Source organism: Rhinatrema bivittatum, chromosome 7 (genome assembly GCF_901001135.1).
Source record: "Rhinatrema bivittatum chromosome 7, aRhiBiv1.1, whole genome shotgun sequence".
NCBI lineage: Eukaryota > Metazoa > Chordata > Amphibia > Gymnophiona > Rhinatrematidae > Rhinatrema > Rhinatrema bivittatum.
Genome location: NC_042621.1, coordinates 109,080,394 through 109,141,341, shown reverse-complemented (window position 1 = coordinate 109,141,341; position 60,948 = coordinate 109,080,394). Strand labels below are relative to the sequence as shown.

At 45.1% G+C, this 60,948-nt stretch overlaps 1 protein-coding gene across 2 annotated transcripts; it reads right to left on the bottom strand.

Moving 5' to 3' along the window:
• Positions 1 to 5,041: 5,041 nt before the first annotated feature.
• Positions 5,042 to 33,351, bottom strand: LOC115095364 (beta-microseminoprotein-like). Of its 2 annotated transcripts, none has more exons than XM_029608913.1 (4): positions 33,244 to 33,351; positions 30,161 to 30,281; positions 20,404 to 20,509; positions 5,042 to 5,425 (listed from the first exon to the last, which is right to left on the bottom strand). In XM_029608913.1, the coding sequence occupies exons 1-4, from the start codon at positions 33,244 to 33,246 to the stop codon at positions 5,296 to 5,298; spliced, it is 360 nt and encodes a 119-aa protein (XP_029464773.1). In that variant the 5' UTR covers positions 33,247 to 33,351; the 3' UTR covers positions 5,042 to 5,295. The 2 variants fall into 2 exon arrangements, with proteins under 2 accessions (XP_029464773.1, XP_029464774.1); XM_029608914.1 differs by having other exon boundaries at positions 30,161 to 30,278; positions 33,244 to 33,329.
• Positions 33,352 to 60,948: the final 27,597 nt, after the last annotated feature.

Sequence of the window (60,948 nt, the reverse complement as noted above, 5' to 3'; positions counted from 1 at the left end):
TTTCTGCTTCGGATATATTTTAAAAAGTTTTTACTGTGAGTTTTTGCCTCTACAGCCAACTTCTTTTCAAATTCTCTCTTAGCCTGTCTTATCAATGTCTTACATTTAACTTAGCCAATGTTATGCTTTATCCTATTTTCTTCTGTTGGATCCTTCTTCCAATTTTTGAATGAAGATCTTTTGGCTAAAATAGCTTCTTTCACCTCCCCTTTTAACCATGCCGGTAATTGGTTTTGCCTTCTTTCCACCTTTCTTAATGTGTGGAATACATCTGGACTGTGCTTCTAGAATGGTATTTTTTAACAATGACCACGCCTCTTGGACATTTTTACTTTTGTAGCTGCTCCTTTCAGTTTTTTCTAACAATTTTTCTCATTTTATCAAAGTTTCCCTTTTGAAAGTTTAGCACGAGAGCCTTGGATTTGCACACTGTTCCTTTTCCAGTCTTTAAATCAAATTTGATCATATTATGATCACTATTGCCAAGCGGCCCCACCACCGTTACTTCTCTCACCAAGTCCTGTGCTCCACTGAGAATTAGATCTAAAATTGCTCCCTCTCTCGTCGGTTCCTGAACCAATTGCTCCATAAAGCTATCATTTATTCCATCCAGGAACGTTATCTCTCTAGTGTGACCCGATGATACATTTACCAGTCTATATTGGGGTAATTGAAGTCTCCCATTATTACTGCACTACCAATTTGGTTAGCTTCCCTAATTTCTCTTAGCATTTCACTGTCCATCTCACCATCTTGACCAGGTGGACGGTAGTATACCCCTATCACTGTAGTCTTCCCTGACACACAAGGGATTTCTACCCATAAAGATTCAATTTTGTATTTAGTCTCATGCAGGATGGTTATCCTGTTGGACTCTATGCCATCCCGGACATAAAGCGCCACACCTCCTCCCGACTGCTCCTCTCTGTCATTTCGATATAATTTGTACCCTGGTATAGCACTGTCCCATTGGTTATCCTCTTTCCACCATGTCTCTGAGATGCCAATTAAGTCTATGTCATCATTTACTGCTATACATTCTAATTCTCCCATCTTACTTCTTAGACTTCTGGCATTAGCATACAAGCATTTCAAAGTTTGTTTTTTGTTTGTATTTTTATTCTGTTTTTTAATTGATAGGGATAAGTTAGAATTTTTTAGCTCAGGTGAGTTTTTAGTTACAGGCACTTGGACTACTTTTCTAATTATTGGAACCTCACTGTCGGGATGCCCTAATTCTAATGCATCATTAGTATCCTTTGAAGATATCTCTCTCCGAACCATGTGCTGTGGAGCGACTGTCGGCTTTCCCCCTTGTTCTAGTTTAAAAGTTGCTCTATCTCCTTTTTAAAGGTTAGCGCCAGCAGTCTGGTTCCACCCTGGTTAAGGTGGAGCCCATCCCTTCGGAAGAGACTCCCCCTTCCCCAAAAGGTTCCCCAGTTCCAAACAAAACTGAATCTCTCTTCCTTGCACCATCGTCTCATCCACGCATTGAGACTCCGGAGCTCTGCCTGCCTCTGGTGACCTGTGCGTGAAACAGGGAGCATTTCAGAGAATGCTACCCTGGAGGTTCTGGATTTAAGCTTTCTACCTAAGAGCCTAAATTTGGCTTCCAGAACCTCCCTCCCACATTTTCCTATGTCGTTGGTGCCCACGTGTACCACGACAGCCGGCTCCTCCCCAGCACTGTCTAAAATCCTATCTAGGTGACGCGTGAGGTCCGCCACCTTCGCACCAGGTAGGCATGTTACCAGGCGATCCTCACGCCCACCAGCCACCCAGCTCTTATGGCTAAAATAGCCTCTTTCACCTCACCTTTTAACCATGCCAGTAATCGTTTTGCCTTCCTTCCACCTTTCTTAATGCATGGAATACATCTGGTCGCTTCTAAGGTGATATTTTTTAAAAATGTCCACGCCTGTTGCACACTTTTTACCTTTGTAGCTGCACCTTTCAGTTTTTTTTCTAACTATTTTTATCATTTTGTCAAAGTTTCCCTTTTGAAAGTTCAGCACGAGAGCTGTGGATTTACATGCTGTCCCCCTTCCAGTCATTAATTCAAATTTGATCATATTATGATTACTATTGCCAAGCGGCCCCACCACCATTACCTCTCTCACCAAGTCCTGCGCTCCACTGAGAATTAGATCTAAAATTGCTCCCTCTCTCATCAGTTTCTGAACCAATTGCTCCATAAACCTGTCATTCATTCCATTCAGGAACTTTATCTCTCTAGCTTGCCCAGATTTTTCACTTACCCAGTCACTGCCTTAGGTATTGCATACAAGCAGATGGTTTCCTGATGGAGAAAACCAGTATACATGAGAAGTGGAATCATAGCCTGGGTAATACATCCTGGCAAGGATTCACCAGATACCAAGGATAGAGTGAGGGTAGTCTTCAAAGGTTCCATGGGGATGCTGTACTGCTTAAGCTCAGACTCATCTATAAAGTGCTCTGCCATGCCCATGCCCAGGAGAGCCTAGAGGTGTTCCTCAGTGTCGCCCATGGCCAAACACACTGGTAATAGGATCTGTGGGGAGAAGCATCATTGTCCCAGGGTGGCCTCCCCTAACATCCCTAGACCCAGGAGTTTCCCAGCTTGATGGACCATCAGGCTGCATAATGGCCAGAGCCTGCACAATATAGGCACAGGTTCAGTGTTCTCTGTTTTTCTCACTCCTCTGGTGTGAGTCTGAGGCTGTCTCCCTGCATAGAATCTTCAGGAGGGTCAGGGTACTGGGAGGAACAACGGGTCGCTAGAAGTGTGGTACCAGATGTACCAGACGGTGAGCCTGTCCTCATTCCTGGCACACTCACAGCAGTGGACATCCAGGTGAAGGGCTAACCTAATGAGGTCTTCTAGTGACTCAGGAAATTCTCACCCAGGCAGTTCGAGAGAACCTGTTGAAAGATGGTCACCAAACTATCATCACTCCACTGCAGTTCAACAGCTAAGCTCTGGAACTGGACTGTATACTCTCCCACCGTCCGAGAACCCTGAAGGATCTGCAGAAGGTCAGAAACGGCTGAAGATGCTCGTCCTGGTTCATCAAAAATGAGATGGAAGTCTCAGAAATTGGTCCTGATTCTCCAGAATCAGGTCTTCCCATTTCCACAGTGGGGAGGCCCAGAATCCCTGTGATCTGGTCCAACATGTTCTGTTGTTGCTGGATCCATTCTGCCATTCCTGGTATGGCATGGAGAGAGGACAAATCCACCGGGTCCATGGGCTCGACAAACTGTTATGATTGTGGACCCCCGTGTGGTGCTGTAGTTGACTCAGCTGCACAGGCAAACATGTGGGGCCTACACCAGCCACGGGCGGAAGTGCCTGGGAGGGACTATCTGGAGCTTCACCTATACCAACCATGATTCCCACAGTTTGAGCCCTTGGTGCAGATGGCTGGCAGGACTTAGGTGGGTCCTAGGAACAAGGAAAGAGGGAATATCCAGATCCAAGCAAAGGTCAAGGCAGGGGCAAGCAAGGAAGTCCAAGGCACAAACCAAGGTCAGGGACAGCAGCTGAAGGCAAAATCCAAGAGGCGAACCAGGGTTAGGGCAGGCAAACAGTAGCCTGGGTCAGGTTCAAGAAACTGTCCAGAACAAACACCATACACTGAGAAACAGGCTATTCAGGAGACCTGTTGCCAAGGCACTGGCTGGTTGCAAGAGACTTCCTTATATACTCCTGGAGGATATGATGTCATCAGCCAGTGCTACAGGAAGTCCCGGCTAGGGGGCCTATAAAGGCAGTCCAAGTCTACAGGAAGTTCTAGCCCGGGTCCTTGTAACAGACTGCTGCTGGAGATTATGCTGGAGTTGCTTTGGATTAGAGATGAAGGGCTTACACAGGGGAGGCAGCTGAAGCCTAACACCAGGCAGAAGAAAGAACACTGGAGAGGGGATCAAGGATGAATGGGAGAGGGTGGGAGGACCAGACATTAAAAGAACAAAGAGAGAGAGGACTAGAAAAGGGAGAGAGCTTGGGATGGGGTTGAGAGAAAGAAGAATCCTGAAGGATATTCAAGAAGAAAGGAAAAGGGAATGAGGAATGGAGGAGAGAGAAGAGGAGGAGAAGGAGAATTGAGGAAAGGACAGCCTCAAGGACAGAGCAGAAAGAATGAAGAGAAAGTATTAAACTATCCACTGAAGGAAAGAATCAGAGAACAAGGAAACACCAGAGAGAGAAGAAAAAAAAAGGAACGTAGAGAAGATCAGTGAATGAGGAAAAAACCAAACCCAATGATCTGGAAATCGAGCCAGAAACACCAAAGGTTGGAAGCTTCTTGCCTGACAGAGAATATTAATAATTCATCAGTGTGAAATATCCTGGGATCCAGTTCAAAGTCTAGAATTTACATGTTTTCTGTAAACCGACATGATGTGAACGAGTTCATGAATGCCGGTATAAAAAAACCTTAAATAAATAAATAAATAAATGTTGAGAGTAGTTGGATTTTGTTGACTATCTTTCTAGTATATAACACTCTTACATGCAGGACATACCCACTGCACAGAGGCAGTGTTGCGCTCAAAAATATTTTGTGGCAACAAAACTTAAAGAATGCTTTTAAGTATGTTTTGAGAGTAGTTTGGTAAAAGTTTTCCTTGGGGGCAGTCCCAGCCAACAAAATGAAGCGTTCATTCACTCCTAGTGCTAAAGGGAACACCAGCAGTGCATCTTACCTGTGTGCGCCTCCTTTGCCAGCTTCAAGCTGATGTTCAAATGTGAGGGGCCCTGCAATCTCACAGGAGCCATGGGTTCTGCAAGTTAAAATGTCCTATTGAAGCTGGCAAAAGGAGGGCACGCACAGGTAAGGTAAAGAGTGCTAACTTTCCTTTTGCTGGGGGAAGGGAGGGTGAGAATCATACAAAATGCGATGTGGTGTGCCATGAGGATTGAATAAAGCTGAAAGTGTGCCAGGAAATAAAACAAAGGTTGATTTAAAGGATAGCTTGGGTTAGGGGTTACAAATCCATCAGGGGAAAGGAGGTAAAACAGGGATTGGGGGGGAATTAAATACACAAGACTCCAGGATTATTTTTGCCATTATTTTACTTTCATCGCATAGAAATCACAAACCAGGAATTAGCAAAGTTTGCAGTGGAAAAAGAGCAGAAGGGCTTTGCGGAGTGATTTTTATTTTATTTCAGGATTTTCTTGAGATGATTCATAGGAGGAAAAAAAACAAAGGAGACAACAGCTGCTGATTTCTGCATTGTCCCCTCGGTTCCTGCTTTCCAGAGCTGCCTGGGGTTTGGCAGGGCAGACACAAATCTTCAGCGGGCCTCTCAGCCGATATAAGCCCTCACCTCACAGGTTTCGGAGGGATTGTTCTTTTTCACCACAGAGTAAGAGCAAGTCTTCTTATCAAAAGTAGAGGTGCAGGCCTCCTCATCATATTCTGCTGGCTTTGGAATGCTATCATAGAGCAGGGAAGAGAAAGCACAACTGTCAGAACATGAGAAATAAAGTATAAGACTTAGATAGCAGAATTAGTGTCCCTAGAAAGGAGGGGGTGTGGCAGGTGGCTGTATATTGGGGTTGCAGCCTCTGTAAAAAAAAAAAAAAAAAAAAAAAAAAAGGTGGGGGATCTTGCAAGTTGTAAAAAGGTTTAGTGGATACTTATGTGGCCCCCAAGGCGCATTTTCCTTAATATTCTCTGACTTGGTGAAAACAACACTTTTTAAACATACACATACAGCAGGTGCACAGCATGTTGCTAGGCACAGAATTATATAACGATACCCTCAAGGGTCAAATGTCAGTGAAATAAGATGAGTAGGTATCATGATCATTATTCACTTTTTTCCTTGAAAATGACAATCTTTAATTGCTTCTATTAATCTTTAAATACAATTTCTTTATATAAATACACTCATTGTATAAAACATGAAAGTTAATGCAAAAGTACAGTTATCACACATTTTATAATCATATCACAGCACTGCTATCTCCTCAAATGATATGTAAGTCATCATGTGTTATATATGCGATTGTATGTCCATGCCCACATATATATATCAGCCAAATGAAACAAGAGGTTAGGCAGAGAAGTATAGAACATAAAAGTAGCATACATACAATGAAAGAAAATGTATCTTCGTTATCTCATTGGACAACAGCATTCCATAAGATTGAAATTGTGAAATTTTTTATTAAACAATTAAGAAACAATCAAGGGGGAGATATCGCATAAATGAAGGCAATACAAACAGTGATTAATTTATAATTGGGGTACTTTAATGCCTGATGGTTTGAATAATGAAGTAGAATGGACAGCATTTGTGTGAATTAGGATCTTATTAGTGAATAAGATCCTTTAAATGCATCATGACGTATTGACGTGATTGTATTCAAGGAGGAAGTAGGAAGATGGAAGGAGTAATAACTAGTTACCTGATCAGTATACTTTTTAGTTGTATATTTTAAGTATGAGAATCGTTAGTTATTTGAATGGAATATGTTTGTAAACATATATTATGTGTTTCTGTTTTTTAGGTGTTATATGTTGACATTGGATTAAGAATGATGTATGTTTAGTGATTGAGTCACTTTACATTAACATTGATAGAGAACGGTGGGAGTCTTTATAAGTGTGTGAAAGTTTGTACTTTTGCGGGTTTTATTATGCATCGGATATATGGGGATATTTTGTATGGTGGTTTAACTGTTAATGTTTTATTATGCCAAGGGTCCACGATCGCAACAGGTTGCCAAGGCCATGGACCCACTATTCACCAACAGACCTAAGTAAAAGCCACCGCACATTGACCACATGTTAAGGAGTTCCCTTGATGTAAGGCCATGGACCCGGCTGAGGCATCCGCCTTACAGGTCATCCCAGGGCTGGCACTCAAGATCCAGCAACATTAGCAGTACCTTGAGGCTTTGGTGGCTTCCATCGAGCGGCTCAACACCTGCCTCGACTCTGGTCATGTTCCTGCTGCTCCAGTGTCGGCTCCCAGCCCCCTGGCGCAGTCATCACCTCCAAGGTCATTCTTTTCGCTCCAAGCTCCGCCTCGTTTCAATGGGGTCCCTAAGCAGTGCAGAGGTTTCATTAACCAATGCTACATGCACTTCACGCTTCAGGCCGTCGCCTACCCAGATGCCATGACAAAGACTACTTTCATCCTCTCACGACTCAAGGGCAGGGCCCTGTCCTGGGCTTCCCTGCTATAGGAGCTCTTCGATGCCCTTCTCCAGGATCTTACAACAAATACTTGGTGATAAATATTTCGATCAGATATTCACTGATAATCAATTCAATTTTTTCATATATATTTTATAATTTAATGAAAAATTTTTGTGGGAGATGGGAATGGTTTCATACAATGTATACGGCAACCCCCTTGGTGCCTTTAACTCTTTAATCATAAACGCATCCTCCAACCTCCATATTTTATTTTAATTTGACAAATTGCATTTAAAAAATTTTTTAGAATTGAATTTCAGTGAAAATCACTTTGTTTTTATATATATATATTATTGGTTATTACTAATTTTTTCGTTTTCTTCTCTCTGTACAACGTAGACTTAGTTTTTGGGTACTTGCCAGGTTTTTATGGCCTGGATTGGCCACTGTTGGAAACAGGATGCTGGGCTTGATGGACCCTTGGTCTGACCCAGTATGGCATTTTCTTATGTTCTTATGTTCTTACTATTGAATACTTGTTACAAGCCGTCAGAAGTAACTATGTTGTACTTTGCTTTAGAGAAATTCTGAATTAATCCCGACTTGCGCAAGTTTCGACATAAAAATGTCTTCATCAGGGTTCATTCATGTCCTTTTTCTTTTTTCAAAGGCTCCAACTCTCTGTCCATTGTATTCTCCAGTGCTCCAACAAGCCTCCATCTAACGCTCTTCCTGACGCTGTACGTTCTTCTCTCTGTACCTTGTTCTATGTACTACGCTCTGTCGTATTGTTTTTGTTTCCTGTAAACCGCCGCGATATCCTTGGATGATCGACGGTATATAAAAATCTATAAATAAATAAATAAATAAATAAATAGAAGGTGCCCATGGGTCAGCCATGGGGGCTGCCCCAACCCTTACCTATTCCAAAGGCTCCATGGGTTCATGTATCCATGGACTTTGTGATGGACCTCCCTAAGTCCGATGGTCATAGCACGATCTGGGTAATTATGGACCGCTTTTCTAAGCTAGCCCATTTCGTCCCTCTTCTCATTCTGCCATCTGCTCCTGAACTGGCCCACCTCTTCTTTACCCACATCTTCCGACTACAGTTTGTAGGCCGGTACTGGTGGGCCCTCTGCCAAACGTTTGGGGTAAAGTTATGCCTCACCACCAAGTACTATCCTCAAGCGAATGGGCAGGCAGAGCAAACCAATCGCTCCCTGAAAACTTTCCTGAGGGCCTACTCCAACGATCGACAGGACAATTGGGCACAACTGTCACCCTGGATGGAATTTTCACCGGTTAGCCTGACTTCAGTGCCAGGAAAAATAGTGGAAAGTGTTCTAAACATCAAAATCACAGAACATATAGAAAGACATGGTTTAATGGAACAAAGTCAGCATGGCTTTACCCAGGGCAAGTCTTGCCTCACAAATCTGCTTCACTTTTTTGAAGGAGTTAATAAACATGTGGATAAAGGTGAACCGGTAGATATAGTATACTTGGATTTTCAGAAGGCGTTTGACAAAGTTCCTCATGAGAGGCTTCTAGGAAAAGTAAAAAGTCATGGGATAGGTGGCGATGTCCTTTCGTGGATTGCAAACTGGCTAAAAGACAGGAAACAGAGAGTAGGATTAAATGGGCAATTTTCTCAGTGGAAGGGAGTGGACAGTGGAGTGCCTCAGGGATCTGTATTGGGACCCTTACTGTTCAATATATTTATAAATGATCTGGAAAGAAATACGACGAGTGAGATAATCAAATTTGCAGATGACACAAAATTGTGCAGAGTAGTTAAATCACAAGCAGATTGTGATAAATTGCAGGAAGACCTTGTGAGACTGGAAAATTGGGCATCCAAATGGCAGATGAAATTTAATGTGGATAAGTGCAAGGTGATGCATATAGGGAAAAATAACCCATGCTATAATTACACGATGTTGGGTTCCATATTAGGTGCTACAACCCAAGAAAGAGATCTAGGTGTCATAGTGGATAACACATTGAAATCGTCGGTTCAGTGTGCTGCGGCAGTCAAAAAAGCAAACAGAATGTTGGGAATTATTAGAAAAGGAATGATGAATAAAACGGAAAATGTCATAATGCCTCTGTATCGCTCCATGGTGAGACCGCACCTTGAATACTGTGTACAATTCTGGTTGCCGCATCTCAAAAAAGATATAATTGCGATGGAGAAGGTACAGAGAAGGGCTACCAAAATGATAAGGGGAATGGAACAACTCCCCTATGAGGAAAGACTAAAGAGGTTAGGACTTTTCAGCTTGGAGAAGAGACGACTGAGGGGGGATATGATAGAGGTGTTTAAAATCATGAGAGGTCTAGAACGGGTAGATGTGAATCGGTTATTTACTCTTTCGGATAGTAGAAGGACTAGGGGACACTCCATGAAGTTAGCATGGGGCACATTTAAAACTAATCGGAGAAAGTTCTTTTTTACTCAACGCACAATTAAACTCTGGAATTTGTTGCCAGAGAATGTGGTTCGTGCAGTTAGTATAGCTGTGTTTAAAAAAGGATTGGATAAGTTCTTGGAGGAGAAGTCCATTACCTGCTATTAAGTTCACTTAGAGAATAGCCACTGCCATTAGCAATGGTTACATGGAATAGACTTAGTTTTTGGGTACTTGCCAGGTTCTTATGGCCTGGATTGGCCACTGTTGGAAACAGGATGCTGGGCTTGATGGACCCTTGGTCTGACCCAGTATGGCATTTTCTTATGTTCTTATGTTCTTATGTTCTGTGAATCCACTGGAGTCTCACCATTCTCTATTGTCTACGGCAGACAACCACAGCCTCTTCTGCTGTAAAACTATCCGTCTCTTCTCCTGCGGCCCAAGCCACCGCCCAAGCCTTACATGCGGTGTGGGTGCATACAACCAAGATGTTATAGGAGGCCACCAACCACGCCATCACAGACCAGCACAGACCAGCACCAGTCTTCCACCCGAGAGATAAAGTGTGGCTGAGCACAAGCCACATACGCCTGAAACTGCCTTCGCAATGGTTGGCACCAAAGTATATTGGTCCATTCTCAGTTGCCAGATGCGTAGGACCAGTCTCCTACCAGCTCTGTCTCCTGCACGCCTTATGAATCCACAACACATGCCACATTTTGTTATTCAACCCCCTGGTCCTATCGTGGCCATCTTGCAAACCTCCCGAACCTCCTCTGCTGTCCTCAGACCCGGACCCTACCTACCAGGTTCAAGAGGTCCTTGACATCCAGAAGAGAGGGCGAAGGTGGGAGTACCTTCTCTCCTGGGAGGGATACGGCCCCGAAGAGAATTCATGGGAGCCAGCTTCTAACATAATGGACAAAGAACTTTTGAGATAGTTCCACGCAACTCATCCCGGTAAGCCCAGACTTCCCGGGGGGGCCATAAGGGGGGGGGGATACTGTTTCAATTCCCGGTCTCAAGAAGCCTGTTCCTACCTCCCAGCACCAGGCCCAGGCCGCAGCCCATCTCTCTTCGGCCACACCTGGCAGCCATTTCCGCGGTGCTGCCACATCCTGGCTCCCTGGCTTGGCCCAGGACTGCTCCTCGCTCTCTCCCCTCCGTGGTGGAGGAGTGCCGCCCCTTCAACCTCTGCACGGGCCACCTCCCAGCTGCAGTGAGGGAACAACGCCATGCCACCCACACCGTCGCCGCTGCCCTGCTTGATCCCTGCTACTAGGTGCATGCGTCCGCCACCAGCCGGGATTTAAAGGGGCCGCGGTGGTAAAAGCTCCCGCAGCCCCTAATGATAACGTTTCTGGCCTTGAGTATATAAGGCAAGCTCTGATAGTCAGTCAGAGCTTTTCTTGGCAAAGGGTCTCCTCGCTCTTGTTTGCTTGAGTTCCAGAGTTGCTATTCCAGTTCCTGCGTTTCTGTCCCTGCACCTGTCTCCAGCTCCTGTTTCTGCTCTGGATCTCCTCATTCCAGTTCCCACTTGTTCCTTGCTTCCTCGGATGGATCTCCATCTGCTTGGCATCTGGACCGAACCTGTCCATGCATTCTACCACCTGTCTCTGACCTCTGGACCAGACCTGTCCACACATTCTGCCGCCTGCCTCTGACCACTGGACTGGATCTGACTGCGCCTCTTCTGGCTGGCCCCATACTCTTTCGCCAACTTCCTGGGATCATCCATGCAGAGGCCCACCTAAGACCAGCCAGCCCCAGTACTCAAGGGCTCAACCTGCAGGGAACATGGGCTGGGAGTGGTGAAGCTCCTGCTGGCCTCTGCTTCCCATCCAGCCTCGCCACCCGATGGTGGGGACCTGTGGGGGTTTCCCCCACAGGTGGTGCCAACATGACCTTGAGCCAAGGGTCCATGATCGCAACAGCCTGACAGGGTGAAATGAGTGTCCCTTGTTGGGGATTAATCAGATATTGAAGAATATTAGATGTAGAGGAAATTCTGATATATCACAAGTTGAAGTGGGATTTCAATTGATCAGAAGATAATTGAGGAGAAGTTTCATTAGTCTAGACCAGCGCTTCTCAACTGGTATGTCGCGACACACCAGTGTGTCGCCAAACACCGGTAGGTGTGTTGCGTCTCCCGGTGTCCCACTGCCCCGTTGTACTTTCCTTCTCCCTTTTTCCAGTCCCCGCGGGCCGATTGGAAGCCTCCTTTCTTCCTACCCCCACTGCCCAATGGGAAGCCTCCTTCATTCTGCCTGCCCTCGCGTAGGCCAGTCGGAAGCCTCCTCCCTTCTACCTGCCAATGGGAGTAGGAAGAAGAGAGGATGCCTTTGATTGGCCGATGAGGCAGGCATCGCATAGCCCGGGGAAGGGGTGAGAGGAATGGCAGTGTTGAACCCCGACGAAGCAAGGCTGCTATGGGAGCCCATCCCTGTAGCGGCGAAGAGGATAAACTGACCCAACGAAGCAAGGCCACTACTGGAGCCAATTCCCATAGTGGCGAAGAGGAAACCCAACCGAGGCCACCACGGGAGCCCTTCCCCGTAGCACCGAAAAAAGAAGCCCTGTCGGAGTACAGCCGCGGCGGAACTGGAGCCCATCCCTGCAGTGAAGGAAGAAGTTGGTTTTGGTGAGAGTTTGTGTCTGAGGGTGTGAATGGGTGCCTAAGTGAGAGCTTGTGTCTGAGGGTGTGAATGGGTGCCTAAGTGAGAGCTTGAGCCTGTGGGTGTGAATGGGTGCCTAAGTGAGAGCTTGTGTCTGAGGGTATGAATGGGCGCCTGGGTGAGAGCTTGTGTCTGAGGGTGTGAATGGGCACCTGGGTGAGAGCTTGTGTCTGAGGGTGAGAATGGATGCATGCTTGAGAGCTTGTGTCTGTGAGTGTGAATGGATGCATGGTTGAGAGCTTGTGTGTGTGGGTGTGAATAGAAGCCTGGATGAGAGCTGGTGTGAATGGGTGCTTGGGTGAGAGCTTGTGTGTGTGGGTGTGAATGGAAGCCTGGGTGAGAGCTGGTGTGAATGGGTACGAGAGCATTTGTGTGTGATTGAGATCTTGTATATAAGAGAGCATGAGTATGATTGAGAGAGAGAGAGACTGGTCGGGAAGATGACTAGTGTGTATATGTGAGAGAGAGACTGGTCAGGAAGATGACTGGTGTGAAAGAGACCAAGACTGGTCGTGGGGTCTAATTGGGGTGTGTGTGTGTGTGTGTGTGAGTGACTGGTTGTGGGCGCTACGGAAGTACACTGAGGACAGAGCTTCAGCAGCCATTGCTGCTTCTGGTGAGTGCTATTGGCCTGGAAGGGAAAGGAGTAGGAGAGTTGCTGGAGAGGGTAAGTAAAGGTGGCTTTTTAAATGTATTTTTCTTGATTGACTGCCATTTTAATTATTGGGTATTATGCGATGTCTGCTGTTTTGAAATATTTTATTGATATTTGGACATGTTTTAATAATTTTTATGAGTTTTTAATTGTTAGATATTATTCTTTTCAGCAGCTGTTTTGTAACATTTTTAGTACAGCTTTACAATTATTTCTGTGTGGGGCTCTATAGCAGCTTGGCTTATTATACATTTCCTATTGGGAAAACAGTAGTGTTTAAGGCCTGGTTTAATAGTTTTATTTCTTAGATAGGGTTGTTACTGTTTGTTATCTTTTCTGTTATCTTTTCTGCTAGGAGTTAACAATCTGTTAGAGTTGCTCCCCCAGAGGGGAGGGGCTAGCAATGTACTCAACTCTTGAGGTGTGAGAGATGGGCATTCTAATGTGAATTGGTGAATCCTTGGGCCGATGGCAGATGACAGCGCCCTCAGGTGGATATCATGAGAGGGACCACCGACTAGGCTGGAGTATGGAGACAGACACAGATAGTTCTTTATTAGACCGGTAGTAGAACCACCAGAGGTGGCAGTAGTGAGTTGATGTGCCTGGCAGGTCTGAAGTCCCTCAGATCCTGGAACTGCTATCTCCTGGTTTGCTGAGCTGTAGAGAGAGACTCGTAGATAGTGAGTAGACAGGAAATGCTGGATACATAACCAGAAATAGATGATACACTCACATAGATTAATAAGAAGGCTCAGTAGCTGGAGAGAGTTAGGCCCTCGAGGAGCGAGTACCGGTTCCTATCTGCAATCTGTAATAATAACTCACGATCTCCGTACCTGTGATAGCGTTTTAGACAGAAGAGAATCTTCAGAGTTCTAGGAACATGAGCCCTCGAGGAGCGAGTACTGGTTCCTATATGCAACTGGAATAGAAACTCACAATGATCACATCTGTGATCGTTCCAGGCAATAGGAAGTCTTCAGAGCATTCAGGGACGTAGGCCCTCGAGGAGCGAGTACCGGATCCCGTGTTAGCAATCTGAAATAAGGAGAGAGAGCGAGGCCCCCGAGGAGCAGGTACCCCTAGTAAGTCCGAGGAGGCAGAGTAGCTTGGACGAATCCTTGCTAACTCCATTTGTAATCGTAAGCAAAGACCTTTTATGTTGGAAGCGGATGACGTCACTACAGGGGGACGCCCCCGAGGTTCGAGCCCTTGCTGGTACAAACTTCGGAGCGCGCGCATGCCCTACGTCATCAGGAACATGGCGGATCCACAGCGTCAGGCCAGCCCGGGGACGCTGGGAAGCAACGGCGAGGAGATGCCATGGCGGCAAGCCGTCCATCAGACCCGGAGAGAGTCACCAAAGAGGTAGAGAGGGTGAAGCGAGGGCAAGAAGCAGGCACGAATGCAACACTTTGTGCGGGTTAGTTTGTGTGCATTATTGCAAATCCTGAGAGTCTGTTAGGTGCTATATTTCTCTTTCCATTTATCCAGGTTCGCACTGCATGCAGAGTGGCTTTTTTAGTTTTCCATTCCAGTTTCTGTCTCCATATTTATAATTTGTGGTTTTTCTGTACTTGGTGAAGGTCAGTTCTGGGTGTGTGACCAAGGTGAGGAATTTTACTAGCATGTAGGCATTTGTATCAATCTTATGTGTTGTGTTTTCTCAATAGGCTACGCATTAGTGGTAAATTACTGTCTTTTCATAAGGAGGGCTATTGTGCCTGGTAGTAAAGGGAGTTTGTTTTGCTTTTACTGAGGTGTCATCAGAACCAGAATATCTTTTTTTGTATGGCGAGTTGTACAGGGTAATGCCCTAGATCTGCTCTGCACTCATTGCTGGGGGTTGAGGGGATTCCTGTGGATGCAGAGTGCATGTTTACATTTAGCCCTGTGATGGTCACATGTTCAGTGTGTCACGCATGCGAGAACCATCTGTCAGGTGTGCCCCGGCCAAAAAAAGGTTGAGAACCACTGCTCTAGACATTGAAGAACCACTGTTGGAAGTGTTTAGTTAAATTTGAAAGGCATTAATGGGATATTTGTATAATATGAGGAGTGATTTTATATGGATAATTGTGGGGCTATATGAGCGAATGGAGAATGGTATGTATGTTGGGTGAAGGAGGTTTATTGTTATATTGTTATACTGTCATTTGAGGAAATACAATGTTGTGAAATGATCATAAAATGTGATAATTGTACTTTTGCATTAACTTTCATGTTTTATACAATAAGAAGATAGTTTTCAAAGGAACTACACATATAAATGTGACATACTGGTATACATTTTAAAATGTATGCCCGATTTTATAACATGCGTGCGCAGCCACGCACATGTTATAAAATCAGGGGTTGGCGCGTGCAAGGGTGGTGCACACTAGTGTACCTTGCATGTGCAGAGCCTTCGGGGAGACCAGCTGGCTTTCCCCATTCCCTCCCCCCCTTCCCCTACCTGTCCCACCCCCCCAGCCTGAAAAAACAACAACCCATACCTTTGTTTTGCAAGTTACGCCTGCCGGCACGTGATCCCCAGCACAGCAGCAAATATGCGCGTAAGGCTTTGAAAATCTGCCCCACTATGTAGCAATTTTAAAAAGTTAATTATGTGTATAAAGTACACTTACACATGAATATCCCACGGACAATTGAATGGCATATATTGTAGCAATTTTCAAAAGCCCACTTACATGGATAAAGTGCATTTAACAAGTAACACCCAGTTTTATGTGTGCAAATTCTTTTTAAAATCAGGCTTTACTTGTATTTATATAAAGAAACTGATTTAAAGATTAATGGAAGCAATTAGATTAAAGTTTGTAATTTTCAAGAAAAAAGCAAGTAATGATCATGATACATACCAATCTTATTTCATAGGCATATAATTAGCCAGACCTTTGGAATTAGGTCTGCGCTAGGAAGGGAGACTTCCTAGTGCAGTATTTTTTCCCTTCCCGTGATGAACAAGCAAATTTGTTGCAGTAAATAGCAGGAAATTCTGTTCAGCTTTTGAGATGACAGATAAAAAAAGTGCTGCTTCCAAGAAAGTAACTATGACTGCAAAGCAAGGAAACTGAAAAACTTGTCCTATGTGGTTATAGAAAGTGAGGAGCTGACCTAAAACTCAGCAAGCTCTGGGAAACAAGACTGCCAGCAGTTTCCCTGTAAGAACGCCATAAGAAAAGGGCACCCATTCCTGATGCTTTGTTCTAAGAATGGCCAGGGCTCTGGCTCCAGAGATCACAGCCAGCACCAAGACCTGGAGCCTGGAGCTGAAGCTAGACTACTGGAGCCACAGATGGCAAACCCGGAGCATTGCCAACCCTCCTTTGTTCCCAGCTAGCTGAAGACCAGAGCGTCTCGCTTCCGAACAGGAGCGGGAAAGAGCAGATCTTCCCAATTCCCTGCATTTGACAAGAGTCTTTCGCATGGGAGCACAACACCCACCCTTCTGTGTGGAAGTGGACAGCTTCTTCCAGAGGATGGAGACTTAGGGCAGCCAACACAGTGCAGACTGACCACTCCATGCTGCCTTCTCCCATCCTACCAATCGTACAGCAGCACGGTGTAACCCTGTCCCCCTCCCCTTGTGCACTTCCTGTTGAAAGCAGAAACACAAGGGCAGAGGGAGGTGTGGAGAGAGGTAGTGCTGAGTGTCCTTAGAGTCCCCAATGTCCATGATGCTGCTATCTGGGGAGAGCTCCATTAAGCAGGAGGAGACATGGAGGAAATTAGAGATAGAGGAGGGGTAGAAGAGGAGAAAGATAAAATAAGGTGCAGGGGAAATACGAGTGAATAAGGAGGGCTATAGGAGAAGATAAAGAAGATGGGATGGAGGATAGAGATGAGATGAGGGTGTTAAGGGGTGAAGGAGGAGAAAATTAAGAGCAGTAGGGATGAGAAATAAGACAGAGAGAAAGATGGGGGAAGGAAGAAAGAGTGCAAGAGGAAAGAGATGAGGGAAGGGTGAAAGCAGGGGTGGAGGTACTGGACTTTGTAGCGAAGGGGGCCCAACGCATGCCACGATAAATAAAACCACTGGGCTGGAGCAGAGTCACCTTTGGTGTCGGGTGACTGGCAGGCAGAAGCAGCAGCACTGGGCTGGAGCAGAGTCACCTTTGGTGTCGGGTGACTGGCAGGCAGAAGCAGGAGCACTGGGCTGGAGCAGAGTCACCTTTGGTGTCGGGTGACTGGCAGGCAGAAGCAGCAGCACTGGGCTGGAGCAGAGTCACCTTTGGTGTCGGGTGACTGGCAGGCAGAAGCAGCAGCACTGGGTTGGAGCAGAGTCACCTTTGATGTCGGGTGACCGGCAGGCAGAAGCAGCAGCACTGGGCTGGAGCAGAGTCACCTTTGGTGTCGGGTGACCGGCAGGCAGAAGCAGCAGCACTGGGCTGGAGCAGAGTCACCTTTGGTGTCGGGTGACCGGCAGGCAGAAGCAGCAGCACTGGGCTGGAGCAGAGTCACCTTTGGTGTCGGGTGACCGGCAGGCAGAAGCAGCAGCACTGGGCTGGAGCAGAGTCACCTTTGGTGTCGGGTGACCGGCAGGCAGAAGCAGCAGCACTGGGCTGGAGCAGAGTCACCTTTGGTGTCGGGTGACTGGCAGGCAGAAGCAGCAGCACTGGGCTGGAGCAGAGTCACCTTTGGTGTCGGGTGACTGGCAGGCAGAAGCAGCAGCACTGGGTTGGAGCAGAGTCACCTTTGGTGTCGTGTGACTGGCAGGCAGAAGCAGCAGCACTGGGCTGGAGCAGAGTCACCTTTGGTGTCGGGTGACTGGCAGGCAGAAGCAGCAGCACTGGGCTGGAGCAGAGTCACCTTTGGTGTCGGGTGACTGGCAGGCAGAAGCAGCAGCACTGGGCTGGAGCAGTCACCTTTGGTGTCGGGTGATCGGCAGGCAGAAGCAGCAGCACTGGGCTGGAGCAGAGTCACCTTTGGTGTCGGGTGACTGGCAGGCAGAAGCAGCAGCACTGGGCTGGAGCAGAGTCACCTTTGGTGTCGGGTGACTGGCAGGCAGAAGCAGCAGCACTGGGCTGGAGCAGAGTCACCTTTGGTGTCGGGTGACTGGCAGGCAGAAGCAGCAGCACTGGGCTGGAGCAGAGTCACCTTTGGTGTCGGGTGACCGGCAGGCAGAAGCAGCAGCACTGGGCTGGAGCAGAGTCACCTTTGGTGTCGGGTGACTGGCAGGCAGAAGCAGCAGCACTGGGCTGGAGCAGAGTCACCTTTGGTGTAGGGTGACTGGCAGGCAGAAGCAGGAGCACTCCGTGCTGGTGGAAGGAACTTGCCAGCAGTCACAGCAGCTTACGCGGAAAGCTGCCAATCCCAGTGGTCCCTTTCTTTTCTCTACTTGTGCACTTCCTGTTTCAAAGCAGAGGCACGCAGGTAGAAGGAGAAGAGGGCCACGAGGGCTTATAACACATGCCCTGAGCCCCAGCGGCCTATGCTACTGGCTACACCAAAAGGAGAGGGGAGGAAAAGGAGAGAGATGAAAAAGCATGTAGTGGAGGAGAGAGATAGAAGAAGGGAGGGAAAGGAGAGAGATGGGAAGGAAGGGGTTAAGCTAGAAGAGGAGAGTGATGGGATCAAGGATGTGAGGGGCAGCACACTTCCCCTCCATGGGCCAGATAGGAGGAGATGAAGGCTGGTGGTCTGATATTTTTATCCCACCACTCCTACTGTCAGCGCCTTCCCTTCCATGCCAGTCACAGAGCAGATCTGAACCACATGGAAGGGGAGAAGCTGGCAGCAGCAGGAGTAGATTAGATATGCTGGATGGTCTATGCATGGGGGAGAAAGGTGAAGGAGAGTGAGAGAGGGGAGCAGCCTTTAAGCTGGGGGAAATGCGTGGGGCATGAAAGGGCAGAGACTCAAGGATGGAGGAACAATGAGAAGTCAAGAAAGCAGGAACTCAGGAATTGGTGGAAGGGAACAGTGGGAAATCAGGACTTGGATTTGAGGTATGAGCAGGGATTGGGATTGGGAGAAGGCAATAGGGATTCAGGAATTGGTGGAAGAGGAAGAGCGCATACATAGGGACTGGGTTAGGGGAATGAGTAGAGACTGGAGGATTAATTGGGGACTTGGGAGAAAGGGATCTCAGGGACGGGATGGCAGAGCTGGGAGTTGGCAATTGAGTGGAGACTCGGGAAAGCAGAGACTCAGGGGTTTGTGAAAGGGGACCAGAAAGGCTGGGGGGTATAAGCGGGGAATGAGAGAGAGTCCTGGGGATGTGAGACTCCCACCGGAGTCTTCACCCTGGGATGAGAAAAGAAGAAGATTGGGAGCTGTGACATGCTACCATGGATTTATGGCATTTTGCGGGAAGGATATTCTGACAGCACTAGAAGACCATAAGCCTACCCTGAGCAGCAGGACATCTCAGAACCAAATACTGAGGCATGCAATCATAGATACAGAGAGAGAGAGAGAGACATTTGGGAAACTGAGTTGAAAAACGGATGTAACAAAGAACCAGTGTGTATGCTACCAAATGATTACTAGTGAAGATCTACAGTAGTATTCATTTGGAACACCCCATTAGAGTGTCCCATCTAGTTATTTGGCATTTACATCCATCTACACTACACTTACTGAGACCAGAGTTTTCTCCCCATGCACCTTGGGCCCTGGAGATCAAGCCTTCACCCTTTTGGAGAATCCACCCTGGGGCTGTGACAGACTGGGTCAGGACACCTCTGACTTCTGCCTTCATGGATAAATGGCAGTAGAGGGGTTACACAAGTAACAATTAGAAGGTCCATAAAAGCATTTAGCTGGATAACTTAGAAGTTATCTGACTGAATGTAGATTTGGGCACTTATCCAGCTAGAATTTAGCCATTTAAGTTAGGGGCATTCCAGGGGCGAAACTGGGAGGAGTTAATTCAGCCAGATAAGTTATCCGGCTAACTCTGGTTGGCTTGTAGGCCTGTCCTAAAGTTATCCGGATAAACATGTCTAGCTAACTTTAAGATAACTGGATATATTCAATGGCTAAATATGGACCTCAGAGTTAATGTACTTAAGTCAGTCATATGTGGATTTGTGGCTTTCCAGCTACCTGAAGGCAGGCGTGTACTTCCCTAACATGGACAAACCTTGCCATGTAAGAAAGGGACATTCTGGGCAGCTGCTAGCACATCTAACTTTACACCCTCTATTGCTTCTCATAAATGCACGCACTTAATATTTATCCGCATAATAACCCAATTTTCAAATTCAGTTTAGGCAGGTGCCTGGAGCTTGAAAATCTACTTGTGTGCAAGCTGAAAAGTGTGCACGTAATTTTGCAGCTAAGTGTCCTATTGATAATGTACTCTTAATTCTTAGTGGAGGCACTGCGCAGTGATTCTGCAGACTCTTCATAAGACCCCACGGTAAGACAAGAGTTGAAGGTCGCTTTAACCCCTTACAAAGAACCTAGCCCCTTCAGCCACAGACAAATGTAATCAGTACCCAAGATGACCGCCTCACAAATTTACCCACCAAAGGGGATTTTGCATTTGTATGAACACTTACTTGAAGCAGCATTGCATTGTACCAGCTGAGTCACAGCTACAGTCCATGCAATCCTTTACCCACTCAGTCTTAAAATTGTGGCGAGTTCCATCATCATCAACACATGCTGAAAAAGACAGAAAAGCGCATAAAGCACCAAATCCAAGCAACTTCCATCCCTTCAGTATTCTAGACCTGCCTTGTACAACAATCATGTACTACAGTTCTGTATCCTAGTGATCAGCTCACAGGATGTCCTATAAGAACTGCATCTGCAGTGTTCTACCTTGTAATAGCTGTTATATACCCCAGCTGCCCTTTCCCATAGCTTTTCTGTATCATAGCTGTTATACACCATATGTAATGCCCCCTGCTTTCTGTGCCGGCTCTGCGGGTAGAAGATCTGACAAGAGTTACAAAATTCTGTGACCCTGTCTTTGGAATTCGGCAGGATATTTACAGACATTTATACATAGTTATGTATTATTTCTTACTAATTGTAAACGATGAGTTTTCATCACTGGGAAAACCCAGAGATATAGAAAGGATGGCCATCAAGAACTAAAGATGGCACTATGCGGGAAGAGAGGGTACAGTTATCAGGGAGAAAGCTCAGCAGCCTTCTGGGTATTGTAGTTCCAGAAGGGTGGAGCAGAGATTCAGCTTCAGAGAAGTGCAATGATTGTATGATTAAGGTGTGTTTGATTAACAGGGGTTTTGCAAAGAAACAAAAGTCCTGGGAAAAAGATGGAAAAGGGTAGCGTAAAGGATGATGTATCTGGTCCACAAGGGGGCGCTGCAGTCTGCTTTCGTTCTGTGTGGGAGTCTTACAGTGAATAGCTAGTGTGGCAGTGAGTTTGGCCAATGGCAGGGGAAAGTCAGTCAGTCATAGGCTGGGCTACCTTCCCCCTCCTGAATTCTGAGTGGGTTTTCTAATAAGGGCTCTTTCGCCCTCTACTAACTCAGTTTCTGGCAATCAAAAGCTTCCCATTTCTGTCAGGCTTGTAAGGCTTGAATCATGAGACTTACAACACTTCATTCATCTAATTCTTCATGCAATGAATAAAACAGGAGAGGCACAGAATTTCTCTCCAGCCTTTAACCAGTCCTTTAACCAGACACTAAACTTTAAAGCAAAAATAGATTTCAGCATTGATCAGACAAATCTCACTTAGATCCAGATTAAGACTGTACATTTCTTGTAATATAAGACAGCAGCAAGAGCCAACATCCAGGACTCCAAGAGCCAGATTCACTTAGCCTAATCACTCTAGCAACAGATTTACTGATTTATACACAACTTGACCTGTTTGTTAATGTGTAATACTACTTGTGTATGTGCAAATATGTAACCCGCCTAGACGGATAGCCCCCTACCCATTGTGCGGTATATAAGAATTTTAAATAAATAAATAAAATAATCTATCCTTTTTGGATTTAGATACAAAGTTCTGCATTCACAAGAAAGACAGCTGTTCTTTACTTTCCATTAGGGTTAAGTTCCTTCATGTAGGGATCCCAGGTCTTTGCTAGCACTAGCACATTCTACAGCTCTTTACAGGTGTTAAACCATGCTTCAGAATTAGTAAGAATTTTCTGCAGGGTTGCCAGTCCTTTCTTCTTAAACAGTTATGATAAGAACAATAGTGTAGGTAATTCAAAGGATAGTACAATCTAATTCATTAGACCCCTTTCAGTTTGGTTTAAAACTGAAACTTTTTCTTGTAATGTAGTGAAGGCAGTCCTTAGAGGGTATATTGGGGTACATTTAAAAAAAAGCGCGAGCGTGTACTTTTGTTCGCGCACCAGGCGCAAACAAAAGTATGCCGGATTTCAATAGATACACGCGTAGCCGCGCGTATGTTTTAAAATCCGGGGTCAGCGTGCGCAAGGGGGTGCACATTTTGTGCACCTTGCGTGCGTCGAGCCTTGCGCGCGCTGCCCGTTCCCTCCGCCTCCCCCACCTTCCCCTCCCTTCCCCTCCCTTTCCCTGTCTAAACCCCCCTACTTTTATCTCAAAAGTTACGCCTGCTCAAGACAGGTGTAACTCGCGCGCACCGGTAGCCCGCTGGCGTGCCATCACCCGACCCGGAGGCTGGTCCGGAGGCCTCGGCCACGCCCCCGGAACGCCCCCCGGAATGCCCCGAACGTCACGCCGCCCCCCCCCCTCGACACGCCCCCCTGACACACACCCCTAGCAAAGCCCCGGGACTTACGCGCGTCCCGGGGATTGCGAGCGCCGCCGAGCCTATGCAAAGTAGGCTCGGCGCGTGCAGGGGGGGTTTTAAGGGTTACGCGCGTAACTTATGCGCGTAACCCTTTTAAAATCCGCCCCATTATCTCTTATCAAGCAAACAAAGCTAAAAGCAAAACCAGAACATTTTAGAACTTACAATTAAAAAGAAAACATTAGCTTGCTAGATCCCAGGACATGGCATGAGATGGAAATAAATCATGCAGAATTAAATGCCCTTTTGTAGCAAAAAGCTTGAAATAATCTTATATTATAAATATAAATTGCTCCAATGGAGCAATAAGGCAGGAAAACTAGGAGCAAACTTGCTAAAAAATAATAAACCTAGAATAATGATTACATGATTGGAATATAAAGTGAACATTGCATCCAACACAAAAGAGATATTAAAAATGTTTGAAGATTATTATAAGAAACTGTATACTGGGGTCACGTCTGAGGCTAATTTTCTCCAGGATTATTTTAAGGAAACTAACTTTCCCCGCCTGACAGATACATAAGGGGAAGATTTGGATGCTCTGATTCAAGATGGTGAAGTAAGACAATCTATCAAACAATTGAGTTTGGGCAAGGCCCCAGGCCCAGATGAGTTTAGACCTAAGTTATATAGGATTCTGGGAGATGAGGTGATACAGCCACAAATAGAAATGTTTATCTTAGCACGGGAGAAGAGCTATTTTGAGCTGGGACATAATTTAATATCAGTAAATTGAATTCCCAAACCAGGCAACGATCCTCTGTTTCCGGAATCATATTGGTCAATATCTCTTCTCAATCAAGATATCAAAATATTGGTGGCAGTTTTAGCCATTAGAGTAAATGCAGTCACGCAGTCAATAGTTTCCACAGACCAGATGGGGTTTATTAAGGTTCATTGCTATTCCTCAAATCTGGCTGAACCAGGGAAAGAAGAGTTGAATCGTAGAAGGGTTCTGGTCAGTACAGACTCTGAAAAAGACTTTGATAGGGTGGAATGGCCTTATTTGTGATGGGTGCCTGAGAAATTTGGTTTTGAAGAAGAGTTCTTGGGATGGGTTAAGCTTTTGTATGAGAAACACATGGTACGTTATCTGATCAATTTCAGTTATATAGAGGGAACAAGACAGGGATGTCCCTTATCCTCCCTATTATATGTATTTTCATTGAAACCCATGGCTAACAAATGACGTGATATGCAAGTTTTAAAGGCATCTCCATTGGGCAGAAAAGTATCAAGTTAAGCCTTTCCGCTGATATGTTATTATTCATAGGTAATCCAAGAGAGCGTTTGGGAGATATAATAACAGCTTCAGAAACTTTGGGGAATTTTTCAGGATTGAAAATAAATTTGGATAAATCTGAAGTTTCCCCACTTGAGTTATCATAAAAGAATAGATGAAATTCTCCCTTCCCTCTGAAATGGAATGTAGAAAATAGGAAATATCTAGGTATTTGGTTGGTGCGTTCTGAAAAGGAGTTATATGCCCATAATACCTTAGATGTGCTTGACAAAATGTCCACTCTCCTTAATAAATGGATGGCATATCCATTATTCTGAATGGGAAGATGTACTGTAGTCAAAATGGGTAGTACTGCCGAAAATATGATATAGTCTGTAAATGTTACTTTTGTGGATCAAGAGATCCAAAAATGTAGGAATTTAATAATAACAGTGGTAGATATTCAAAAGCCATTTAGGGCAATTTGTTCATCCAGAACTTAAGCAATGGTACACTTTTCAGCAGCTGCAGGGTGAGTGGTCTATTCCTCAACGGAATTTTCAAACCAGGCATTATTGTATGTGTAGTGGCAAAGGGAACTTAAATATTACCTTTACAGAGGAAGATGAATTTTCAACAGTACCAAAACTGAATAAATTAATAAATAGCAATGATAAAATGTGCCATAATTCTTCGTGGTGTGTAGGTGGGGGAGGCAGCTGGAGTGTTTAATGATCGGCACCAGGCACTGTGAGGCACTTGCTCAAGTTTTAAAAGGTTTGGGGAGGAGGGAGGAGACCACGGTCTGGCAAGACATTATTATAGGGCTTGGGAGGGGAGGGGAAGGAGGGGATTGGCTGCCCTCTGCTCTGAACCTTTATTTTGTAGGGTCACGACAGCGCTACTTAGCCGGATATCTTTTAAGGATATCCGGTTAAGTAGCGTGTTATCTTGATAACTTCTAAAGTAATCCGGCTAAGCTAGCTGGATATACTTGATATTCGGTTAGGGTAGCCGGATATCTCTGCCCCTCCATGCAATGCCCCCCAAAACGCCCCTTTTTTATCCAGCTAAATTATAATTACTTATCCGGCTATAATTTAGATGGATAAGTGACTGAATATGCCACGTTTGCTGTTTAGACGGATAACCTCAAGGACTTTCTGGTGATAAGAAAAACAACAATTGTGAGTTTAAACATCTTTACTGAATTTCTGCTCTCATGTTATCATAGAAACATAGAAACTTAGAAATGTCAGCAGAAAAGGACCAAATGGTCCATCCAGTCTGCCCAGTAAGCTTATGGTAATATCTGCAGTGCCGTGTGGGTTATCCCCATGCTTATCAGTTTCCCACACTGTAAAAGACAGCGCCCTTGTTGGTTGGTGTTTGAATCCAATTCCCTGTTATCCTTGCCATTGAAGCAGAAAGCAATGTTAGACATGCATCAACAGTTTCAAGGCTTATTCGTTTAGGGTGTAACCGCCGCATCAGCAAGTTACTCCATACTTGTTTCCCAGACCGTATAAGTCGGGGCCTTTGCTGGTTGCTGTATGAATCCAATTCTCTCCCCCCCCCGTTTTAAACTTCTTAGTCTAACTGTGTTTAGTGTAGTATGATAAATGTTTACTCACATCAATACAAATATTAAAAAAAACAAAAAAACCCTGAAGCTTTTTCATTCAGACACTCTCACTAGGGCAAGAAGGAAACCTCACAGTGCTAATAACTCAACTCCCAACTTTAGTGAAGTTTATCTGCCACTAGAGCTCATTTCTCACAGCAGTATTGTTTGTACCAGCTTTCTCACATGCAGTTTTACTCTTTGAGTTAACCAAATTACCAATCCCACTAAGAAGGAATGGGTGAAACTTTACAAATTTCACTGTTGCTCAAACCTAGTTTACTTCAACTGTTTCTCAACTGGTTTGTCTGTCAGAAGGCTTGTGCATAGGTCACTTTTCTGGTTTAAAGTCAATTTCTTAACAGTCAGCTCCTAGAGCAAAGAATTCTCCCCAAAGCATTCCAGTAGTACTGAGCTACCCAGTCAGTCTCTCATCTCCTTCATCCAAGTCTCTCTCCATATCTGGACTAGATGAGCTGGCTGCTCTGCCTCTGCCATACCCCTTCTGGTCAGGCTCCACCCTAATTTATAGCACCTGCTAACCTACAGGACAATTCAAAAAACTCTGCAGGAGAGCCGGCGCTCCAAGGCTAGCACCCGCTCTCCCAACGCGCGCCCAGGAACCTCTCCTGGGCGTGCGATTCTTTATTTAAATTAGGGGCCACGCTAATAAGGAGGCACTAGAGACACTAACACGTCCCTAGCGCCTCCTTTATTAGCAGACGTGGCGGCTGTCAGCGGGTCTGACAACCAACGCGTCCCAATTTTACCAGTGTCGGTTGTTGAACCCATTGACAGCCACGGGTTCAGAAAATGGACGCCGGCAAAATTGAGCATCCATTTTCCGACCCGCGAGCTGGCGGACAGCTTTTTTTCTTTTTTTTTTTTGGAACCTCTGACTTAATATCGCTATGATATTTAGTCGGAGTGCTATCAGGAAGGCACTGCCAGGGAGGTTGTACAGCCAGAGGAACTAGGGCTGGTCAGATGTGACTATGGTGAGGATGGAATCATCATTACCAGAAGGCCAGAGAGCCTGAAGGAAGTCAGTAGGACCTACAGCTCAAAGCTGACCTCAGAATGGCAGACTATATTCTGGAAAGTGTTGGCAGTAAGGTGCTCTCAAAGAGACAGTGTATGAGGGGCAAGGGCTGATCAAGTGTTGCGACCGTCACTGCTCGACGTCTCCACTCCGCCCTCCTCACCTCTTTGGCAACTCCCTCTTGCTCAAGTGGAAGGTTGGCTGCCGCAGCATCTCTCTGCTGTCTTCCTCCGGTGTCCCCGGAGCGGCTCGACGCTGCAATCCACCATGATTCACAAGGGCCTAAGGGCGTGAGCATGGCGCAGCCCCGGCTGATGTACCAGCAGTGGCGCGAACCTCAGGGGCGTCCCCCTGAGATGACATCATCAGTACCGGATATATAAGGTCTTAGAAATCGCTAACGTATCGAGTTAGCAAGGGTTACTCTACCTAAGCTTCTCTGCCTCCTCGGACTTACAAGAGGTACCTGCTCCTCGGGGGCCTCGCTCTCTCTTTGTTTTTCAGGTCACAGTCAGGAACCGGCACTCGCTCCTCGAGGGCCCATGTTCCTGGACTGGTTGCTGAATACTCATTCTGCCTGGAAGTCATCGCTGCCTTCTACACCAGTGAGTTATCTTCTCTCTCTCAGAGCTTTCCTTGGGAACCAGGTACTCGCTCCTCAAGGGCCTAACCTATTCCAACATCTGGACTACTTCTAGAGACTATTGTGTGAGTGTTACCATCAAGGCTCTGTTCCTGAAATCTGCATACCCTGCCTACTCACTATATTCAGTTTCTCTACAGCTCAGTTATCCAGGATCGCTGTTCCAGTATCTGAGGGACTACAGCCCTGCCGGGCACTTCCAGCTCACTACTGCCACCTCTGGTGGTTCAATATACTGTTTAATAAAAAAAACTAGTGTGTGTCTGTCTCCTGACCGGTGGTCCCTCTCGGGATCTTCCCCCGGGGGCGTGGTCATCTGCCACCGGCCCAAGGATCCACCCACAATTACCTCAAACACCAACATCAAGCAGGACTATGGTATGGATGGAGCCAACATTTAGGAGGCAAGGGAGCCTGAGAGAAGTGGATAAACTATCCCAGGATGAGAGAGAACCTAACCTCACATGCTCTAAAGCTATAGGATCAGAAACCACTGTACCCAGGAAGTGAAGGTTAGTGGTGATTGGTGACTCTCTCCTGAGGGGCATAGAGGCATCCTTCTTCTGACTAGACATACTGTCCCGGGAGGTGTGCTCTCTGCTGGGTGCCAAGATCTGAGACATCATGGAGAGGTTGCCGAGTATAACCATCATTCAGGTTGACACAAATGATACTGCTAGGTACCACACAGATCGTATCAAAAGTGAACTCATGACTCTGGAAGAGAGAGTATAGCAGATAGGTGAACAGGTGGTATTCACCTCGGGCCTCCCAATAAAGCATAAAGTCCCAGGCAAGGAAACTCACATTCTGGAAATGAATGAATAGCTGCATAGATAGTGTCAATGAGAGTATTTCAACTTTTTGGTCCATGGGATGATGTTTCAAGGATTGCTGTGTAGAAATGGAGTTCATCTGCTGAAGAAGGGATGCAGCATCTTCAAGGACAGACTAGCAAACTTGCTGAGGAGGACTTTAAACTAGGATCTTTGAGGATGGGTGAACAAATTCCTCAGGTGGTAAAACATTTAACATTTGTATAGAAATGGGAAAAAAGGGCAACATTTGGACAGTTTCATACACCAATTCTCATAGTATGGGTAATAAACTCCCAGATCTAGAGGCGGTCATGGAAGAGGCTGACTTGGATGTAGTCACTGACATAGAGATGTGGTACACAGAAATCCATAACTAGAATATAGTTATACCTGGCTAGAAGCTATTCAGGAGGACCAGGTAGGAAGGAAAGGAAGAGGTGTGGCATTATAGATATAAAACCCCCCCAATACTAAAGCAACAGTATTGCTAGGCTTACAAGAGGAGGAGGCACTGTGCGTTAATCTGGAAAGAGGGAATGAAACATCTGTTTATGATGGTGTAATGTAAAGACCCTCCATTGTAGTTAGAAGAAATAGAGATTTAATGGAGGATATTCACCAAATTTCTATGAAAGGGGAGGTTCTATTGCTCAGGGATTTCAATCTGTCGGTTATTGATTAAAATATCCCGACTGCAGTGTCTTCTAGAAGCAGGAAGATCCACAAGTCTGTGCAGGGAGAACTGTTATATCAATTGATAACAGAACCCACAAGGGAGGGGGCAATATTGGACTTGAGGCTTACCAATGGGGACAGTGTTTGTGATGTCATAGTGGATGATCATCTGAGATCCAGTGATGACTGGATGGTGTTGTTCAGTATTAGAGTGCAGGCAGTGATGGTTTATTCTATGGTGAAGGTCCTAGACTTCAAGAAAATTAACTTTGTTACAATGGGGGAGTATTTCAAGGAGTCATTTGCAGGATGGGAAATCTAGGTGAAGTGGAAGAGCAGTGGGCAAAACTAAAAGTATAGGAGTGAATTTTCAAAGCACTTACATTTATAAAATTAGCATATACTTGTGTATTTTCTGTATTCTAAACATAAAGAAGTCCATATTCAAAAGCCATTTAGTTGGATAAACTAAGTTATCTATCTAAATGGCTTACCTAGCTATATTCAGCCTTTATCCAGCTAAATTCTAGCTGGTTAATAAGTTAGGATGCTAGAATTTAGCTGGTTAAGTTAGGGGCGGTTCAGGGATGTAACAAGGAGTTAACTTAGCTGGCTAACTCAACTGGCTAACTCCAATATTCAGAATTAGCCTGATGATTTAGCCGGCTAAGTCTAGTCGAGTCAAAGAGCTGTCCTAAAGTTATCCGACTAACTAATTAAGATAGCCGGCTATATTCACTAGTGTGGCTGCACTGTTGAATATGCCTCCAAAGTTAGCTGGATAAGTTTATACAGCTAACTTTGCTATCTGGACTGCATCTGGATATAGATCTCCAAAAGTATCTCCCTGACTGATGATTGCAATAAAAAGGAAGTGAAGCAGGAAATTTATATAAATATAGGAGTAGAAAAAGGTGGAAAAATTTGGCATACTGAGAGAAAAGATTAGTAAAAAAATGCTATAGGAGACTGAAACTAATATTGAAAAGTGCTTTAACAGCACGGAATAAGAATCAAGTTATAAATCAGCATGCAATCCCTGCACTCTCATTAAGCTTTGGAATAGTAAATTGGCCCTATAAAGATCTTGAAGAATTGGATGTAAGAACAAGAAAACTCCTCCATGTCCATCAGGTAATCTTTAAAAATCAGTGTATGCTGAGATTGTATATCCTTAGAGCTCAGAGTGGTATAGGTCTCAAAGTAATAGATTATTCATAGAGAGCTACCCTGATAGATCTTCAGCATACTTAATGGCATCAACAGACCCAAATGATTAGAAAGTGCTGAAGTTTGATAATGATAAAATACGGAATGATAATATAGAAAAAGAGAGCATTTAAGCAAGTTTCCCTTTCCTTACAGTAGTCAAAGTCTGAGGAACTCACTCTACTAATGTTTCAATTCACTAGCCACTGTCTCCTCTCGAATCTACAGACACTATGGTCTTTAACAGTCATGCTATATAGCTATGGCACTCTGTAACCATGACAGTCTATAACTGTGATAAAATATTGTCTTACCTGTTGGAACTATAATGTTGCCTTTACTGTCCAATTCAGCAACTGGTTGTTTCAATTGACAGAATGCATCAGTTAGTGAGATGCAGATGCCAAAGGCAAGAATGCTGATCCAAATGTACTGCTGTGAAAAAGGACATTATGAGACTTGGGCAAATTCAGCAGCAAATCAAATATCAAACAATTATTCGACCTTTTGTTTGAGGTAAAGTATTTATTTATGTATTAATGTTTTTATTTTATTTAGATTTATATTCCACTTTTCATACTTACTATTTGTAAGCTTCTAAATTCAAAATCAGATCTGCAGCTATCTCTAGGATGATGGCCATGCAGAATGGATTTTTAAATTCACAGTTCAGATTAAATCCATTTGAATTAGTTTCAAAGAATACAAATTATTCCATGCATAACAAGACAACTAAATCAATACAAGTAAGAAAACTAACAAAACATAGTATGCATTAGGGGGGTGATTTTCAAAAGGATTTACACACTTCAATTTGGTTTTATACATGTAAATGCACTTAACACATGTAAGTGGGCTTTTGATAATTGCAATTGATTTGTCCATTTCATATGCAAGTGCACTTTAAATGCATAAATGGGCTTTGAAAATTGCTGCAATAATATGATATATTTATGCATGTAACCTCTTTGAAAATTACCTCCTTTCTTCTCAAAAAGAAGGGAGATAAAAAATGAATCAGGAAAACAAATGGTAAGAAAATTAATTAGAACACCAGCCAATCAACATATATATCATCCAGATACCCCAACCCTCATTAAAATCCCAAGCCTCAGAAATAGCATGTGACAAAATTTTAAGTAGAAAAATGAATTCACCACCACCATTTTGTCATCTAAAAGGGAGTCAGAACGTTGCTATTATGATTATTATGACTAGAGAAACTGAAGTGCGGGCCCTGTGTGCCACAGAAAAGTACAGAAGTTGTTTAGAAGAGGATGTGTTGTATTTAAGAGATGATTTTCCTTCTAAGAGAAATCTATTAATTAATTTATTTATTTAGATGGACATCTTATATTCCACGATTCCTCATTGTTCAATGTGGATTACAGTATTACAATTAAAATACACAAACACAGATTACAACTTTACCATTAAAATACACAGAACACATCAAAATAAAACAAATTAAAACAGTTAAAACTCTAAAAAACAGTAAAATTATATAAAATTAAACATTTTTAGCACTTTTTCACTGCATCTATTAAAACTAAACTGAACACTACAGCATCACATGGTCATAAGCTTGGCAAAATAAGACTGCTTTCAATTGCTTATGAAACACTAGATAATCTTGTTCTTCCCACAGTCCATAGAACTGTAATTGCAGCAGAGAATGCTCTTGTTCTAGTGGTATGGAGGTGACACAAACTTAAAGATAGTACATGCAATAGCATTTGAGTGCATGATCTCAAAAACTATATAGGCCTATACCATTTCAATTTTCCAGCCAAGGGATGTGATTCAGGATAAATAGCTTTATATGCTATTGAAAATACCTTAAAATAAATCCTTTGGGATATATGGCTAGTGTAAATCTTTCATAAAGAGCATCAAACTCTCCAGCCATTGTAATCCAAAAGTAAGATGCACCACTGCATTTTGCACTTATTGCAGCACATTAATCAGGTAAGCTTGGAGTCCTAAATATATATAGCATTACACTAATCTAAATGACTTAGAACAATAGCTTGTATCATGATCTTAAAATCATTAAGTGGTAACCAACATGTAAGATGCCTGACTCTCTTTAGGTTAAAAAATGCAATTCTAGCCCCTCTAGATACTTGAGCTTTCAAAGATAGTTTCGAATCAATTAACTCCCCTAAATTTTCCCAATCCAAAGAATAGTTCTCTTTCCACTATTTAAAAATAAACCATTTTCAGCTAACCAGCTTCAAATCGCAGCAAAACAAAATTGCAAATGACCTTAAGGTATTTCTCCGGAAGTCTGACTAGTTTAAAAAATTGGCACATCTGCATAGATTTTGTATATATAACTCCTAAATCAGACAATTTACATAAGGGGCTCAGAAATATGTTAAAAAGAGCAGCAGAGATTGCAGACCCCCTGGGGGACCCCAGCAGGACATGATACCCAATCTGAATCTATCCCTTCACAATATGCTCTCTGCACCCTGTCAGACAGGAATGATTTTAAACCATTGTCAAACAGTTCCACTTACTCCAATACATCTAAGTCTGGTCAGCAGGTTCTCATGAGTCACAGTATGGAATGCAGAAGATATATCTAATTGTATCAATGTGCCTGTTTTTCTCTTTTCCATGTATAATACAATACACCAAACAACGATACTAGCAATGTCTCCTTACCAAACTCCTTCCTAAATCCAAACTGGCCATTATCAAACATATTATGCTCAGTAAGGAAAGAATCAAATTGTAATACTACCCTTTCCCCCAAAATCTTCCTTAAAAGCACTCAGATTTGAAATGTGCATGCAAATTTTGAAAAGTGTGCATGCAAATTTTCCTGAAAGCTTTCCCTTGACAAATTAGCAGGTGTAAGTTTCTGCAGGTAGTTTTTGTGGGATAATTTTGAAAGCGAGTTTACACATGCAAGTCCTCTTTGAAAACTGGTGTAACTTAGGGGTAAAACAGCTTGCAAATCACCCCCAAGTTACACCCGCTAATAGCACCTGCGCTCTTTAGGAGGATGCAAACTATTTGGAAATTCGCCTCAATGTACTCGAGCCCCGCTGATCCCAACAGACAAGAGTCTCCTGTACCACAGTGACATGGCTGGGTCAGAGCCGACAGCCTCAGATAAAGTGCTTTTTGTTACCATACTGATTCTTGGAAGATCTAAAGATGTCTGAAGAAGGGATCTGAATGCTTAACCACAGTAATATCAAAATATAAACGCTGTTTTTCAGTAGATATCACAAGTTCTAAAGTAAGGAAAGAAAAGGAATTTGCTTGAAATTTGTTACTTGTTGGTCCAATGAGAGATATCGCAACCACCAAAGTATTCTGTTTTATGACTGAAAAGCAAACACATTTCAATAAAAAAGACCCAACAAGTGCTGAGACTTACCATGTTGAGGCACCTCTGCTTCTGGGGAATGCTGACACTTCAGCTCTAGGCTGGTGGATTTTATATACAACGTGAGACAAGGGTTGTGCAACACATCACCAAGCAAACACATGTCTTCCAAAGAAATTTCACTAAAAGATAATGATTAATAGTCAAATCTGTCACTTAAGGGAGAGTCTTGGCAGCAGCAACAGCCTGTTCATGTCACTCAGAGAAAGGAGAGGTAACTTTGAAAGGCTTCTGAGATAATAACATTTATTAGAAGCATCTGTTCAATGGAAAAATACCAGAAGAGTTCCAGAAGGCACTGCTAGGTCTTGAAACTGTCTGTGAAACGGTCCCACACTTAGATAACAGAAAAGACAAATGTATCTCTTTGTAGTTTTAGATACCACAATGAAGAGCTATAAAAAATGCACGTCTTCAAGGTTAGTTAGGGTTACCAGGACATTTAGGGATGCTAATGCTAGCAAATGTCTTCACCTTGTAATCTTAAATCAAAGAAGTGTTTGTAATAACATCCTGGGCAAAAGCTTATTTAAGTGAAGTCAATTGGATACCGATTAAGTCAGATTCTGCAACTTTAAGAGCGACTTCCTTGTGCGCATAAGAATAACAACTTTTAATTCTGAGAAACATACAGTCTCTGTCGTTGTTATGTCCTTGGTATAACTTTTTACATTACACTTCCATAGAGGGAAAGCCATTTGTAAGATAACCTCTTAGCAAATATATTTAGAGCTGAATTTTCAAAGGGATTTCCATGCATAAATCCCAATTTTATGCATGTGTTTGAAAATTTCCCATGAGGGAGGACTTCCGGTCATGCTCTGAAGAAGGCAGACGCGTGTTGACTGAGCTCCTGCTTACCTCCTGTTAATTCACCCGTTTTCTATTTTTGCTGTTCTGCCACCAGTGTAAGCGATGCTCTCCTGTTAAAGACACAGGGAAGCGCTCGATCCCATCACTCTGGGCAAATGAAGGTCAAAATAAGCCTGCGAAATGCACATACCAGGCCTGCATGGAAGAAGTGATGCAAGATGGCGACTCCTTGTCAGATGACAATTTGGTAGAAGGCCATTCTGTTGAGCTGGGATCTGAAGAAATGCGGGAATTTATGGACAACTTTGCTGAGCGAATCTCCGCTAAATTGGACTCTCGCTTGAATGTCATTGTGGAGAAAATGGCACAACTAATGCAGAGTTTGCATGAAAACTCAGAACGCTTGGAAGAACATGAAGGTAAACTTAGCAAATTGGAAATCGCAGTTGCAGCCACTACTGCTAAGCTGGAAAAGATGGAGAGAAATCATTCGGCAAATTTAGACAAGTTGGACAACTTGGAAAATCAATCTCGTCGATACAACATTCAGATTTTAGGAGTTCCTGAACGTACAGAGGGAATTGAGACAGTTAAATTTTTCTCAGCATGGCTGCCTTTCCTACTTCACATGGAAGCGACTCACGAATACCTAAAACTGGACCGCGCACACAGGGCATTAGCCCCGATGCATTCTCAAGGAGGGAGACCAAGAGCAATTATTGTCAAGCTGCATAATTTTACAGATAAGCACTTGGTTATGTCTGCTGCATGAAATCTCTAAAACCTGAGCTTTAATCATCATCATATTCTGATATTTTCTGACTTTTCTCCCGACTTGCAAAGAAAATGGCAGCAGTTTGCTGGGATTAAGAAAGGTATGCTGAGTTTAAACCTCCGCTATGCATTGATTTATCCAGTGGAATTAAAGGTTTTCGCGAAGGATGCCTCTGTTATGCTGGACACTGTTCCGGCGGCAGAAAAATGGCTGCGTGATTACCGTGCTGCTCATTTGAAGGTCACTGTTTGATGGGTGAAAGAACTTTTCAGTAATTTTTTTTTACATTTTTTATTTATGCTTATTCAAAAAAAACCAAATACAATATTCAGATCTCGTTATTACTCAACATACTCCATTGAACATGGATCAGATTACGTCTGAAATTCAAGGTAATATTCAGGAGGATAAATAGTAGGAAAAAAGCAGACTAAAGGAAAACAAAGAGGTATAGAACTCCTCTTTTATAACAATTGAAAAAGAAATGAGTATCATCTTTAATTTGTACTGAGATCAAGCTCCACCACTACAGATTCTTGGGCGTGGGAATCAAGAAAAGCTCTGAGTTTTAAATTTAAAATTTAATTTAAAATTAATTTAATTTAATTTAAAATTAATTTAATTTAAAATTAAATTTAAAATCGTTTATCAACCAAACAACCAAAGACTGCTTCCACAAACTGCACGTATTAAAAAGAATGAAACCCCTATTTCATTTCCATGATTATAGAACAGTGCTCCAAGCAATAATATTTGCGAAAATTGATTACTGCAACTCTATCCTTCTAGGCCTCCCATCATCCCACACTAAACCTCTCCAAATGATACAGAACACGGCAGCAAGAATTCTAACAAACAAAAGGAGAAGAGATCACATTACACCAGTCCTCAAAGACCTTCACTGGTTACCAATCCACTACAGAATAATTCATAAGTCCCTCACCACAATCTACAAAAATATCCATGGACTGGCTCCACTCCATCTACAAATAGCTCTCAAAAAACATTCCTCCAACAGACCCATCAGAGAAGCATATAGAGAATATCTACAAGTACCTCACAACAATACCACCCAACATATAACATTGAGAGATCGGGCCTTCTCCACAGCAGGTCCCCCACTATGGAACTCAATCCCCTTAGAATTACGACAGGAACCATGTCTTCCAACCTTCAGGAAGAGACTTAAAACATGGCTGTTCATGAAAGCATTTCCGGACCCTTAATGATTCACTTACATCAAATGCAGCAACACTGAGCATCTTCTATTAAACTGAAACAGACAATACCAACCAATCACTACAATGTTTTACTTCTTGTTAAACTTTTTATCTCTCCTCTAACTCTAATCCCAGTTAGAATAACCCCTGTTTTATTGTAACTTTTTCTTCTACGCACTTGTTATACTTTTGTAATGTATACTCTTACGTTTTAGCTATGTACGTTATAATGTATTGCTCACCCCCTTGTTTTATGTAAACCGACATGATACGAACTGCCGTGAATGCCGGTATAGAAAAACACAAATAAATAAAAAATAAAAATATTTAAAAAAACACATATTTTTGATCTTTATAAACAATTTCACATTTACATGGAAATTTTAAAAACATTTTCCCACCCTTGGATTCTACCTCTGCTCTCATATCAAGAAATTTTCTTCTTCTGACTTGTGTCACTCTACAAAAATCAGGATATATCAGTATTTTATGGCCATGAAACAAAGCAGAACGGTTTCACATATAAAGTCTAAGGACTGACGCCCTGTCTAAGGCAAAAGTAAACGTGACATGCATGCAATATAGATCTAGTCAATATTACTGTCTCAGTAGAAGACTCAATTAATTCTGACAAGTTTAACTGACCTTCAGTTGGTTTATTCTTTTCAATTATATTACTTTTTGATAATACATAATAGATCTTTGAAAAAACAGGCAGTGGCTGTTCTGGCATTTTCAATATTTGCACAAGGTATTCTTTAAGCATGTCATATGAGGGAGGATATGATAGAGGTCTTTAAGATCATGAGAGGTCTTGAACGAGTAGATGTGACTCGGTTATTTTCACTTTCGAATAATAGAAGGACTAGGGTGCATTCCATGAAGTTAGCAAGTAGCACATTTAAGACTAATTGGAGAAAATTCTTTTTCACTCAACGCACAATAAAGCTCTGGAATTTGTTGCCAGAGGATGTGGTTAGTGCAGTTAGGGGTAGATCTTTAAAAAATATGCGATTGCGTACTTTTGTTCGATTTTATAAGATATGCGCGTAGCCGCGCGTATCTTATAAAATCCGTGGTCGGCGCGCGCAAGGGGGTGCACATTTGTGCAACCTGCGTGCGCCGAGCCCAGCGCGCGCTGCCTGTTCCCTCCAAGGCCGCTCCGATTTCGAAGCAGCCTCGGAGGGAACTTTCCTTCGCCCTCCCCCCACCTTCCCCTCCCTTCCCCGACCTAACCCACCCCCCCGGCACTATCTAAACCCCCCCTACCTTTGTCGGGGGGGGGGTTTAGATAGGGCCTTTCAGCAGGCGTAACTTTGCGCGCACCGGCCGGCAGCCCCGCTCCGTCCTCCGGTCCCGGGGGCTGGTCAGGAGGCCTCGACCATGCCCCCGAGCCGGCGCCACGCCCCCGGGCCCACCCCCGAAACACCGCGTCGTTTCGGGAACGCCCCCGGACATGCCCCCTCCCACCCCTTTTTGAAAGCCCCGGGACTTACGCGCGTCCCGGGGCTTTACGCGTGCCGGCGGCCTATGCAAAATAGGCGCGCCGGCCTTTTAAAATCCGCCCCTTAGTGTAGCTGGGTTCAAAAAAGGTTTGGATAAGTTCTTGGAGGAGAAGTCCATTAATGGCTATTAATCAATTTTACTTAGGGAATAGCCACTGCTATTAATTGCATCAGTAGCATGGAATCTTCTTGGTGTTAGGGTAATTGCCAGGTTCTTGTGGCCTGGATTGGCCACTGTTGGAAACAGGATGCTGGGCTTGATAGACCCTTGGTCTGACCCAGCATGGCAATTTCTTATGTTCTTATGTTCTTAAATCATGTTTAGGGAAATTAATCATTCTTAAATTTAAGTACTTTAATGTATTCTCTATCCCTTCAAATTTCTTTTCATATAATATCTTTGCTCTAGCAAACTTGTGCTGCCAGCTCTCTAATTTGCCCACTTTTATTCCCATTTGATCAACCCTTTCTTCATTTTTAGCAAGGGATACTTCAATGTTGTTAAAACGTTGATTAGAGTCTACAGTCAGTCTTGTCAAATTAATAATTGCCCCTTCTAAAGATTTTATTGCCGTCCATAATGGTTCCAATGTAATTTCTGGGGGTTTATCCAAAGGCAACACAGTTCCCCTAGCTGCTCCTGTTTCCGATTTTCCCTCTGTAGTTAGGGTTCCTTCTCCCATTCCCTCAGGAGGTATTCCTAATTGGAGAAAGTCTACTGGTAAATAATGGAGTGGGGGAGGAATGCTTGGTGCTCCAGGGCTTAAAGAAGTTTCGGCCAGAGGGTCCGATATCCGCTCCATATCGAATCCCTCAGCGGCCAACTCCCCTGGTATCATTCGAGATGTTGGGGTGAAAAAGGCTGGTATCCACGATTGAGAAGGCTCTAACAGGGGAGAAGAGGAAGCCATCTCCCTTATTTTTGCCTTTCATTTTGTATGAGGCATTATATTTAGATTAAGGCATTAACAATCTTGCGGCCACGAGTTTTCCACTCCTCACTCAGATTACTTCTATTATTCTCCTGAGTGAAGGCCAAGGAATTAGAAGGTCAACAATAATTTCAATATTATTCACAGTTCTGCTGAAGAAATTTCCCGTGGGCTTGGACAGCGTGCCGGTGTCTGCGGTGCGCCGCAAGGGGGCCGGTTTTTGAAGCTCCCACCGGTCCCTCCCTGATGACGACAGCAAATCAGGAAGAGTCTGGTAAATTTCCACCGGGGCCAGAAAGAATTCTCCTTACCGTGATTTCTTCAGGTAATATAGTTTAAATGTAGGAAATAAGCTCTCCCTCGTTCTCCAACCTCCATTTTTCAGTAATTTTATCTTTTTTAATGTTGGCAATGGTGGGCAGCTATTCAGTTTTAGGCAGATGCTGTTCTGATGCTTCAACCTATCCATTGCAGAGGTCTCTCTCCCCTCCTTCAAGTTTGATAACCTTAGTATTTTTTTACATCTGTGGCCCTCAATGAAGCCTTAGCTTCCTGCTATGTTTCAGTAGCTGATGTTTATACTTTCAACATCCCTGCTTGTTTTTTCTTGATTGGGACATTTCAGCTGAAACTTGCTGTTTTGTATTGTCTTCGCTGGATAGTGGATTTTTTTTTTTTTTTTACATTTCACACACAGGAGATGTTGCAAATGATTTATTTTGAAAAGACATATGATTTTCTACTAATAAATGGAGACATGGAACACTACGTAAAAGGCTACAGGTGTCGCTACTTTTTTCTTTTTCTTTTTGCAGTTTACACCTACAAACTGTATATTATATGCTTCTCTTATTTTGTCAGCACAGGCAATTAGTGTGTGTGTCTACTAGTTTTATCTTTTGCTGTTTATGAATATTCTTTATCACTCTTATTTTGTTTCTTGCTGCACCTCAGTTGTTATGGCGCTATGTGCCAGTTATATTCGTTTGTCAATCAGGATATATATAACATGCAGCTGTTTTTGCTTACAAATTTTTCTGCTATACCATGTTGTTGGTTTTTTTTCATTAGTTGACTTATTTTCCCCTGGGATTTTTAAGTTGTATTTTAATTTTCTCACAGGACAAGCAGGATGGTAGTCCTCACATATGGGTGACATCACAGGATGGAGCCCAATCACAGAACACTTTTGTCAAAGTTTCTAGAACTTTGACCGGCACCTACTGGGCATGCCCAGCAATGCATCAACCCTGCATCCAGCAAGGATCCCCCTTCAGTCTCTTTTTTTCCGCACAGCAGTAGCCACGCGGGTTAAGGAGCTCTCTTGAGATTCCTGACAGGAATTTTCCTCACGGAACTTCTTTAAAAATTTTCAAAAAATTCTACCCCATAGGGGTCCCCCTATCGATGTCCGTACTCCGCAGTCGAAAGGTAAGGCTTACCCTCATTTGCGGTTGACTCCCGTCGAGTTTTTCCTTTGACCGCACCGCGGCTAAATTTTGTCGAGGCCATGGCGTCGGGTTTTCGTCGGTGCCCCGATTGTCCTAGGACAATGTCCATCACAGACCCGCATAGAGTTTGTGTATTGTGCTTGGGGTCCGACCACGATATCCTAACTTGCACCAAATGATGCCAAAGGGCCGTAAAGCCTGATTAGAGAAGATGGAGTTCCTTTTTCATTCAAAACTCCCGACTCCATCGACCGCTTCGACTTCATCTGAGCCTGCGCCATCGACCTCTCGCCAGCAGCGAGACACCGGTGCTACCCGGTCAGCATCGACTACTCCAAAGGTGTCGACTTCTTCCTCATCACCTCAGGAGGAGGACCGAGGAGAACATCGTGAAAAGCGTCAACACCAGCATTGGAAGGCTCAGTTCGCTGATCCAGGCAAATCCTCTGCATCGGCGTTGACAGAGCCACCGACAAAGAAATCCTGTCCAGAGAAGGCCCCATCCTCCTCTGCGACCGGGTCACTGAGGCGCTCCCCACCTTCATCGGTGCAGGGAGCCGCGACTCCACTTTCACCGGTGGACCCTCCGGCTACGCCAGTGCTGTCTCCTACTCTGGTGCCGGGGTTCCATGCCCCAGGCTTCCTTGAGGAATTGGACTGGATGATCCAAGAGGCCATCGGTAAAGCACTGCAGGGCTTCCAGCCTCCATCGACGCCGATACTGGTGCTCGCACCGGTCACCAATCCGATTCCCATGGCGGGTAGACCGGATACGTTGCTCTGTGCCCTTCCACCGCTGGAACAGAGGACACCAGTATGTCCCCTTCCTTCGATGCCGATACCTGTATCATCAGAAGACGAAGAAATACCGAAAGCTATACCACCATCTGGAATTCTGCCACCGACTCATCCATCGATGTTGCCGGTTCCATCAGTGCCACTATCGATGCCGTCGGTACCTCCATCGATGCCATCGATGCCTAGGCCTGGTCCTTCGGGATTAACGCCATTTCTCCCCTCTGAAGATCCTCAGGGAGCTGTTGATCAACTTTATGATCCTTGGACTGATGATTCTTCCCAGGATACAGGTGATCTGCCTTCAGAGCCCTCTCCTCCTGAAGAGAGAAGGCGTTCTCCTCCAGAGGATCTGTCCTTTATTAACTTCATCAAAGAAATGTCTGAGACGATTCCATTTCAGCTTCAGACAGAAGAAGATTCAAGGCACAAGATGCTGGAAGTACTCCAGTTTCTTGTTGCTCCTAAGGAAATCATGTCAATTCCTATTCATGAAATCCTAATTGATCTGCTAAAGAGAAATTGGGAGCATCCGGTTTCAGTACCACCTGTCAACCGTAAGACAGATGCCACTTATCTTGTGCAGTCAGCTCCTGGATTTCAAAGATCACAACTGGATCATCACTCTGTAGTTGTGGAATCAGCCCAGAAAAAGGCACAACGTTCCAAACCTCATTCCTCCATACCTCCAGGAAAGGAACAGAAATCCCTAGATGCTTTTGGCAGACGGGTCTTTCATGGCTCAATGCTTATATCTCGCATTGCTTCCTACCAGTTATGGCCCAGTATAACAGAAACCTGTTTAAGAAGATACAGGATTTCTCTGAATCTTTACCTGACCAGTTCCAGAATGAGCGTAATGCTCTAGCTCAAAAAGGCCTGGATGTGGGCAAGCATGAGGTCCGCGTTGCATATGATATATTTGACACTGCCACTATGGTGTCCGCAGCGGAGATTAGTGCAAGAAGGTGGGCCTGGTTGAAATCCTCCGACCTCAGACCAGAGGTACAGGACAGGTTGGCTGACCTGCCCTGTGCTGGTGATAATCTCTTTGGAGACAAGATCCAGGAGACTGTGGCACAGCTAAAGGACCACCATGAAACGCTGCGTCAACTTTCTTCAGTACCTGCTAATTTCTCATCCACCTCAAAGAGGACATTCAGGTGAGACTCTAAGCGGCCGGCCTACAAACCAAGAAAGTATTATCCTCCAGCTTCCCGAGATCACCCTGCCAAGCCTTATCAAAAAGGTCAGTCCAGGCAGTCCCGACCTCAGAAGACCCAACCTGCTTCTCAGCCGGGACCAGCGTCATGGTTTTGACTCCTTCATGGAGAGCATATGCCAACCTCCTCTCCTATCTGTACCGGTCGGCGGTCGATTGTGCACTTCACCAATATTTGGCACACAATCACCACCGATCAGTGGGTACTTGCGGTAGTCACTCATGGTTACCACCTCAACTTCCTGACTGTACTGGTGGACTCTCCACCTCAGCTGACGTGGGGATCATCCGACCACTCTCTCCTTCTGGAACAAGAGGTTTCAACCCTCCTCAAGTCCCAGGCAATAGAACCAGTGCCCCTCTCCCAACAGGGGCAGGGGTTCTATTCCCGATATTTCCTCATCCCAAAAAAGTCAGGTGGCGAATTACAGAACAGCAAAAGATTCTGGAGATTCTGGCTAGCGCCATTAACCAATTGAGCCATTGGCTGGACTCCGCCTCAATGCCTGACAAGCCAAGCCCAGCTTCGCATGCGTCACCATTCCGGCCTACAGTGCCCTTGCCGGCACCCTCACATTTTGCAGGTGACCCCTTGTGTAGGGGCTTCTTGAACCAGTGCAACATACACTTTTCTTTACAACCTGCATATTTCCCTGATGTGGTTTCCAAGACAACATACATCTTATCCCTTCTGGATGGAAAGGCGTTGGCCTGGGCGTCAACCCTTTGGGAATGAACGGATTCAATCTTCCATGACCTGCCAGGCTTCCTCGCCTTATTTCGCTTCGTATTCAATGACCCAGGCCGAAAGGCCATCTCCGGATCTACGCTCTTGCATCTCAACAAGGTTCCAGATCCCTGACCGATTATGTCATTGAGTTTAGGACTCTCTCATCTGAATTGCACTGGGACCTGGGCTGCCTGCGTGCTAAATTCCTCGAAGGTCTAAGCCCGTGTATCAAGAATGAATTAGCAGCACGAAAACTCCCTGAGGCGTTGGATTCTGTTATAGACTTCGCCGGTTGCATTGACCGCCGTCTTCGTGAGGATCCAAGAGGATTGCTTCAGGTGCTCCACGCCCTTGCCCAACGTCGTCCACTCAGACTGCTACTACACCAAGCACTGAGGAAGAAGAACCGATGCAAATGGGCTGTAGTCATCTATCCTCAAAGGAGAAGCATCGTTGTCAAAGATCGGGCCTTTGTATTTATTGTGGTCAACTGGGCCATGTGGTACCCACCTGTCCACTCTGTCTGGGAAACTCCCAGGCCTAGGTTCTGCCAGAGGACTTCTCCTAGGCTTGACCGCTCCCTCTCCTCCATTGACTCTGCCTGTCTCAATGAATTCGGATGCTCAGGAATTTCACACTTTGGCATTGGTGGTCTCCGGGGTCGGAGGAAATTTTATCCTAAGACAACTTGTGGAACACCTTCGGATTCCCACCGTCCATATGCCAACGCCCATTACTGCTCTCCTCCATTTATGCGAACCATAAATGGAGGAGAGCATAAATTACCATCCGACTTTGCACCGGATCTCTGCATACGGAGACCATTTCCTTTCTGGTACTGGACAAGGCTATACACCCGGTGGTGCTTGGTCTGCCGTGGATAAAGCTACACACTCCACAATTTGATTGGAGCACTTTACAATTGTCCCAATGGGGCAACTCCTGCCATAAAAGATGCTTGGAGGTCGTGTCTCCAATACCTTGCCTAGCTACCACGACATCCCTTCCAGTACTGCAGTACTCCTCCTTCTCGGATGTGTTTTAAAAGAAATCTGCGGACACCCTACCTCCTCACCGCTCATTTGATTGTGCTATAAACTTACTGCCTAACACTGAGCCTCCTCGAGGACGAGTCTACCCACTTTCATTGACAGAGACTAAAACCATGTCTGAATATATACAAGAAAATTTGGCAAAAGGCTTCATCCGGCCTTCCAAATCTCCTGCTGGAGCAGGGTTCTTTTTTGTGGGGGAAAAAGGACGACTCCCTCCGGCCATGCATAGATTACTGCAGCCTAAATGAGATTACCCAGAAGGAACACTAGCCTTGCCATTAATCTCTGAACTTTTCGACAGGCTCCAGGGGGCCAAGATATTTACCAAATTGGACCTCAGAGGAGCTTACAATTTGGTCAGGATACGCCAGGGCGATGAATGGAAAACCGCATTTAACACCCACAACGGCCATTTTGAATATCTGGTAATGCTGTTTGGCCTCTGCAATGCTCCAGCGGTGTTTCAGAATATGATGAACGAGATCTTCAGAGACATGCTCTACAGTTGCATCATGGTCTACCTAGACGACATTCTGGTATTTTCTCAAGACCTCCAGAGCCATCACCAGGATGTCACCAACGTCTTGCAACGCTTAAGGGACAACCAGTTACATACCAAACTGGAGAAATGTTCTTTTGCCCAGGAGTCCGTCCCTTTTCTAGGTTACGTGGTCTCAAGCCAAGGTTTCCAGATGGATCCACAGAAAACCAAGAGCATTCACGATTGGCCTCAACCGACGGGCCTTAAGGCGTTCCGAAGATTTCTTGGCTTTACAAACTACTACCGGTCGTTCATCCATCATTATTCTACTCTGTCCTCCCCACTGATAGCCATGACTCGTAAGGGAGCCAATCCCTCCCAGTGGTCACCAGAAGATCTCAAGGAAGCATTCCTACGAGAACCATGCTTGCGTCATCCCAATGACCCTTCATCGTTGAAGTCGACGCTTCGGATGTCAGTGTTGGTGCGGTATTCAGCCAGCATTCTGCCAATCATACCTTGCACCCATGCTCTTTCTTCTCCCGACGCTTCTCCCTGGCAGAGTGTAATTATGGAATTGGGGACAAGGAATTACTGGCGATTAAACTGGCCTTCGAAGAGTGGCATCTCTGGCTCAAGGGGGCACAGCACCAGATCATGGTATATTCTGACCACAAGAACCTCGAGTACCTGCACCATGCTCGATGCCTTAATCATAGGCAGGCCTGCTGGTCACTCTTTTTCACTCGATTCAATTTCCTGCTACGATACCAACCAGCCAATAAGAACGCTCGAGCCGATGCGCTCTCTCATTCTTTTACTACTGAAGATGTTCCGGATGTTCTCCGGCACATCCATGATCCAACGAAGGTTCTAGTCTCTACACTCACAGTGCCATCCGGGAAGATGATAGTTCCCCCACAACTTCGAAGGAAAATCCTTCACTGGGCACATGATTCCCTGCTGGCTGGTCACCCTGGACAAGCTAGAACTCTATCCACTCTCCAGAGGTTCTATTGGTGGCCAACTATGAAAAAAGACACTCAAGCATATGTGGAATCATGTCCTACTAGCGCTTGTCAGAAGCCACCGACGGGCTGTCCTTGGGGTCTCCTACACCATCTTCCGGCACCCAGTGAGCCGTGGACACTTATAGCCATAGATTTCATTGTGGACCTCCCTTCCTTCAGTGGCAATAACACCATTTGAGTTACTGTGGACCGATTTTCAAAAATGGCTCCCTTTGTGGTGCTGCCTGGTCTGCCTTCAGCCCCAGAATTAGCAAAATTGTTCATTCGCCACATCTTTCTCCTCCACGGACTCCCGAGATATATATTTTTGGATCGAGGTATACAATTTATGGCCAGATTTAGGAGGTCATTATGTAAAAAATTCAATATTGCATTGGACCTCACATCGGCCTATAACCCGCAGGCCAATGGACAGACAGAGAGGACTAACCAAACCCTGAAGCAATTTCTTTGGGCGCATGTGAACTCTCGGCAGAATGACTGGTCTGACTTGCTACCCTGGGCCAAGTCCGCCTTTAAACTCCAACCAGTCTGCATCTACTGGGTCATCACCTTTTCAAGTGGTATACGGACGCCAGCCTCTGCCTCCTCTTCCATTACCTCTGTCTGTGTCTTCTCCAGCGGCACAGGCTACCGCACAAGAGTTACATCAATTTTGGGATTACACCAAGCAACTTCTACAGCAAGCCGCCCAGAAGACAAAGAAGTTTTATGATGCCCATCATCGGGCAGCTCCACAGTTGAATCCTGGAGACAAGGTGTGGCTCAGCACTCACTTTATTCGTTTGAACCTACCTTCAGCCCGCTTCGCTCCCAGATACATTGGGCCTTTTCCTTTACTTCGCCGGCTGGGCCCGGTCACTTACAGTCTTCGCCTGCCCACATCTCTCAAGATTCACAACGCCTTCCACATCTCGCTCTTAAAACCTCTTAACTTGTCCGAATTGTCCAAGAAGCTTCAGAGGATGACATTACATATCACGAACGAGACATTCTGGACGTAAGGAAGCATGGGAAGCGATGGGAAAATTTGATCTCATGGGAAGGATTTGGCCCTGAAGAAAACAGCTGGGAGCCTGCAGTCAATATCCTTGACAAAGATCTGATCAAGCAGTTCCATGCCTCTCATCCTAGGAAGCCCAAACCCCCGGGGTGGGGCCCTAAGAAGGGTGGTACTGTTAAGCCCGTCGGTCGCAGACGGCTGCGACCGCTGTTGCTCACCTCATGCCTTGCTGCACTATCCCCATTGGGGAGACTGGCGGCCTCCGCCAGCTATCACCAGCCTGCCTGCTCCTGTTCCCGGGCCTCCCTGGTCGGTGAGGATGCTGCCGACCGCCATCTTGCCTTCAGAGTTCCTTAGGCGCATGCACGCCCTCGGGCCATTCTTAAGCACGTCATGGCGGGAACCTCGGGGGCATCCCTCCTGGATGACATAATTCTGTTGCGATTCTGCCCCTTGGCAGCCTCTCACCTTCTATTTTACAGCCTTTCCTGTGGCCCGGAGGCCGCCGATACTCCTTCAGCGCGGCTGGAGCCACCATCATCACTGCCAGGACTTGTGGCAGGGAACCACCGCTGCTGCTATTTCCATTGCGACAGGGGTTGCCGACATCCGCCCTCTGTCCCGCGGTCGGAAGGCCGCGGTCGCCACTTCCTCATGGTCCGGAGGCCGTCCTGGGGCATTCCTCTTCGCGGCAGGAGCTGCTGACGTCTTCTTCTCCTTCATGGCCTGGAGGCCGCAGATGCCAGTGTTTCCTTGCGGCAGGGGGGTCACCGACAGCATTCCCATGTGGCCTGGAGTTTGCAGACCTTACCTTGTCCCCTCTGTGGGGAGGGGGCCTTCATCCCCGATGTTCTGTCCCCAGCAGTGTGTACATGCTTATATCTGTATATACTGTAGTTTAACTGTGTTAGTGCAGTCCTCCCTTCTAAGGATCCTTGATACGGAAACACTTTTTGTAACCCATGATAAAAGTCTGTGAGCCTTTGCCTTTAAGAGGGCCTTTGCCCTTAAGAGAAGCTCCCTCCCCCCTCCACTTTATCTCACTGTCGGAAGAGCTTGAATGCCCCTCAATCTAACTTGAGTCATCCTAGGTGCCTTATAGGCTCAAGAGACTGCCTTTCATGCTCCCCCTGTGTCACATGGTTCTTAGGCTCACTGACAGTGGACCTTGCCCCCCTGCCCTCAGCTTGTGGAGGCATTTCCTTTAGCAGCTCTCGACGAGAGTTCAGTTCACCCCACGCTTCCTTCTGAGCCAGCAGCGCTCTGTAAAACTCCCTGAAACGATCAGGTTTTTTACATTCTTTCTTACTGCTTTCGTCTGAAGACTAAATCAGCCTCATATCCCTCAAGCTCCATACCTCTACCATAAACTAACTCCTGCAACACAAGAGACCTCCTTCTCCCTCCTGCTACCCTGTCTCCAATTACCAAAGATCTTTGCCTTGGGGCTTACGTTTGAGGTGCAACAATTGTAAGTAGAATTTACCTGTACAATAAATAATTTCAAACTTAAAGAATCTTTGTCTTGAGGACTGATTGGAAAGAAGGTTTAACTGCCTGGATGGCAAACTCGGATGTCTGCCTGACCCAGAACTCCCGGTCTCGCTTGCAGCAGGGAGCCGACCTCAGCTGCACTTCCGTGGCAGGAAGCTGCTTCCAGCGTCAGACCTGCTTCAAGGCCTAGTCCTGCTCCTGCTTTGTCTTCAGCGGCAGGGACGCTGCTCTCCAAGGTCCTGCCCACTTCCATCTCCTTAGGCGCGGGGCCACGCCTCTTCTTCATATTTATAGGGCCAGCGTGGGAGTGGTGCTCCTCTGATATCATCGTGGAAGTCTGCTTTTCAGCCCTATAAAAAGAGCCTGACTTCACTTCATCCTTGCCTTCTCAAGGAGCCAATCCTCCTTAGGACTTCACATCTTCCAGCTTCTCCTAGGCTCTTCTTTCCATGTGGGATCCCTTGTCTTCATCTTCCCCTTGGTCTCTCGTCTTGACAGGCTTCTGGTTCCAGAGGTTCCTGATGTTTTGACCTACTGATGTCTTCACGTCCAGATATCTTCCTTTTCCAGATGTCCTTTCCTCGGCAGCGCAACCTCCTGAAGTTACCAGTTTTTATTCCTCCTTCACTGAGTCCTGCCTTGGTATTCCTGGCTCCGAGTCCTGTCTCCGAGCATCTCTTCCTATTCCTGTACCCTACCGGGTCTTCGGATTCTCTGCGCCTGCTTCCGTCCTCGAATGCTCTAACCTGTTCTGTTGGTGTGGTCCGCGCCTGGCCTTGACTGGCCAGGCGCGGACCATGCCTGTGGAGGGTGTGCCTCGGTGCAGAACTCGCCGGAGTCTTCATCCTGAATCCCCAAGCCTCCTGAGTGGGGAACCATCAGCATGATCCGCGACCTGCCTTAATTGGCTGTGTAGGGCGTGTGGTATGGCAGTACTGATTCATCATTGTGGATATTGTGACTCTTTCGGAGTCTTCTTCTTCAACCCATCTGAGTCTTGTCTCCTCTTTGTTTCACCTTCTCCAATCAACCTGAGCAGGGAACCCCTAGTGTGGCCTGAGACCATCCCTGACTGGTTGTGTAGGATGCGCCTACCAGCGTGGTCCGTGACCAGCCCTGATTGGCTGAGTAGGGTGCGTGATGTGGCAGTACCTACCCAGTACTCTTCAAGCAACTTGTGACTCTTCGGAGATCTTCTCTCCAATCAATCCAAGTCTTCGTCTCACCTTCTAGTCTCATCTCAGCCCTACAAGTCTTCGTCAGATCCTGTGGCTTCGTCCAATGTCTTCGCCCTTCAGCCACTGTCCGTTCTGTTGCATTTGCTGCTTCCATGCAGCAGGTCCGAAAGGGCTATCGAGTGGTGGGAGGGCTACTCCAGAGACCAACATTGCATTGCTGGGTCTCTTCTATGCAACCAGGTTCGGCAGAGGCCAGGGTTCTTCATCTCCAGCCTGTGTTTGGACACTCCTCGCCTGCCTCGGCGCTTCCCGGAGCTCCTCTGCAGTTGCGTCTTGGCCAAGGGTACACAAAATCTCCAGAGATGGGACCGCCTCCAGCGTTCCCACAACACATTCCTCACGGACTCTTAAGCCAGCTGGCCCTGTCTGCCTACGACTTGGCAATGAGATCCCTCATTGCTGAATCCTCTTTGCTCACTATGGACTTCTGTTCCAGTTCCTGCTTCCTCTGCATGAGATGTCCTGGATACCCGTTCCTCGGGGGCCCTATCCCGTCTCTGGCTATTCGCTCCTTGGAGGGCTCTGCGCCTAGGATCACTGCCTACTCCCATTCCATGGAGCCTCCTCTGGAACCATTGCTACCTCCCCTGTGAGTACTCCTCTTGCGGACCATTGCCGTATTATCTCTACTGAGGAATCCTCATCGGTGTACCCCATGCTGCGGATCACTGCCGTATTATCTCTACTGAGGAACCTTCATCAGTGTACCGCGCTCTGCAGACCACTGCCGTACCATCTCTCCTGAGGAACCCTCTTCGGTGTACCCCGCTCTGCGGACCATTGCCATATCATCTCTACTGAGGAATTCTCTTGGGTATACCCCACTTCACAGACCTTGTGGCATCTCGGTGTCTGAAAAGATTTTCCTGGTGCATTCCCCGCTCCGCGGGTAGTGTCACTCTCTCTCTGCTCTCTCTCCATTACCTGCTGTGTTACACACCCCGCAGCTGAGACCTCGCCTCCCAACGGTGAGGCTCACGGGGCTCCTCCCCATGGGCGGTAACACCTCTCACCTCAGCCCAGGGCCCACATACCCACAAATCTTAACAGATGATGATGGGAGGTATGTCATCTTGGACTGTACCCTGTTCTCTTCCAATTTTACTTTGGTGAATGTATACAGGCCTAATGTAGGTCAAACGGCCTTTTATCGGTCCCTCACTGACAAGTTGATAGCTTTTGGGGTTCAGCAGCTCTGGATTGGTGGTGATTGTAACTCTTATCTTGAACCTTCTTTAGGTAAAACTTCAGCACCCAAAGATAAGCCAGTCTTCCCAGTGCATGCTAAAGATCTTTTAGATGCTTTTCACTTAGTAGATATTTGGAGATATTATTACCCCGGGGATCGAGACTATACTTATTTTTAGCCATGACAGAATATGTATAGTCAACTTGATTTCTTTCTCTGTTCCCCTGCCTTGGTTCCCCTTACGCAAGGTAGTGAAATACTATCTAGCACTATCTCTGATCATCACCCTGTTCAATTGCAGTTTGCCTTCCAGCAATAATTCTCGTTCCCTCTCATGGAGACTTAATGCCTCCTTACTGAGAACTAAAATATTTCCTATTTTAGTTCGTGAAGCAATTAAGGAATTCGATGCGCATAATCCAGTCACTGAATATGATCCCACTTTACGTTGGGAAGCCCTTAAAGTTTACCTCTGAAGTTGTATAATAGGCTTTGCCAGTTTTCTATGTAAAGAAAGGAAAAAATAGTTTGTTTCCCTGTTAGCTAAGATTCAAGATTTGGAATATATTTGCACAAACAAAACTGTTCACCTTGTACATTAAGAATTCTGGAGGCCACCCGGAGGGAGCTTCAGTCTCTGGACATTGCCAAAATTGGTAGAGCTCTTAAATATAAGAAGCTTAAATTCTATGAACATGGTGCCAAGCTGGATGCATTTCTCGCCAAAGCAGTTAAGAAACGAGCTGGCAGGGCCTATATCTCTAAGGTATGGAAGTCTAACAGCACCCTTACTTCCTGTTATAAAGAGGTGGAACAATCTTTTATTGACTTCTTTACAGAGTTGTATAAAGATCCTGTTACGGCTCCTAAGGAAGATATTAATAGATTTTTAGAGGGGCTGGCGCCGGTTTATCCTTTTGGAAATGCAGACAGCAGTGAAAACACTGCCGGGAGGTAAATGTCCTAGTCCCGATGGATACCCTATTGAATTTTATAACGTTTTTTTCAAGAGGTTCCACCCTCCTTTTCCTTGATTTATAACTTGGTTGAGTCGGCTGCTTTTTCTATGCAGGATATGGTGGATGCCACTGCTGTTCTTATTCCTAAACCAGGTAAGGATGCTGTTGAATGTAGTTCATATCACCAATCTCCCTTCTTAATTCCAATATAAAAATCCTAGCTAAAAGCTTGCAGCTTTGATTGGAACAAGTGCTTTCCTGCTTGATTCACAATGCCCAAACTGGATTTGTCAAGGGTTGGCAGTCTACCTCAAACACTAGTTATCTATTTAATATCTTACAATTAGCATAGCAAAAAGGATATCTCAGGTCTTTTGCTGTCTTTGGATGCAGCCGAAGCATTTGACAGTGTCTTGGCCATTTATGTTTGAGGTATTGGCCCGCGTGGGTATTCTGGAACAGTTTTTAGCGTGGGTTCTGGCAATGTATGCGCACCCCAGAGCACATTTACTGGTGAATGGTCATTTATCCTTTTTTTTACGATTGCACGGGGCACTTGTCAAGGATGTCCCTTGTCTCCTTTGTTATTTAACTTGGTTATAGGACCCCTGGCCAGGGCAGTGCATCAGCATCCTGATATTACAGGAGTGAGACTTGGTGGTCGGGAGGATGTAAGGGTGTGGAGCTTTACCTGATTGACCCTGGAGCTAAATGTACGGGGATAACCATGGTATATAAAAGTCTTTTAAGAGACAGATACGGTTCCTTTACAGCACCCAATTTGATTGCAAACTGGAATTATGATTTGGGCTTGAATTTGGGCACACAAGCTTGGAAAAGTTTCTGGCTCTCGGCTCATCACATTACTATTTGTGCTAGACAGACAGAACTTATAGTTAAGTTGCTGCACAAAACATATCATAAACCTGTATATTATTCTAAGTTTCTTATTGCTCTGAGTCTTGACTGTTGACGGGGTTGAGGCCAGATGGGCACGTATATACATATGTGGTGTTTTTGCCCATCCATCCATCAGTTTTGGTCGCAGATGACTCAGGAGAAATCTGATATTCTAAGTATTCCAATTTATATTATACATAAGAACATAAGAAAATGCCATACTGGGTCAGACCAAGGGTCCATCAAGCCCAGCATCCTGTTTCCAACAGTGGCCAATCCAGGCCATAAGAACCTGGCAAGTACCCAAAAACTAAGTCTGTTCCATGTTACCATTGCTAATGGCAGTGGCTATTCTCTAACCTTTGCTGGGTTTACTGGGTAGATGAGCGGGATCGCTTATCCCTCAAATTTCATCAATTGGTTGGACAACTGTTACTTGCAGCTCATTTTACATTTGCAACTTTCTGGAAATTCTACCCAGAAAACGCAAATACGTGATGTGGCTGATATGGAAAAGCTTCGGCTTGACTTGGTTGGGGAATCATTTAGGTACAAACAAGTGTGGGGTGTTTATCATCAATATTATGGTTATCCCGATTCATCATCTTTCTAATTCATTGTATTACAATGTCAGTGTCTTGTAATTGTATTGCAAGTTTGTTATTGAGATTCAGTAAGGGTTGTACTCATCTTCTTCTCCTTGTTTCTAATGTATGGCAAAAAATTATTTTTGATAAATAGGATTATAAAAAAATTGCCCATGGGGCTTGTGCATGTAAAATTATGCACAAAGCAATTTTGCATGTTTTTGTTTTTTTTTACACACACTTGAGTCATTCCAGGGGGCAGAAATGGGGTGGGGAAACCATGTATACACAAACCTTCAATTAAATGTCTGCATGTATGCTGCTAGGGTTCTGCACACATGGGCTAATTTACAAAGTAGACCAGGGGTCGGCAACCTGTGACATATAAGGCCATTTTTAATGGCATGGCAGTGGTAGTGTGGCACAGCAGGAAATAGAGCTGAGCAGAATCTCTGGCTGCTGCTGCCACTGACACTACCGATATATCAAGCAGGCAGCTTGCTACAGGGTTGTGATACTCCTCCTGCCCCCCCCCCCCCCCATGCTGGCAGCAGGAGTCACATTTAAACAAATGTCGTCTCTTGCTGCCGTGGGGGCCAGTCTCGCAGTTCTTATCGCAAGACCAGCCCCATTAAAATAGGAGATGACGTTTGGTTAACCGCGACTCCTGCTGCCGCCCATCCCTTGATCTAGTAGTTCTCTGCAGAGCCCATCCCATTGCGGCAGCATTGGAAGAGATTCATAGGACCCAGTAGCCGCCAGCAGATCTCATCCAGCTGGTAACTACAGATTGAGAGAGGCCTGGCAAGCCGCCATGGAGCCCATAGTGTGGTGGCCAAAGATAGAGAGAGGAGCCAGTGACTGCCAGTGGACCCCATCTCGCTGGTGGCTGAAGAAGAGGCTCAGGCCCTGAGAGTGAATGTGTGAACCTGTGTGTGTGGGTGTCTGCCTGTGTGTGTTTGAAAGAGCCTGAGTGACTGCATGTGAGAGAGATATGTATGTGTGATTACATATGAGAGAGAATATGTGTGATTGCATGTGGGAGAGAGCGATCATGTGTATGAGATTACATGTGGGAGGGAGAGAGAGAGCATGTGTGTGTGATTGCATATGAGAGAGTGTGTGTGTGGGTGAGATTCCATGTGGGGAAAGACAGAGAGCATGTGTGTGATTGCATGTGGGGGAGAATGAGACAGAGCAAATGTATGTGTGTGTAGCTATTGGGCGCGAACTCGGACGCGAAAAGGGCCTTACCTTTTCGTCGTCCGCGGCGTCTTCGCGGAGTCAGCCCCGGTGACGCCAAGACTCCTCCTCTTCCGGGGCTGACTCCGCCCCCATTTTGGTATCGCGTGCGATTCGTTTAGAAAATGAGGCCCTATGTCACGTAAATTGTTGGCACCTGTTTAGTGGATAGAATTCCCAGTGTACCAGTTCGCCCAGTTAATAGCTAGATCTTTCATCCCGATCCTGGTTTGATAGCCTACACTCCCCCCAGTTACCCCAGACCCTTTAATCCCCTCAGAAATGACTCGATCCTTTTATTTTATAACTTACATGTCATCTATAGCAGAAGTAAAGTAATACAGCAGGGGACCACAGCATACGTCAGGGCGCATTAGTATTTATGTGCACATCTCTTGGCCGGGCCCCAAAATGCCCATGCCCCATCCAGACCATGCCCTCACCACACCCCTTTCTGGAAATGTTGAGATGTGCAAGCAGCGGCATTTATGCGCATATATGGGTACTTTTTAAAATCTGCTCAGCTTGCGCGAGACCGACTTCTTTGCACATCCCCTAATTGATGCATGCGCCAGGCTTTTAAAATTCACCTTATAATTTTTTGCTATTTTTTTGTTCACCACTTTGGGCAGGCTATTTAAGTTCGGGAAGCCAGTTTATAAATATATGAATACATAAATAAATAAATAAATATTGCTAGTTATAAGCAAAGGATTATGACTATAAAAGAGATTCAGTTCTTTCAGGAATAGTTTAATAGTGCTCATCAAAATGGTTAGTGGCCTGCTCTCTCAGCCCCCAGGAAATGTAAGTAATTTACAGGCAGTATCAGAGTTTGAGATTCTTTGTTGATAAACCTATTAAAATTCAGAAATAATTTGACGATTGTCTGTAAGAGGTGATGTCTAGAAATGTTCAGGAACAATTCTGGGCTAAATTTTTGGGAGGTTGCTAGGAGGAAGTTAGGAGAGTACTGGGAGAGATGAGTGTAGGGGTTGCCAATTGACCCCAGGTCAACCGAACTGACTGATCCAGTCCTGGTTTTGCCCCATTGCATACATTCAGTTGTAGTTCTGATTTTTCTTAGGGACATCACTGGAACAATCAGAACTACAATTCTATGCCTGCAGTAGGACAAAACCAGGACTGGATTAGCCTTTTCAGTTGACCTAGGCTAGTTTGGCAACTCCTAGATAGAGAATGACAATTTATCTTTTAGACTTCTGCATATCATGGTTTATAAAACTTCCAGATGAGAGATTATTAAACTGGATTACTCAGATTATTAATGGCACCTTAATGGAAGGTCACAATTGCCACCTTAATGGAAGGTCACAATCCCTCATCCCTCAAGAAGTCAACAGTCTGCCCGCTTTTAAAAAAATAAGCTTCTTTGAGCCTGGAATTTTGTGAATATTATAGGCCCATATCAGACTTCCTTCTTTCAACAAAGATAATTGAATAAACCGTTTCTAAACAATTTAAGTTATTTCTAGATGGCTCCAATGGCCTATTTCACTATCAGGGCTGGTGTCCTTAACTGATTTATGAAAGACAAACCTCAGATCAGGTAAGCTCATCTTTGCTAGTACTGCTGGGACCTATCCTCAGTCTTTGATGTGGTCAATCATGCTCTCCTGTTGGCTGAGCTGGGGCTGAATGGGATAGCTGGGAATTGTTTCCTTTCCTTTCCTTCAGCTGAGGTCTAAAGTGAAAATTGGAAATCACAAATCAAGTCCTTGGTCCCTTAGTATCGTGATGTTCTCTGTCACCAGTCTTATTCAATACTTACCTCAAACTGCTGTGGAAAATCCAACTGATAAATACAGTGAATCTTATAAACAAATATTTACATTCTATCACATGGCAGTTGCTGGAGAATAAATTAAAAGTAAATGCCAGTAAGACTGAGATTTTATGGGTGGGTAATTGCTAGACTAAAGCAGAACCTGTTTCCTATGATTAATGGAACCAGCTGTCATCCAAAAGATCACATTTGTAATTTCAGTGTAATGTAAGACTCGTGTTTAAAGATGGATTTGAATATTTTAGTTATTCAGAAAAGCATTTATTAAACTTCACTATAAGGTAGATTTTAAAGGGGCTGCACGCATGCCCATAAATGAGCGAATCTCGCTGCGCACAAAATTACGCGATATTTTATAACCTTTGTAAGTTATAAAATACTCTCTATGTGCACGTCTGGAGCTGTACACACACCACTTTGCTACTGCTCCTTGTTAAGTGTAGGAGTACATTGTAGCGAGCGAGAGACAGAGAGAGAGAGAGAGACAGACAGACTCTTTATAGGGCTGAGTTTGATACTCTATATATGGACCATTGTAAGGGGGCACTTTTCAGAGATATCCATTGTAAAATTGAACTTATTAAAGAATTTTTGACCTTATAAGTGATGAAAAGGAGTTGATTTGTACACTGCAGCTAGCAGAGGATAGTGAACTATCTACTATCTACAATCCAGTGGACTGCTCGACCCAAGGCAGCATGGATTCACCAGGGGAAGGTCCTCTCAGACAAATCTGATTGATTTTTTTGATTGGATAACTAGAAAATTGGATCAGGGAAGATTGCTCGATGTGATTTACTTGGATTTTAGTAAAGCTTTTGGTACAGTCCCACATAGACTAGTGAACAAACTGAAGCTTGAGAGTGGGTGCCAAGGTAATGGCATGGATTGCAAACTGGTTGACTGACAGGAGACAGAGTGTAATGGTAAATGGAACCTACTCCGAAGAAAGAAAGTTGGTAAGTGGAGCGTCACAGGGATCGGTTTTGGGACCAGTTCTGTTCAATATCTTTATGAGTGACCTGGCAGAAAGAATAGAAGGTAAAGTTTGTCTATTTGCAGATGATACTAAGATCTGCAAAAGAGTGGACACACCTGAAGGAGAAAAGAGAATGAAAAGTGATTTAAGAAAGCTTGAAGAGTGGTCGAAGGTTTGGCAGCTGGAATTCAATGCCAAGAAGTGCAAAGTCATGCATCTGGGGTGCGGCAATCCAAAAGAGCTTTATATGATGGACGGTAAAAGACTATTGCGCATGGACTGGGAGAAGGACCTTGGTATGATGGTGTCTAATGATCTGAAGACAGCAAAGTAATGTGACAAGGCAATAGCTAAAGCCAGAATAATGCTGGGCTGCATAGAAAGAAGAATAATCAGTAAGAAAACAAAGGGGATAGTGCCCTTGTACAGGTCCTTGGTGAGGCCTCACCTGGAGTACTGCATTCAGTATTTGTGCCCTTATCTCAAAAAGGATAAAGTCAGGATACAGACAGTCCAAAGAAGAGCAACCAAAATGGTGAGGGGTCAGCATTGGAAGATGTATGAGGAGAGGCTGAAGGATCTGAATATGTACACCCTGGAAGAGAGGAGGTGCAGGGGGGATATGTTACAGACCTTCAGATACCTGAATGGTTTTAATGATGCACAATCGTCAAACCTTTTCTGTTGGAAAGAAATCAGTAGAACTAGAGGTCATGAAATGAAACTCCAGGGAGGACCCAGAACCAACGTCAGGAAATATTTCTTCATGGAGAGGGTGGTGGATGCCTGGAATGCCCTTCCAGAAGAGGTGATGAAGATGAAAACGGTGAAGGAATTCAAAGGGGCATGGGGTAAACACTGTGGATCCCTAAAGTTAGAGGATGGAAATAAAGAAAAGCGTGCATGGGTACAGGCAGATTGGCCAATCGGGGCTTTGAGCCAGTCAGGGCAGTCATGTGACAGTGGTGCTAATCGCAACGGCCTCATGCCTGCGGAGCCACTGTGATTAACACCCGGCCCATAGCAGCTGTTTTGGCGGAACAGGAGCCTCAACCGAGGCTCTCCACTCATCTCTGGTTTGGGGTTTTTTTTTCTTTTCCTGTGGCTGTAGCCGCGATTCCATGGACCTGCATTTTTGTTTTTCTTTCTTTCCCGTGGCATGCTGCCCCTCCCCTCACCACTGCAGTGGCAGGAAACCCTCTCAAGGCCTTCCCTCACACCACCCCGTCACTTTTGTTTCCCTTGCGAGGCAGCCGACAGACCTCCTGCTGCTGCTGCCTCACCACAGCTAAAGGTCGCTGACTGATATCTGCTGACAGCCCCTCTAAAATAACCCACACCGCTGCATTGGGCTTTTCTGTCTACTTCTTCCCTCAGCAGGAGCATCAGCTGGTAGCCCTGCCTGGATCCCTCCTGCCCACCAGTGAAAGTAATTTTTAATTTTTTTTTCACATTTTCAGAGGTGATGAGGAATAGAGCATGGGAGTGTGCGAGGGAGGATGCACGTGTACGTATGTATCAGAGGGTGCAAGCAGCATGTATATGTTTGTATGCATCAACGGGTGTGTTTGAGCATGTTCTTATGTCTATTTGAGCCAGTGGGTGTGACTGATGTATGTGTCAGCACCAGCAAAGGGAGCATGTGTGTATATGTGTTAGTGGGCACAAGGAAGCATGTGTGTCAGTGGGTGCGAGGAAGTGTGTGTATGTCAGTGGGTGGGAGCATGTGTGTATGTATGTCAGCAAGCACGTGTTTGTTTGTGTGTGTGTGTGTGTGTGTGTCAGCATGCATGTAAGGGAACAAAGTCTATGCACTCCCTCACCCCCACTAATCCATAACAATTTTAGGGTGACTGGAAAGTATAAAAAGCAGGGGATTTTTTAAATTCTTATTAGTTTCAATTATTGGGTGTTATATGTCTGCTGTTTTAAAATATTTTATTAGTTTTTGGGAAATTTTTAAAAGTGTTATATGATTTTAAGTATTGGATGTTCAGCCATTTTGTAATATTTCTTTTTATTAGTATGGCTTTACAATTTAATTGTTTGATGTTTTATGAGGAATGGTGACATTTCTCTTTTTTCTATTGTTGCACTGTATACAGGATCTAGTTTGTTGCAGTTTCCAATTAAGTTTTTGTCTGCGCATTTCTATTTCTATTTTATGGTCTCTTTAATCTGTATCTGGTTCTGCATGTGTGACAGAGGTGAGGTATTCTGCTAGCAGGCAGTTTCTGTGTAGGGACTATATAGCTTAGCTTGTTCTGATTTCCAAATTGGTGTTTTTGTCTCTGGTGTAATTCTTGTAGCATTGCCTTCTCATATGTAGTACCCCCATGCACTCTTCTTTGTTTCCATTCTCTAGCCTTTAGGGATCCACAGTGTTTATCCCATGCCCCTTTGAATTCTTTCACTGTTTTTGTCTTTACCACCTCCTCCGGAAGGGCATTCCAGGCATCCACCACTCTCTCTGTGTAGAAATATTTCCTGACGTTGGTTCTGAGTTGTCCTCCCTGGAGTTTTTTTTCGTGACCTCTAGTTCTACTGATTTCTTTCCAACAGAAAAGGTTTGATGATTGTGTATCATTAAAGCCTTTCAGGTATCTGAAGGTCTGTATCATATCTCCCCTGCACCTCCTCTCTTCCAGGGTGTACATAATTCAGATCCTTCAGTCTCTCCTCATAAGTCTTCCAATGCTGACCCCTCACCATTTTGGTCACTCTTCTTTGGACTGCCTCTATCCTGACTTTATCCTTTTTGAGATATGGGCACCAATACTGAATGCAGTACTCCAGGTGAGGCCTCACCAAGGACCTGTACAAGGGCATTGTCACCTCTTTTCTTACTGGTTATTCCTCTCTCTATGCAGCCCAATATTCTTCTGGCTTTAGCTATTGCCTTGTGTTGCTTCGCCACCTTTAGAACATCAGACACTATCACCCCAAGGTTCATCTCCCAGTCCATGAGCATTAGTCTTTCATCGCCCATCACATAAAACTCTTTCGGATTGCCGCACCCACATGCATAACTCTGCACTTCTTGACATTGAATCCCAGCTGCCAAATCTTCGACCACTCTTCCAGCTTCCTTAAATCACTTTTTATTCTCTCTACTCCTTCAGACGTGTCCACTCTGTTGTAGATCTTAGTACCATCTGCAAACAGACAAACTTTACCTTCTATCCCTTCCGCCAGGTTGCTCACAAAGAGCCGAAGCTCTGTTTTCTCATCCCTGGTCTAGGGTGTGTTCTACTACTTACAGGTCGATACTGTAAGACCGCGGGAGAGCGGACGAACGCCCGCTCTCCCGGCGCGCGCACCGGCCCCTCGCCGGTGCGGGTGATTCAGTATTTAAATGAGGTGACGCGGGAAAAACGGGGAAAAGGAGGCGCTAGGGACACTAGCGCGTCCCTAGCGCCTCCTTTTTGTCAGGAGCGGCGGCTGTCAGCGGGTTTGACAGCCGACGCTCAATTTTGCCGGCGTCGGTTCTCGAGCCCGCTGACAGCCACGGGCTCGGAAACCGGACGCCGGCAAAATTGAGCGTCCGGTTTTCGGCCCGACAGCGGCGGGCCGAATTCAAATTTTATTTATTTATTTTTTTTTACTTTTTTTTACTTTTGGGGACCTCCGACTTAATATCGCCATGATATTAAGTCGGAGGGTGCACAGAAAAGCAGTTTTTACTGCTTTTCTGTGCACTTTCCTGGCGCCGGAAGAAATTAGCGCCGACCTTTGGGTCGGCGCTAATTTCTTAGAGTAAAATGTGCGGCTTGGCTGCACATTTTACTTACTGAATCGCGCGCGCATACCTAATAGGGCCATCAACATGCATTTGCATGTTGAGGGCGCTATTAGGTGCCGCGGGTGGGCCGCGTGTTTTCCTCCCCTTACTGAATAAGGGGTAAGGGAAAACACGCGTCCAGAGCAGGCTGACAGTGCACTCCGACGGAGCACACTTTACTGTATCGACCTGTATGTTATTTAGTTAAAATGAGAAATCTATGATCAAGATTTTTTTGGCTCAATTCTGCCAGGTTCCAGGTCACATGATGCACCTCTGAAGGGTGTGTTTGGTTTGCTTTTTGGAACTGTTGAAACACACCCTGCAGGGAAAGCTCACAAGAGAGTCAGACAGATACCATGTGGGTTGGTTTTGAAAAATATCCGCAGGTTGATATTTTCCTGCAATCTGCCCCTGGGTATGTGGGTAACTGGGGGTAACTTGCTAGTGTGGCAGTTGCTACCCTTAATAAATAACAGTATCAAGGCAACATAGTTTCTATACCCA

Bases quoted from the DNA above. Each gene is read 5' to 3' on its own strand.
- LOC115095364 (XM_029608913.1), bottom strand. The intron at 20,510-30,160 runs GTAAGACAATAT...TGTCTTTTTCAG, and splicing joins CAACATTATAGTTCCAACAG to CATGTGTTGATGATGATGGA. The intron at 5,426-20,403 runs GTAAGTGTTCAT...GCTCTATGATAG, and splicing joins ACAATGCAATGCTGCTTCAA to CATTCCAAAGCCAGCAGAAT.